Source organism: Trachurus trachurus, assembly GCF_905171665.1.
Source record: "Trachurus trachurus genome assembly, chromosome: 24".
In the NCBI taxonomy this organism is placed as follows: Eukaryota; Metazoa; Chordata; class Actinopteri; order Carangiformes; family Carangidae; genus Trachurus; species Trachurus trachurus.
The window spans coordinates 26,915,358-26,987,446 of NC_139910.1; the positions used below are offsets into that span (position 1 = coordinate 26,915,358).

Sequence of the window (72,089 nt, forward strand, 5' to 3'; positions counted from 1 at the left end):
AGCACACTGTGACCTCATTTCTCTGTTTCTAGGTACTCCTACATTTACCAATCACTAGTATTCTCCAGCTGTGTTGTGACTGAGGCAGAGTGGCACTCGTGATAATGAAAAAGACATTAAAAGAGTGTTTTCTAATCTCTGCTCTATGAAGAAATTGTTTCCATCAGTGTTGAATGAACGGGGGCTAACCTCCAGCATCATATATTAACGCTTTCAGTTTAACCCAGAGGTGCAAATATTTAGTGATGGAAAAGTAGCATTAAAATGTAACCCCAAATGAATTATTCAAATGAAATATCAACAACATCAGCGGACCAAAAGCCTCTGTTAATGATATTTTTCTGTTAGTTTATTTGTCTCTTTGCCCATGTGTCCCTCAGTCACTGGGTGTTCCCCATACTTTGGCTCAGAGCCCCGAGGGTCTGCAGCAGCAGTAGTTTCCTCTGGTTCTGTTTGCGCTGTTGGCTTGGCAACAGCTGTCGGCCTGTCTAAATGCGAAGAGGATGTTGTGTTTCTGTGTGAGTGCAGAGAAGGAGAAGGAGAATGCTTAATGTATGTAGAAGGAGGTTTCTGAGACTGTGAAGGTGGATGGGATACATTTTTATTCACATCCCCACTTATGCAACAGCGTTTCACAGCCCTGATATCAGCAGAACATTTGTTTAGTCTCAGTTATTTCTCTCAGTACAGCTGATTCATTGTATGATTAAAATGATTGTGTGGGTTCAGAAAGATTCAGATCAAACCCGAATCTTTGATCTGGACTCAACTATCAGTCCCCTCATCAATGTCATATCTTAGGAACCTTTTGAGGGAATTTCTTCAGATTTGGTCCAAATGTCCTCTTGGACTCAAGGATGAACTAATTAGTATTTATTAGCCAAAGGTCACTGAGACCAAAAAAATCACATTTTTAGGCCGCAGTTCATATGTAAATAACAGTAATTAACACAAATATCTTCCTAAATGGTCAAAGGTGAACTCCACTGTGACATCATAATGTTGTGGACATTATTCAACACTCAGGGACAGAGGGGGACATTGTGACCATATTTCCTGTGACTGGATGACTGAGGCACACAGTCACAAAGCACAAAGTCTAATTCCTCCTCCAGATTCTTCACACAGCAAAAAGTATTTTAATGTTAGCAGTGCATGAATGGGTCAGATTCTAAATTATGTTTTTAAAATATTTTCTTGAACAAAAATATTGTATTTTTTCAGGTCTCAGTTACTCTTCCTGAAAGATTTCTTTTTTCTGATTAGTCAGACCATTCTTGTTAAGATAGCTTCATCTGTATTCTCAAGTAGTTCACTTCAACTTTCATCAACATCTCAAACTGACTTTAACTGCTTTCAAACTTGTTTTGGTGGCTGGGTGGTTTCCTCTATCTCTGTCTGATGAGAGGTACATGTTTGTTTTTTTGACATGATGAGCTGATCCTCTTATCCAGGTTGATCTGAAACAGATCAGCTGTTTCACTCTTTTGTTGACCTTTTGGTCACAAGATTATCGTTCTAACCTGTCTATCATCTGATGTGCTCCACTTTATCACATGCATGATTTAATTTCAGTTCATGTATCTGTATCTGTGTACATGTTTTACAGTGTCATTGAGTTATACATCTAGCATATTTAACTGTTTGTAATGTCAGTGGATCTTCTATCCAGTTTTTGCCATTACACAGCAGCTGGTTAAGTGAACACATTGGAGCCAATCAATGTGGAAACTTCAAAAATAACTAAAACTGGTTTTAATCCAAGATTGAAAATCTCAGTTGGTTTCTTTAACTTGTGCTGCTACCAGACCAGTGGGCCATTGAGTTCCTGCAGCTGGAGAAGCTCTACCATGAACGTCTGCTCTCCAACCTGGCTGCTCTGCAGGAGAACTGGGGTACTGCATGCATCTGTCCCTCTGCACTGATCAAAGAACTACAGTTTGCTGCTATCCTGAGGTATAGAGTGTGGATAAATGTATTTTGCATGCCCCTGTACCCTACATGTGTTCCCAGAGAGCCAATGGAAAGAGAAGAACACTGAGAGCAGTCTTCCTGCTGAGACGGACCCAATCAGTCAGAAACACATCGAGACCCTGAGCCAAATCTGTAGGACACACCCCAGGTATTTCATAACACCTACACATAACCTTTGCCTCTGTGGTCTGATGAACCTGTTCTATTTTAATAAAGCACGCAAATATGTGGGAGGAAGCCTGAATTCATTGACAGCCTTTTTATCTTGTGATCTGCCTCAACTATTCTTCCTCAGGGTGTGGTTGGAGACAGACGCTCCAGACTTTCAGGCTTCTTTGGCATAAAACATATTTAGCAAAGTCAGTCTTTCATGTGAAGGGTTCTCATGCCTCTGCTCCTGTTCAGATGGCCGGAGCTCAGTCACCTCTCGGTATCTCAACTACATTCCTCTCATGCCGTTTGCATTTCCTCTCATTACCTCATTATTATCACTTCCGGCTATAAAACTTTAAGCACCCATTTTGCCATACTGTAATCAACATGTATCTTTATCTTCCATGACACACTGAGGGGCTGTAGACCAAGCCATCACATTGATAATGCATGAAGATACACTAAAAATGCAGACACACATGGGAACAATTGGGAAACATCAATATTTCTGACAGGCTGGAAAAGATTTCCGCAAGGATAGTGATTTCCTTCAGACACAAACAAATACCTCAGGTCTGGATGCCGGGAACTGCTTGTCCCTCCTATGCTGTGACTCTCCTGGTATGTGATTCTAGCCCACAGTCATTCCATGCAGGTGGATTTGACTTGGCTGGATAACAGATCCCACCGTTCAATGGAAAGCTACAAGAGTATTTTAGCTTTTTGATATGTTGAAGACCCTCTCCAATGAAAATCAAGTTTGTTTTTTTTAAATATTTTTTTGTGTGGCTTTTTTACCCTTAATTGATAGCACAGTGAGATAGACAGGAAAGGGGGAGGCAGAGAGAGGGGGAATGACATGCAGGAAAGGTCTGCCCAACGCGGGACTCGAACCAGGGACGTCTGCATTGAGGACTATAGCCTCTACATGGGGCGGCCGCTTTAACCACTGCGCCACGCACCGCCCCGAAAAACAGGTTTTGAACCGTGTTAACATCCGTATGAGCGAAACAAACACAGCCACTGTTGTTGCTGAATATATTGAACCAAGCACAGTCAGACTGAGGCAGTTATGATTCCATATGTCACAAACCTAATGAAGCAATCCTGTCAACTTGCAGGGAAAGAAGGCGGACTACAGAAACCCAGAGTCTTGTCAGTATAGACAAACAGTTTGCATCACAACAAACACTAACACTGTCAGCCATTGGGAATCACAAGTAACAAGTAACAAACTTTTTCACTTGATGTGAGAAAACCACACCAAACAAAGTATTAATCATTGCAGAGCTGTTTTTGCAGAGTTTGGAGAAGTTTTTAACTTTTAAGTATCACACCATTAACCCTGTCTGACCTCCCAGCACCTGTCTGCTTTCTCTTTCTCCTGTGGTCCCTCTGCTCCTGCTCTGTATTGACCTGTCTTCGTCTTGATCTCTCTCTGCTATCACCTAGACCGTCCATCAGTGTGCAGCAGGTAAGACAGAATGGAAAACCTGCTCTTTCCACATTGGTCATCAATCAATCTCAGACTTTTTCTAAATGATGAATTACTGTTCACTATGTTTGACTCAACAGAACACTCTGACTACAATGCTGAAAGATATCCAGACACTACAACCCTGTCATGATAAAGGTAAACATGCATTATTGTCTTCATCCTATTGCCATGTTAGCAGATCTATGAGGCTGTGCTTTGTGCTAAACGCTCACACAAAAACAGCTACACCCTGATGCTTAGCAGGTGCATCATTTACATTGTTCACTATACTACTTTGGTGTATTAGCATGGTAACATTTACCAATTAGCAGGTAAAGACAAAGTGCAGACTGCTGGGTCATCAGGGGCATTGGTTTTGCAGGTATTAGTCGTTAATTTAAATACTGAACAAAACATTTGACTCAAAGTTGATGAAACCATTTGATCTCATGTATTATTTAGCAGATTTTAATGGCTATGAAAACAAATGAGAATATAATAGAACTTGTTACTTAATTCTTCACTTAAACAGTAGAAAAGTGACACAGTACAGAGAACTTATAGTGTATGCCATGTCCTGTGTTTCTAGTCAGCAATCCAGAAACATTACAAGAGGATGGAGAGGAAGAGAAAAGCGTGGACGCAGAATCAAGGCTATCTCCACCAGACACCGGCTGTCAGGAGGAAGCTGGGGAAGAAGATGGAGAGGAAGAGGAAGAGACATATGAGGAAGGACAGGAGGTCGATGAGGAGGAGGAAGAGCAGTGTGAGGAAACACCAGAGGAGGAGGAGGTGAAGGTGGAGTGGCCAACAGGAGTAGCCCAGGCTTCAGACAAGGACCTGGCCAAACTGTCCCACAAAGAGGGGGTAGGTCTCTACTTTCTCTGCTCCTCTGCTGCGTCCTTGTCTGTTTCATCTTTATTTCTAAACTAGTTTGCGTTTTGGAAGGATGAAACAGATGATCAGTTTGGGGACTGCAGAAACATATTATACCTAGAGTACAGTAAATGTAGCGTGAACATGATTGATGAGAGCTGTTGTAATGAAAAGAGAGATGGAAGTTTTGTTCACTGCTTTGTATCCCTGTGTTTCTTGATTTTTTCCTCTTTCCTTCCTGCCTTCTTTCCTCCCTCCTCCCTTCCATCAATCAGTCTGCAGGCATCCGTCCTTTCTTCCTTCCTCTGTTTTTATGTCTTTTTACTTTCTCCCTGTAAGATTGCAGTGGTCTAAGTTCCACATCCTGGTCCAAACAGCTCTTTGTCTTTGCTGGGATCCTCCCACTGAAGATCTCTGTGTAGTGAGATCATCGCCAACTTCTCTAAGTCTAAAAACCTCCACCCATGCTCGCTGGTGTGGCCTCACACTTGGGATGTCTACTCTGCCAAATGTGCTACATTACTGAGTGAGAGGCCGGGCCAAAACATCATGTCCTGGCTCAAACGCTGAGCTGGAGGGGCCTGGTTCTTCCTCAAAGTGCAGATGAAATCAGAGCCTTTCCAAATAAGCAGAACAAGCTGAGGGCCTCATATTGATTGGATTAGAATCCTGGCTATTATGTAATCCAGTCGAGGTTCGGCTGGGTGGGGCATGGGTGGGGGTCTTTGATTGTGTCATATTTCATGAGGGGTTTTGCAGGTTTTCTAAAGGCAAGATTGCATTTGCTACTTTCTCTTCTTTAGCCACACTACAATAGTTTCAGATCCCAAACCAAGCAAATTAACAATTACACAACCCATTTTAAGAATTAAATATTTATGAACAAAGCTGAAATTAACTACTGGTGACTCCCAGTTGGCCAGGGGCGGTGAAAACTCACTATTATTTCATGACAAACGGAAGGGATAATTTACATTAAATATTAAAACTTGTGGAGTAGCTTGCATGTAGTTGTATTGATAAATGAACATGGACATGGACAATAAATCCTTTACATATCTGGAGGCTCCACTGACAGAAATGAACAGCAGCAAACAGATATGAATGAACAGAAACATGTAGAGTTCATTCAGTCCTCAGCCGACCAAGGCAGAGACCTGCTGGACACTGAGCAGCCGGCAGCAGCATCAGTTTAAAGGCTGTATAATAGATCACTTTGTTGCAAGCGCGATATGTAAAAAGGCCATACTGTGTCCTTTCACAGGCCCTGGGATGAGCTCTGAGAGCACAATACGCCATTAGAAATATTTGAAAGACATATTCTTCTGTTGCAAATGAGTCATTATTTATGATGCTTTGTGGCTTTGAATGTTTCTCTTAGCTCAGCTCTGTTTGCTGCCGTTCTTTCCAGTCGCATCTGCTGAGACTCATCGCCACCGTGCTTATAGTAATCCACATAACTAACTCATAACACCTTGTCTGGAAATGATGACTTTAGGATTAACTGATGTTTATTGTTGATCCAATTTGGATTTTCTAGCTCACTGTAAATGTGGCATCATATTAGATTACAGTGTTGGTGCACAACTTTGGACCAGTGGTTTCTAGTAAAATGTATTGTCTCTAATTTAATGACATCATTGTGTAGTTTTCTACATGAATTCATTCAATTATTTTACATTGAACCTGCCTTGGTTATCACACTTACAGTCCTACATTATCTGTGAAGGAGCACATGTCTAATTTCCTCACAACCTATTTTAAAACCACAAACACTGAATGATACTGTACTAGTGCCCCAGAATGTGGCCCAGCCAGTAAAACATGATATACTAATGTACCTCTGTACAGATCCAGTGTGGTGTTGACCCACTGACCTCACTGAATAATTGACCTATAAATTACTGCAGCAGATGCATCTGACAGCTTGAGAGATGACTCCATTTCTCTTGTCAACATATGACCATACTGTGTGTTATTGTGTCTGTGGTCGGTGTGGAGATTAGAACCAGGTCAAAAGGATTTCATTAGGTTGGAAGGTGCTTTAAGATTTACTAGCATTTTCTGGCTGGCTGACCAGTGCTGACTGCGCATCTGTTGTTGACTGTGTGTGTCAAACATCAGTCAGAAGCTCTTTTTGCAACAAATACCTAATAAATTCCTCCCTGCACCCTGGCCACTGAGCTTATCCAATGCTGCTTTCCAGCAGGAACGCTTTGCCAAAGTAGAGTCTGCTTTGCCTCCCTAAAACAGAGAGGATCATTTATGCTCCTGTGTTGTTACACCTGTGCCTCTGCAGATCTGTGTTTACTTGCCACAGCCAAGTTTCTATGGCTCAGCTCCAGTTCATCTACAAGGCTGCTGGTCTTCTGTTGACTAATACCAGAAAACATACAGGAGGTCTCACATTAATCTGCTCACAGAGCCTGCTCACTGCACACCACTGATTATGTTTTATGATGTATTTCTTGTATTATCTTCTCTGTCCCCATTGAAAACAAGATAATCTTATATAATAGTACTTTCTCTTCTTATCCGAAGGCTCTTTTTATGAGCGTTTTGTGGCATTTGGTCTTTATTTGATAGTGTGTCTGTCAGCACAGAAACATGAAACACAAAGACAGAAAGGAGGATGACACACTACAAGGCCTCTTGGCTGGAACTGAATTGAGAATATCACATGGTTGCGTTGCACCACTTAAACCTCCTAGTTTATGTTCTTCTTCTTAAAGGAGACTCCCATCCTTTTATAACTACAGTTAAAGAAGAGTATTTTATCCTATAAAAGTAGTGTTATTGCTTTTTGATCAACCCTCATTGATGTCTCTTCATTGACACTGACTTTAAGGGAATTTACCAAAGGGCACCAATATTTTATTGCCACAAGGTTTAGTGTCTTCATAATGCCTACTTAGATCCCTTGCTGTACAGATCACATATATGCTAACATGGTTTTGTCTTTTTTTTAAAGGGTTTTGGTAATTTTTAGTTTATGCCACTCAGTAGTGGGTTATACATATTAAAAGTGTATTAAAAGTACAGTAAGTGAGAATTTATGGCTGTAGGATAATGTGTAGGATTGAGTCAAAATGTTACAGTGACCATGTTTATGTAGCAACATGTCACTTAGTGCAACTGTGTAGCTCATTGATGTGTCATTAATATTTTTTGACAGTGATCTGAGCTCTCATTCATATCAGGTTGGATACCCAGACAGTATGTGTCCACCAGTAATTGTGTAGGCTCTTGATGGAACTGCTGACATTAGTATGAACACTTAACAAAGCTGTAGTATTTCTTACCGATAGATGCTGGGATCATTTTGATAGCAGTCCTCCCCTCAAATGCTGGAGAAGGATACCAAACCCCTGAAAGTTGCAGCCATCCTGTAAACAAGAGGAAAACATATTGATTTGTCTCCTTTGGCTCCTTCAGAGTTCCTCTCCTGACGGCCTGGTCTCCATCCTGAAGAGGAGGAGAGCATCACTGGATGGACTCCCTCCCCCCAGCGACATCATCACTAAACAGAGCTCAAAACGCAAAGTTCGCTTCAGTGAACCAGAAGATGGTATTGAGCAAGGTACAGTTTAATGTATTTGTTTTAAATCATTGATCCTCAACAACTCCTGTCCTGACATTTCCAGGACTAATTTTAAGTATGAAAAGTATGAAAGCACAGTGTTTTTAGATTTCTTTTGTGTCACAGATGTTCTACAAAGTGTTTCCACGCTATAAAGAAGGATATTTCATGTGTGCCATATTCCTTACTTCTCAGATGAGGTGGGTGGAGACTCCTGCCTGATCCTCCTGCTGCTGTGCCTGGTTACTGTGGTGATCAGCATAGGAGGGACCGCTCTCTACTGCACCCTGGTGGACACGTACTCCACCATCTGCACCGACTTCACTCAAAACGTCAACTTCTACGTCCTGAACGTACGGAGGTTCTTCGAAGGGCTCGGACACTTGCTGCCCCTCCGGACTTAGACGGGTCCACCTGCACCTTTAAGACAAGAGCAGTCTCAGACATTTTTTTGTAAATGAAGAGAGTGAGGATTGAACAGTTCACAAGCAAGACTGCACAGACAGAGGGCCTACAGACATTCATCGGATGCTGCCATCCAGAGTGTTTAAAACTTTGGTTTCTTCTACAGCGATGGGACTCGTGTCTCAGCAGAAGAGCTCAAAATCCTGCAGGTCAATAAGACTTGTGCATCTGATCGAAAGGATGATAATTTATCTATCAGTAAATAGGTGCTTACAGCAACAAAAAACACTAAAAATTTCTCCTCCTCCAAAGAAAACCATGTGATGATGTGTGCATGTTGTGGGATGAATGTTTAAAAAAAATTGTTTACTACTGTCTGTGTGGATGTTTAATCTTCAAACTGAACCTTACAGATAAACACACGAGAGGGCTCCTACTCTCTGCTATATTTATATTTTAACATAAGTAGTCTTATCTATGTAGTAGTGTTTCCCTCACAATTGTAGCAGTTGTATGGGTAAATCTGACTTTTGTTCCAGATGTTTTCTTGTTCTGGATTTTTTTTTTTTTGACGTATAAAGAGAGACGATGTCTTCAGCATCTTTAGCATCATTAGGATCATTAGTATGTTGTGTTTTTTGTACCAATAATGGGCCAAATGACGATGTTTTTTTTTCTTATTTCATGTTACCATTATTTACTCTTTTGACCCTTCCCTGAATGAATATACTGTGTACCTACTGTATATCAAACATATTAGATAGCACGACGACAAAGAATTATTTTATTTTTAAACACCGTGATTACAGATCAGATGAGCCTTTATGATCCTTTAACTGAAAAGGATCATTTCATAATGCGTGCTTACCTCAGTACAAGTGGTTACACTTTACATTCCTCTGATCTGAAGACAAAGAAACATTGTGCTGCATATGATAGTGCTCTAAGTCTGCACGAACGATGCTGCACATAAAGTTTCAGAGCACACTATTGGTATGATAAAAAAAAAAATTGTGTTCTAAGTGAAGACATCCTTGTTTTCAGTATGCAAAACAGCGATTTAACAGCCACACTACAAACTTATTTTATCCTATGTTTATACTTTTGGTGTTCTATGTTTTCATGATCATCTTTTGGTGTGTATCTCTAAAATTCATGCTCCAAATTTGAATTTGTAATCATAGTTTGCAATGTAGAAATAGCTACACCATGATGTTAAAAGACCAATGCAATGAGGAGATGCATTTAGATTGTGTGCATATTGGAGGTTGGTTGGTTGGTTTTATATAATTTCGCCCAAGAGCAGAGCTTTATGGACCAACAGTTGTGTTTCTGGGCTGGCTCCAGTAACACAAAAGAAAACACACACATTTTATTGGAGTAGATAAAATGAAATTTGAGCAGCATGATCCTTTATCACTTGCCTTGTATTGTTTTTTTATTTTTTATTTTTAGCCAATTTGAACCCTCTACCTGAACTTAAGACGTTTGCAAAAATGATGAATGTTACCTCTGTGCTGTCACTGTGGATATTGTTTACCTTCAAGTTTTGCATTATGCGATCCATCCTTATATGTTTCAATATTTATGTTAAGTTGTGTCCACAAGGGAATACAAAAACAAATTAACATTTGCCAGTGTGTTTTATTCTTTATTGTAGACCTGATACAAGAGTCTCTAAACCTTAAATTGTCCCATTCAATAATAATAATAATCGATTTTTAGTCAAATCTGATCGTAAAAACAGACTTCAGGGTTGGACACACACCAGCCAGTTCACTACAGTAGGCTACGTGTAATACCAGTGTTTCTCAACTAGAGGTCACTGTACACCGCAGAATGAAAAAACATTTTCTCTAGAAGGTTCACCACGTTCATTCTGCTGCAGTCACATACTGCAACACACTGCGTGGGTAGAGCCATTAAAAGTATTGTATTGATTGTATAGCAAAGTTTGCCCCAGGTGTGTGTCTTAACCTGGGATTTTCATGTTCACAGGCTTCATTTTAACCATATATTTGGCCTGCTGCCCCCTAAACTGATGCTGGACCAGTGCTGGACTAAGGTGGTTACTGTGTTGCTACATTCAATATCAAATTATTTGTTATTAAAACAAATAAGGTGTTATTACATTACAATAAATCAGTGGCGTAAACGAAAGTATCTGTAAATTAAATAAATGAGTCGACATACCGCTGGCTCTCTTGGACGCTGGAAGCCGTACTACTCATTAACGTATTAATACGGTACAGGTGTGCGTTTATTAGTTCAGGACAGTAACGTTAACGACGTCCGTTACCGACCAATCAGAGAACACAACCGGAAGTAGCGTTGCTAGGCGGCGGGACCTTGAACTGTAACGACAACAATGGCGGCCACTACCTCTGACAGACCGTTCCACGTTATCATTTTCGGTGCCACCGGATTCACTGGGCAGTTCGTCGTCGAGGAAGTCGCCCGATGTGCCGCCGAGACAGCCGCCGGGGGCAGCGCTCTGAGCTGGGCCGTGGCCGGGAGGAGCAGGCAGCGGCTGGAGGCGCTGCTGCAGCGGGCGGCGGGGAGGCTGTGTAGGTGGACTGGACTGGACTGGAGCTGACTGAGGCAGGACAGTCTGCGGTCTGCGGTCAGGACAGGACAGGACGATCAAATGTCAGGCCATGTGTCGCTGCCGCAGGACACTGTACTCAACTTGACAGACAGAACCAGCAGGCTGAGCTGTGGTTGTGGTGGTTTTATAGCTACAAGTTAAACGATTTCTAGACTTGACCCCGATGTATAAGTTGTTATTTTGCTGCATAACTGCTAGCTAGCTCTGGAAACAGACAGCTTGTCAGGTTACTGTAGCTGGACGACTCCAGTCTGACTGACCAACAAGAGCTTTTACAGTACTAAAAACATACTTATCATAGTTATCATAAGCAGCTGCAAGCAAGTATTGAGACAATATCATTTTCATATTTTATGAATATCTAATCCTACACTAGCCTAACGTTACATATAACAGGGCTCCAGACAGACTGCCCCTAAAATTTGAAACGGTGCAAGTAAATATTTCATCTACTGGCACATATGTACAACCAGTAAACGGGTCAAATCTGAAAGGGGCGACTCAAAGTATCTGGAATCTGACATTACAGGTGGCATGCCAATGTGTGTGAGAATCATGAATGAAAAAGTGTGAATTTTTGCTTTGCAAGTGGATTTACGGTGTGTGCCCCTAAATTTTCTGCTTGCGCTCCTAAAATTTTAAGTTAGAGGCCAGTGTGCTCCTAGTAAAAAAGAAAGAAAAGTGAGTCTGGAGCCCTGTATAATGGTCTGTAGTCTGTTATAAACACACTGTATAAATCAAGTTAGGGCCATTTATCTCTTATGTTCAGTAACAGTTTTTCTCTTCTGTTTTGTCAGCTATGCCTGAGGTGAGGACAGACACTGAGATCATTGTCGCTGATGTGTCCATTGAGGAGTCAATGGCCATCATGTGCCAACAAGGTGTGGTCATTCTCAACTGTGTTGGACCAGTAAGTATTTTGTCTGTGGGTGACACAAAGGAAAATTAAGACATAACATATCATATATTGTGTATTTGTGTATGAACAACACTCTTTATGCTCTCTCTGTCTATTCAGTACAGATTTTATGGTGAACCAGTAGTCAAAGCTTGCATAGAAAATGGAGCTCACTATGTAGATATCTGCGGGGAGCCACAGGTAATGTGTAATGACTAATGAGTGTCCATTTCTGTGTTTTTCATTCATAACATATTAGTATTATAGCTTGGTTGTAACTGCTCAGAAAGCAGACCAAAGATCAAACCTTACCTGCATCTCAATTTGTTTTTGTATTTGTGGACATGACAGTTCCTGGAGCGTATGCAGCTGGAGTACCACACTAAAGCCATGGACAGAGGGGTGTATGTGATTGGCAGCTGTGGCTTTGACTCCATACCAGCAGACCTGGGTATTCTCTACACACAGAGGCAGTTTAAAGGTAGGAAACACAAGGTTTGTGAAAGCCAGCCATTATGAGTGAAAAATAATTTATTAAATGTATGATTATTTTATCATTAAATCAAGGTGTACAGATACTTCAGTGCTTGCAAGATGAATTTCATACCTATTATAAATGGAATAGATAAATTAGCTTCAACTGTTTCAACAAATCATCATTTTTTACGTCAAGTAATACAAAGGCTGAGGCAGGTTTCTTCAAACTCAATAGTGCTTAACTTTAAGTGGAACTTTGTCTTTGACTGTGTGCTTTGATCTGATTTCAGGAACACTGACAGCTGTGGAGAGCTTCCTGAAAATTAGCAGTGGGCCTGAGGTACCCTGAACAACTACAGCATCTGCACTGCATGATGGGAAATCTAGCCAGATACACTCCAAAAGTGAAGCGATGGATCTTTTTGGTGTAAAAGTGAATTATATCATTGAGCTATCACTATAAAGGAACAATCAAGGATATGCCCAATCATGGATGACCTGAATATATCAGAAAACGTACATGCAGGCACAAAATTACAATTTTCTTTTAGTTTAGAAAAGACTGAATTCCTAAAACTGATTCAGATACAAGTATGAAGCACAAGGATCAATATCTTTGAGACTGAAAGGTCATCTGACGGAAGCTCCTGGGAAATTGAGATTAAACAGAGATAGATAAAATCATTAAGCATCATTAATTTGGGAGATTTTTGGGGTGATGTGTTTATAAACTTTATTTATTGTCATGTGTTTATTTCGAGGACACTGAATAGCATTGCTCCCTGCTCCATGACCTGCGACAGAATAAAAAGTGTTGTCAATCCTCACAGGGGTCGTGCGGTCACGATGCCACTTGGCAGTCTGCTGTGCATGGCTTCGCAGACAGCGGCTCTCTCCGCCAGCTGAGGAAGAAGTTTGGCCACAAGCCGCTGCCTGTCGTGGGAGCCAAAGTCAAAAAGAGGTAAGACTATAACCGAGCAATTACTGTCTGGCCAAAACATTTAGTTTGAGTAATAACGTTTTTATTGGAATGCGGGGCTTGGCAGCCGTAAATCAGGACAGGAGTAATCTGTGTTTCCTCTCCGCACTGCAGAGAGGGATTTTCCCTCTGACACTGATGCATCTTTCTCACACTTGACCTACATCTCTATAGTCTGATTATAAGGTGAATTACTCACCTTCATTTACCACATGGTGTTATTTGAGCTTATGCAGTCATCATAAAGTAATGTAATGAAAGATAATTGTACATAATGAGGGTACCACTGTTAAAATGGGTAAAAATTGATGTTTTGGAATGAAGGTCTCCATCTTGACTATTTTGTCTAGTCTCAGTGTCTCAGAACATATGCTGCATGTCAACTTTATGTTACTGTATAAAATCCGGCCCTATCGGAGCTACAGAGTTTCTGCAAGATGGCTGTAATTTGCAAACTATTACTGTCTGGCTGATTTATGTCCAGTGAGATTTTTATTGGGACGTGGGGCCTGGCAGGGACGGAGGGACAGATTTAGAGGACTATCAATGGATGAAATGAGCTGGAGCACCAGCTCATTTCACTCATCTGGAGTGTGTGTGTGTGTGTGTGTGTGTGTCCAGAGGTTTTGTGTTTTTCAGCAAGGAGATTGAGCAGTACGCCATCCCGTTTATGGGCTCTGATCCATCAGTAGTCAAGAGAACCCAGCGCTTCCTTTACGAGGAGGAACACCAGTCGCCAGTAAGTTAACAACAGTACAAAGTGGTGAGACCGTGTTTCCACTGTGTTTGTAGTTAAAGCTGCCTTGTAGAGTTTTCTTGTAAACACAGTTACGCTTGGCCACGACTGGGTGTACAATGAATTCTTCATTTAATGTTTTGCTGAGCTGTTTTTCTTTTGAATACTGTCTGGAACTGCTTCAAACAGATAGCTGCGTGCTTATCTCTTTTACATAGGCAGCAGGCAACATAAAACTCTGCTTGTTTTTATAATTTCACTGATTAATAGTCGATGGCACTGTTTTAAAGACAAGACTCACAGCTACCAAATATTGATGTAAATAATGCAGGTTGAAATATATAAAGTTAGCTCCACAAATACAATCCAATAATGAGGAGGAACATGTTTGTTTGGTCTGATGACTACACAAAATGTTTAATGGTTTAATTAAAGCATGTTCCTAACTCCTGATGGATTAAACTGACAACCTCCTCCTCTTCCTTTCAATGAAAAAGGCTCAGGTCAGTCCACACTCAGCTGTTGGTGGTCTGTTCTGACCAGCAGCTTAAGTCAGTTGCTTCCGCTTAGTTTGTGCTGCTTTTCCATGACATTTTAGCATTTAGCATTATCCTGCAACAATCAGTATCCGTGCTGTTCATCCGTAGTTTCAAAGTCTCACTCCCATTACTCTTACACATGAGAGGTTGAACTCATAGAAAGTACATCTCTTCTTCACTTCAGTAAATGCAGTGTTTCTTTCACAGCAGTATTCAGTCTGTTATGACCAGCGGCTAATCACCAATAATATTAAACCTGAGACAGATATTTTGGTGTAACCGACTCACTGTGTTGAGTCTATGACACTTCAACCACAAAATTCACCAAATTCAAACATTCATGATTTCTATTAAATTCTTTTTTTTTTCAAATGTATTTACTTAAAAGGGACAATGCACAAAAATCAACTGTGTCTGATTTAGCCTAAAAGCTCATTTTCATCAACAGTATCTGATGCTGTTAGGCACCCAAAGATAATAATCAGAATAGCACACAGTATACAATATTAATATTACTTGTGATTACCACTTGTTCATAAAAGGTTAAACAGTCTGTATCATGTCATATTTTTGTGTGAATAGCTTCACACATCAGTGTGTAATGTGCTCTTGTTGTGGTGCTGATGGTGATGTAGGTTAAGTGAGCTGTACCTATTGGTCCCACTGAGGTTAGAAACATGACTCTGAAACCTTTTAGTTCAATCAAAGTGGACATAAACGTGTCGTACACACAATATTTCAAGGTTATGAATAATTTGACAGACCCTGTATGAGCCGGTAAACAACATGCAGGAGTGTCCCTGAGGAGAAGAGCAGCTATTATCTCAGTACTATCTGTGTCCCTGAGGAACATGGTTTGCTGCGCTGTATTAAGTGACACAAAAAGGTTTAATATTAACAGCGCTGTCCTTCTCATCTCAGGTATGTGGAATGTGGAAGACAGTGCGTCCTGGCAGAGAGAGGCGAGACCCTTTTTCCCTGCTGTACCTGTAACTAGGTCAGCCGCTCCGGCAGCTGTCACTGTTTTGATCACAGCCAGAGACACAGGCCTTAATGAAACTATCTCATTATGTTGTTTAGACCGCCATCTACCAGCGGAGTGGAAATATGATGAGTCATCTGTAGTGATTCATCACTTTCTTCCCCGGTGCTCATTACTCCCTTTGACATCTCATCTCGTCTCACTCTCCCTCCCTCCCTCCGTCCTGCTTTTCTCCTTTTTTTAAATGTTTCTCTTTTTCACCTCTCCCTCCTGCTCTTTCAATCTGATTCCATATTTCTTCCCACCGTAATACTTTCTTCTTCCTCACACCATCTCCTCTCCCTCATCCCCCCAGCTTGCATCTCTTTCCTTTTATCACCTCCCTTTCATCTCTTATCCCTTCTTCCATGCTATTTCTCCCTCACTTCCCCTTCATCTCTCCTTTTCCCCCTCACCTGCAACTGTTATCTGCGACCCCTTATCTTTCCCCTGCCTGTCACTGTTAATTTCCCTTTTGTACAACATACACTTTCTCCGTTCTCTGTCCACAGGTCCAGTACAGTGCCTTTGTCGGGGTCGGTGGGGTCTTCTCCATAGTCAAGCTCTTCTGTGGCGGCCTACTTTTCTGGTTCATGGTCAAATTCAGCCTGGGCAGGAAGCTCCTCACTACGGTACCTCCATCGTTCTTCAAACAGCAGTTTATTGTTGCTGTGTTAGTCCCTTGGTTGTGGACTTAGAAGCTTAAAGACACTGACATTAACTGGTTATTCCAAGCATTTAAGTAGGGAATGAATGTCACAGTTGTATGTGGTTGTCGAGCTGAAAGGCTTACTCAGAGCTACTCATCTTATATACAGCAGCAGAGTGTCACACTATGATGCTTGCAAGTAGAGAAGTGTTACAGAAAACAAGGATCATACAGTTTAATGCTTTTGTTCTAATCCAAGACAAGGTGTTAAAGAGTCTGTATTGGATATCGTTTGTAGTGTTGAAACTGAACTCTTTGCTTCTTTCTCTTTCCCCAAAGTTCCCATCATTCTTCTCCTTTGGCTTGTTCAGTAAGGCAGGTCCAACCGTGAAGCAGGTAAGAGTTTATTTTTCTGCTAATTTCTTCATCATTTCCATGGTGTTTTACTGTTCTTGCATTTAGGAGCTTCAACATCAAATGAATGCAAAAAAAACATAGATGGTGAGGGTGATTAAGTAGTTTTATTGATATTATGTTTGTGGTAAAAAAAAACAACAACAACAATAATATATGGATTGATTCTTATTTAAAAGATGGTATATTCTATTCTTTTTAGTAACCACCACTAGCATGTATTGTATATGAATGTTTTATTGCACAGCATGTTGTTTGATTCTCATTGATCGCTCCGTCGCTCACCGGTCTCCCCTCCTCTCAGATTGAAGACACCTGTTTCAGCATGACGTTCTTCGGGGAGGGGTACTCAGAGGGCACTGACCCCTCACAGGGCCGACCCGACGCTAAGATCTGCACTCAGGTCATTGGAGCGGGTAAGAACGCCATGACAGAGCTCAGTTGCTATGGTTATCGGCCTCCATACTGTAGAGTATCGGCGCTATACAATGTCTGTTATTTTGTAAAACTGCTGGGCATTATAGGATAAGAGTCTTAAAGGGACAACGAGGAGTTTTGGAAAAGTGAAGCGTTTTCACGCTACATTTATGAGCCTCCGTGCGCACCGTGAAATTCTTTGACCGGCGCAAGACAGACTCATGTTTTCATTCATCAAGAATTAAAGTCAGAGGTTTGAAGACGATCACATACCGTCGTAGTTCCCACCATAAACGGCGATTCGGCGGCGTTATTCTCATGACTCGCCACAAAACCGAAAGTAAGGAAATGCTGGTCGGCTCGACCAGCATTTCCACCACCACTAGTAATAACAAAATAACGATGGAGACAAAACGATATATTTATCGAAAATGGGCCCATTAACAAGTGTGGGTAACGGAGATTTCATGGCGATGTGGTATTGTTTACCTGACCCACGTTTTACCGTCTTTCTCTGGACTTCTGTGACTAAAATGACATCTGGTTTGTTACCGACGGCCGTCCGCCCGACTGCAGGTGAATGCAGCATCAGTGTAACGCTCCATTCCTCCTCACTGCGTTACCGCGGTGACTTTTCACAGATGCCACCTCCACCTGAGCCGACAGCTCCGGTGTCTCCGCTGAGTTTCCGTGGTTTCCTACCGTCACGCTGCCACTGAACGTAAAAACATGGAGACACCACATGGCAGCAGCACCGAGCTTACCCGCTCCATGGAGATATGAATGATATGAACGGCTCATTCAGAGCTGAAAGGAACACTTCACTTTGTTGATGGGGGGGATTACTGGTTAATGAAAAACAGACTTTTGAACCAAATAATCGATTTTCGTGAATAGATAACAGGAGAAGTTACACAGTGTCCCTTTAATGCACAATTTATTCCTACAGGGCTAAATGGTGCATTTATGGGGACTATTTTCAGCTGTGGATTGCTTGTGCTTTGTGTTGTTTTTGAACATTTAGAGAGTTTTTTTTTATTTAGTTTTTACAATAGTTTTCTCCCTGTTTGTTGTTGACAGAGCCTGGTTATGTAGCCACAGTATCTGCTATGGTACAAGCAGCTGTAACCGTGCTGAATGAGCTGCACTCTCTTCCCAGGAGGTCAGTAGTATCTCTCTTCTTGTTGTTGTTGTTACACTTACCCCATCTGTCATAAATGGGAAGATTTGTCATTTTGTCTTTCCTATATCTGTCTCCCTCTTTGATCTAACTGTCATCCCACTCTGGTTCTACATCTCCCTCCCTCTCTGGTCTGTCTTGTTATTGCCAGGGGAGGTGTGTACACTCCGGGAGCTGCCTTCTATAAAACCAGCCTCATCGACCGCCTGCAGAACCACAGCATCAAGTTCTCTGTCAGGAACTAACAGCGGCCCTTTCAGGGTGACCACCAAAGCTCACACCACCTTCCAGTTAGGTTGATATCAGTATAAACATAATGCACTCTTTCATCCAGGCAACACCATGACTTCTTTACAGAGATTGCCACTGTAGAAAGCCTGAACCTGCGTCTGTTGTCTGTCAGTTGAGCAGCTCCCCTGTGAGAGCTGTGATTCATCACATGGTTCAGAGAGTTGTGGCTGCAGCGAACAGATCCACAGGGGCAGGGAGAGGTGTGTTGTGTTGCTCAAGGACACTGGAGAAAATGAACACACACACACACACACTCTACCACCCACCAAGGCCATGGCTGTGCCTCTGTTGAGCTCCTTTGTTTTCCCTCTTTGCAAAGAAGCACCTGTTGTTTTCTAGTTTCAGCATTAGAAACTTCCCTCAGCAGCTCGAGGACTGAGAACACTCATTTTAATCTTGACCTTTTGTCAACACTCAGGTGGTTCACAGATACAGAAATTAACAATGCCTTTCGGAAAGGAAGAAAAAACTTTTTTTTAAATCAAACTTTACAAAGATGCACATTTGTACTTTAAATGAAAAACACTAAACCTGAGATTTAACACAATCTATGGCAAAAACTAGAAAATATTGTTTAGAGTCATATTTTACTGTGTATTTATACTGTAGTCATGAATCAGATTTGTACTGCGGTGGAGTAATGTGCTGATTTTAATTTGTGGCACATATGTGATTGTTGTATGATCCCTGTCAACACTCGTGTTTGTTGTGCACGTGTGAAACGATGTGTGTTCTCGTGACTCACGTTATTTCAGATTAAAGCACAGCATTGCTACCTGACACTCTGTCATCTCAGTTGTGTGTGTATATACACTCGTGTACAGATACAGACTCAAACACCAGACTGTGGTCTCTTTCGTCTTCAGTGCTGAGGTGGTCACGTTTAGCTGTGGTTAGGTTTGTGGTTTTACATTAACTACTTCCACAGAAAAGCCAGTGGTTGCTAGGAGACCATTGTATTGTCAGAACAGATATCATAGGTAAATCACATAATACACAATAAAACAGTGGCAAGAGAACACAAATACTCTGAATGACCTGGTTTTCTGCTTTAACTGTGATCTGATCTTCATCCAAATCACAAACAGTTGAAAGTGATGTTTCATGTTTAATCTTAATGGTGACGTCCTGCCATGATTACCTCAAGCCTTTAGTTGTCACTCAGGAGTTAGCTTACTGTACCTAAGAAGAACCACAGAATTAAGTCATCCCATTCATAGCCCCCTTTCTATCTTAATGCATGTATTTACATTCTCTGTTCAAGGCAAGGCAATTTTATTTGTATAGCCCGTTTTTACAAACAGTTTGTCTCAAAGGGCTTTACATGGCATCATAACAACATCCTCTGTCCTTAGACCCTCACATCCACTGAGGAAAAACTCCATGGAAAACCCTTTTAACAGGGAAAAATTGGAGAAACCTCAGGGTGAGCAACAGAGGAGGGATCCCTCACCCAGGACGGACAGACGTGACATAGATGTTGTTACAGACAAGAAAACAGTTTATAACAGAGAATGTGGTTAGCATGGTGTTCAGTCCTTGATTTGGTTTGTTTTCCAAAAGCATCCTGTGAAACCAGTGGTCCTACAGTGTCTCACTGGCTCTGGAGGACACAACTTGCAAAAATAAATCACATATTGACATTTAAACTTCAACATAAAGCCACATTTACAAGAAAGTGGAGTGAGTTTAAGCTGCCCTGGGAACACATTTAGTCAAAACATGAACATGGTTGTGTCAGGTGATGTGCAGGGAACAGACAACGTCAGACAGAGTCCTCAGATCTCCTCCATCATGTTGTCTGGTGAGCCAGCCAGGCTGCAGTCCTCCCTCCTCCACCACCAGGGGCCACTGTTTGCTCTGCTCTTCATTCATGACAAATATTTACACGAAACACAGCCCGACACGACAGCAGAGGTCATTTGGTGCCTTTGAGGAGATGGAGACGGTGCGTGGAGTGTGTGGTGCAGCGGTGGAGCAGGAGGAAGGAGGTCACGGTCACAGGAAGGACACGCAGCAGACGGAGGACGTCAAGGTGAAGGAGGACTACTGTCCCTCCTGGCTGGGAGTCATTGTGAGTCCTCCTCTCTGTCTCATGTGCCTCCCTCCCCCCAGCTGTCACCACTGCTCTCACAAAACACAAACACACACACACACAAAACTGCTTGCAGCTCTGTGTGTGCACTGAAAACACAGTCTGCTGACGCAAAATGTCAGTGGGATAGTTTGTATGTTAAATAGCTCCTAAGTACAGTGTGATGAGAAGCAGTTGGAGGCTTTTTATTTATTTCTGCCCTGTGTGAATGTACAAGAATGAGAGGGGGGGGGGGGGGTTGCAGTGGTGTCCCATTGCATAACAGCGAGCGGCCCCACCCCTCTCGCTCACCCATGCACATCTCCAGTCCGCCATTGTGGCTGTGCAGATATTCATGTCATGTCCCTCACCTCAGACTCTCCACTCTCTCTCTCTCCTCTTCTTCCTCCTCCTCCTCCTCCTCCTCCTCCTCCTCCTCCTCCTCCTCCTCCTCCTCCTCCTCCTCCTCCTCCTCTTCAGATCTGTCTGTCAGACCAATCTGCTGCTCCTCACTAACTCTCATTAGTTTTATTGACACTGTTTAATTAAGAAGAGCATGTGGTGTCAGCTTTACAGTAAAAGTAGAATGAAGTCAGAACATCAAACAGCAGACGTCTTTACCCACCACACCTGTATGAATGTACAGAATAGATAGACAATAGACACGTCCATCCAAATAATTATGTAATATTAATGTGCTGCTGTTTTGATTTCTTTAAAAGATGGAAACTCATGACGCTGTTTTATGATGCAGCAAATATTGCAGTTATAAATAACAGGGAATATTAAAACAGATATGAAAAGAAAATACAAAAGAGATGAGACACACATACAAACATACAACGCTGCTTGCGAACTGATGTTCCAGTGAAATATTTCCCTCATCTATTAGTTTACTGTTTACTTTATGAGCCATTAAGCGCCTGATATATAGATAAGGCACTGCCTCCATCTGATACTGTTGAAACCATATAAAACATCTGCTCTGTACAATTAGGCAAAAAGGTTTTTTCTGTGCGATCCTAATCTTTATCAATATGGAAACAAAGGAGGAACAAATCTTCAGATCTTCAGTTATTATTTACTCAGAATGTAAAAGTCACTACACATTGCACAGTCTTACAGCAACTACATAACTGTTCAACTGACAGAAGAAAACACAGAAAATAGAGTTGAAGACGTGAATTAAAGCAGAGACATGGAGCAGCAGTGTGAGATGTGTCAGATGTTGAAGCTGGGTTAAAGTCGTGTGTTGTTCTGCTGCTTCCCCTCAGGCTTTACACACTCTGACATGTTTTCCTGCTTCTGCTACAGTGTCAGTAAATATTGAATTTTGTTTTGGTCTGAGAGTCTGAGACTGTGTCGCACTCGCACTCATCCTGCGTGGGTTTTTTTTTTTCTTCTTTTTTGTCTTTTCTCAGTCTGTGTCAGAGCAGCAGGATGCGCTGCCCTCACTCCTCGTGTTCATACAGAAACTGTCTGTTTCCCTCTGAATCTTCTGCTTTCTGCTCTGCTCTCTCTCCCACTTTGTCTCACTTTGTCTCTGTCTGGCCTCGTCTCCTCTCTCACTCCACTGGGATGATGTGACAAATATACACTCCGAGATCCATGATCCAACTGTTTACATTCACACCGAGCCTTTACTACTCATAATTGTAATGATCTAATCCTAACTGCCCATAAAGCAGAATGATGCTACGAGCTGCAGTGTAAATAAAGTGATGCTGATGCTGCATGTTAGATCATTACAATGAAATCAGCCAGATTACCATAACAACAGTATAAATTTGTAATTTATACTGTCCCCTGCATGTGTTTCTCATGTGGTGGTTGTGTTATATGTATTGGAGAGCAAACCAAGACAAATTCCTTGTCACTGGTTGACATGGCAATACATTTTCTCTCTCTCTCTGACTCTCAAATAAACAGTATTTTCCTCGTTGTTTTCCCAGTGTCTTTGTAACTTACATGCATGTGTTGTAAACCTGCAGCAGGCAGCTGATGTGGTTCTGCACTCAGTTTGTCTCACATGTCAGTGCCTTCGTCTTGTTGGCTGACTGTGGAGAGTGTACACCTTATCTTGTTTAATTAACATCATTAGTTTGCTAAGAACCGTCCATCATAGATTTGAACATGCAGTCTTTCTGGCTCGTGTAACTGCAGCTGAAGTAACTTCTCTGTGTTTTCTAACCCATGATGCACTTTGTTAGATCTCACACTTTCCTGAACCTGTTGTCTGACGCAGGTGAGCAGCAGTGGCTTTTATTCAATATCACAATTGTAATTGTAATTGATACTAATGTATGCACAAGGTATTACGTAAGAGGTGCAGCCTTCTTTAAACTTTGCTCAAAACTTTGTTTCAAAGATGTAGAAGAGGCAGGATCAGTGAACATTTTTAGACGACAGCTGAAATTCTATTTATTCAACTTGGATTTTAATTAATTCTCTCCAATTTTGCTTTTCATACTGGTGTCTGTTTTTATTTTCATTTACATACTTTATCATCCACTGTCTATTTTCATTGTCCCTCTTTTCATCCTTACTTTATTTTTGATTGTGAAGGACTTTGACCTACATTTGTTTTATGACAAGTGGTCTATAAATAAAGTGTATTATTATGGTTATGTTATGCAGCTTTCAGACTAAAGATGTGCATCTCAGAGTAACATGATAGCCTATACACTGTAGTTACATACATTTTTTCCATCTATCAGGCTCACAGCAGAGCTTCCCATCAGGTTTAAAATGGCGTATTAGATTAAACACTGTTATATTGTTGTGACACACTGTGGGGAGCTGCTGCATCTCAAAGAAAATAACAATAACCCCCTTTATCACAAAGTGAAGCACTCGGCCCTCTTCAGCTCCACAACAGGCTTTGTGCAGTGTCTTATTAATGTGTGTGTTTGAAATGTGTCTGTGACAAATCATTTGATTTGAGAATTTGCCCATGCATGAGATGACGAACGTTTCTGTAGCCCTTCTGTTGATTTGTGTGTGTGTGTGTGTGTGTGTGTGTGTGTGTGTGTGTGTGTGTGTGTGTGTGTGTGTGTGTGTGTGTGTGTGTGTGTGTGTGTGTGTGTGTGTGTGTGTGTGTGTGTGTGTGTGTGTGTGTGTGTGTGAGATGAAGTGTTGCTTCTGCAGCATTTATTTGCTGACTCTGACAAAACTGTATCCCAGACAGTGTCAGCGGCTGAGAGGCTGCAGAGCAGACGCCACTCGGCTGAGTTGGGAATAGAGATTGAGGAGGGACAAGTGGAGAAGACACACTGATAAAAACGAAGTGATGGTGCTGGAGACGACACTGAGAGGAGGGAGAGGCTGAGAGTCTGAGGGAATCTATCTATCTATCTATCTATCTATCTATCTATCTATCTATCTATCTATCTATCTATCTATCTATCTATCTATCTATCTATCTATCTATCTATCTATCTATCTATCTATCTATCTATCTATCCATCCATCCATCCATCCATCCATCCATCCATCCATCCATCCATCCATCCATCCATCCATCCATCCATCCATCCATCCATCCATCTATCTATCCATCTATCTATCTATCTATCTATCTATCTATCTATCTATCTATCTATCTATCTATCTATCTATCTATCTATCTATCTATCTATATTATGACATGTACTGTATGTACTGTACATATAAAATAAGACATGGAAATTGGAACAACTTCATATACATATCTAACCAATAAATATGTATAAGTGATTTTACATTTCCATTACAAACCATATTACAGTTTTTCTCTATTGGTTTGGCTCAATTCTTGAAACAGAAATTACATTCTCAAAATAACATGGACAAGTCTCCAAACCACCTTGCAAATATTCACAACAGAATGGCATTTCTCATTGATTTCATCAAATTGCAAATGTCTTAGTACATGTCTCAAGTGTCTTAGTGCATCTTTGCAAATGGTTATGTACAAGTACCCTAGAGTTAGCACAATGAGCATACATTTAGCACATTTTCCAAATGAATAGATCTTGCTGATCTAAGCTGATTAGTTGATTCTCAGTCTAATGGTTGCTCTCTCCAAAACATGTCAGCATGATTTCACTGTGTAAATCATCATATGCACAATAGTCTGTTCAACTGTTAAAATTAGTCAACATACTGTAGGCTAATACCATGAAAACCATATGAATTTCTTGCAGCATTTCATAAATTCATGACAGTAATTGACAGTCAGGTGAAATTAGAACTTGACTAACGAAGGAGGAGTTCCTACATGTCAGGTGACCAATCAATCAGCTGTTTAGCTACCTGACTGGTGCTGTCTATGATTGTGAATGCTGCCAAACGCGTATATATAGAGCTTGGCTAGGGCCTGTACCTTTTGCTGTATAAACATGGAGGTACCTGGCCAAGAAAATTATCATGAGCAACTCCCTGCTCAAGGAAGAGGAAGAGGAGGAAGAGTGCGGATGCGTGGTGGAATAGGCGGAAGAGGCCGAGGAGCAAGAAGACACAGAGTTGTGCCTGATGAAATTCGGGCCACAATTATAGACCACGTCATCAATCATGGCCTCACAATGGCAGGTCGCAGAGTGAATGGTTACAATTTCCTTGGCAATATGAGTGCAGTGTGTGTGATGTCAAACTTTGGAGGCTGCTCTTACTGTAAAGTCCTTTTCTTAGGTTTTATACGTCTCTGCCATAGTGACAAAACATCTAAGCATTTTGACTTGCAGTGCTCACAGAATGCCACAGGGATGATGCATTTTGGGGGCACTGACTACTTACATGAGAAAGAAGTTTGGTTTTGACACATAAGTAAACTGTTTTGAGAGACATATGGTTCTGCAGCTCATCCATGGTGTTATGCTGAACCATCCAGTTTATTTTTGGTAAAAGCACTAAGTGAATGCAAATGAGCCAAAAGCAATTGAGAAAGATCTTTGCCATTTTGATGGTACTGACACTTTACATGGTAAAGGAATCTAGTTTTGAAGCATGTGTGAACAGTTTTGGGAGAGATATGCGCTTTTGCTAGTGAGCTGTAATGTTGTGCAGAACTGTAAGACTGTTTGGCCAAATGGTCTTATAGTTTTAAGAATGTAATTTCTGTTTCAAGAAATGAGCCAAACCAACAGAGAAAAACTGTAATATGAGCTGATAAACAGTCAGGTCCAAATGTCTGAGACCACTCACCTAGAGTGAGAAGATTTGTTTAGATCATTTCTATGTATGTTGGTTTAAGAAACATACAAATGAAATATACTACAGGTTAAATATGGATGCAACTTGTTACCATACATCTACTATGGGTATTTAATACATAATTTTGCATGTTCACATGGTACAGTAATATATATCCACATAGGCGACATACATGGTAATTCCACTCTTGGTATAAAAACACATATGTCATATATTACATTTAATCTTTCATTAGCATACAGTAGCTACAGATGCTTAACCAGCAGCTAAACACCCTGACAGTTGGCCAGCAGTTGGAGAAGCTGAGCCACAGGGAGAGGGAGGTGCTTGGAAACTTGATTCTAAATGATTCTAACCTTAGCTGTTTGCTGACATGAGTTTTGGGGAGATAAAGTGTGCTGTGCTCATTAGTGTCTGTATGAATATGCTGACAGAGCAGGAGTGTTTCTGTGATCTCCCTTTTCTCTCTGTCTCCCCCCTTCACTTTGAGAGACAGACTAGCACAGGTGTTAATGGCTGCATAATACCTTCAATTATATATAAATATATATATTTAATGCATAAAATCCTACAAAAAAGAATCCTTCCTCTTCTTATTTTCGTACGCAACATAAGGAAATCTATACTGTTTGAAAGTGAGGACCTTTCATTCTGCAGCTCTGTGATGAAACTGTGCTTCCCCACAGCAAGTGAAGACTGATGCTCTGTGTTGAACCTCTCAGTCTAGAGTGCTGCATCAACCTGCATCAACCTGTATCCGTGCCCATGTGTCAGCACTTTGAGACTGGGCTCTGGTCTCATCTCACCTGTGTCTCTCAGGCCTTAGGAGGCTGACGGATTCATGAAAACAGCAAACTAACTAATGAAACAAAGGCAATATGATATGATGAGGCAGAATGTATTACAGCCGCTCCAGAGACCAGAACAGTCCATAATGTTCCAGTACTATCCTCTGGTCTCCTTCAAGGGTATTTTTGTTATCCTGCTGAATAATGGATGAACTACAGACAGAGAGAGAGAGAGAGAGATAGTCCTTTGGCGATTGAGCCGTATTGCAGCACTTGTTTTTTTACTTTCTTTGCTCCGGAGTTTTCTTAAGTCTCGGCCTCCTCTGAGCCAAAACTCTCCTGTTTGATCTGAAACAAAAGGAAGTGGCCCCAAAAAGGAAGGTTTTTATACTGGAGCTGTGGTAATTAGGATTTCTGCATAAAACTGTCTCAACAATTCTTAATGTTTGAATGGGCTCCTGGCAGATGATACCACCATTACCTGGTGTTTTTCCCTCTGAAATACTATAGTTTAATTTTAAACAGCAAAAATATAAGCAAAGACCATAATTCTTCCAATTCCTGCATCAGGTCACAGGCACAGAAATGACTTTTGTGTAGTGGCAGTCTCATTGGCCAGTAGAGGCAGGGTTAACACCAGTGTGTTTACTGAAAATGATAAGATGAGAGAAAATGTATCAGCAAAATTAAAAAGTACTTGACTGATTTCACATGCAGAATTTGAGCGAGCTGAGCAGCTGTAATTTATTATGTATTGTTTTTCAATAACTCTGTGATCAACCCAACGGTGTCTAAAGTAAATGATGATACCAAGAATCATTGGCTATCACAGATAATCCTCACAGGTTTGGGGTTTAGGTTTCTGTTTCTGTACAGTATGACCTCTGACCCCTCAACAGCCAGGCTTGAGGTGGTGCAGTTACAGTGTCAAAACAACAGTAAGGAACTGTTGCATTCTGGGTGAATATGGACCTACGCAGTGTTTTGATGGAGGATATATTATGAATGATCCATCCACTGTTGACTGCTTATCCGTACTGTGTCACAGGCCAGAGCCAAACCTAAGTGACATAGGGCGAGGGTGTTGTTCGTGGACAGATCAACCTCACATACTCACATTTACACCTCCTGTCAACCTAGTGTGCATGTCTGTGGACTGGAGGCTGGAGACCGTAGAGGGAAGCCATACAGGCACATGCACACTAATGCCTCTCATACATTATGATCCTGATCATAAAACTTCTCATACATATTGTATATATCATACACTGCACTGATCTGTGTTAAAGGGATAGTTCACCCAAAATTCAAATTTCACTCATTATCTACTCACCCTCATGTCGACTAAGAGCTGTGAGAATTTTCAGAGTCCTCCGTGCCTTCTCTGAGTTACGGGGGGGTCTGCGTAGCAGTATTTGTCCATATAATGGTTGTCAAGGGTTAGGGGGGGGGGGGGGCGTCCGTGCAGCAGTATATATCATGGTTGTCAATGGATACCAACTTTCTTCGTCAAAAAAGACACACCAAAAAACATCCAAATACCTCCATAGTGCTCATCTGTAATGTCCCTCTTGTATTGAAGCCCCAACATGAGAAATTGTTCTGAAAAAAATGAAATAAGTCTATATTTTAAGCTTGTTTGTAGCGGAAGCTCCCAGTGTCTCGGTTCACTGCTCTTCCTGTGTCAGTGCAAATCTCGCGGAACAATTTCTCATGTTGGGGCTTCAATACAAGAGGGATATTACAGACAAGCAGTGTGGAGATATTTGGATGTTTTTTGGTGTATCTTTTTGGATGAAGAAAGTTCGTATCCATTGACAACCATTATATGGACAAATACTGCTACGCGGAGCCCCCCGTAACTCAGAGAAGGAACGGAGGACTCTGAAAATTCTCCCAGCCCTTAGTCAACATGAGGGTGAGTAGATGAGCGAAATTTGAATTTTGGGTGAACTATCCCTTTAATGTGAATCTCAGTGTTGGCTCATATATTATTTGATCCTCTGGAACATGTCAGCTGTGCAGGCAGATACAAGCTATACCTTCACATCTTTGAATACGCTCTCTTCCCCTGCACTTCCACACCCTGCTCTCAGACTGTGGTACTCTGTCTGTACTCTGTCACTTTTATCCTGAAGTAAGACCTGAGTACTGCAAATCCACTATAGCTCATCAAAGCCTCATTCACTGAGTCCTCAACTAATCAATCTGAATGACTCACCTAAATGCAACTAATTACACCAAGTGGGTGAAATCATTTTGTAACTTCCTTAATGAAGCAGCACTTTCAAAACACCGTTGTTAAAAGAGAAATGACTTGTTAATGTTAATTTGTTTCACTGGATTTGAACACAACGTAATGAATGAATGAATAAACAGAAAAATGTGCATTTTGTGTGCAGACACAGTAGGCTAGTCAGTGATCCCCTACATGTGCAAATGTCCATATTTATAGTTGTCTGTGGGTGAAAATGTCTTATTCTGTAGATATAGCAGGGAAGGTGAGAAGGTGCTGAGGTTTTATGCTGCTGCAGTATGTTCAGAGAAACTATATTTACCTCCAGCTGTGAGCAGATGGTATGTGGTTACCTTTATTCATTCGTCCATTCTTCAGTCTCCTGTCCATCTGTGTTTCATTTTTGTGACCAACATGCCTTAAAATATAGGCTCATACACTGGCAATGAATCTCTCTATCCCAACAGAGATTGATTTTGTTGAACATACAGACTTTTACTTTAGTAGAATACCGACAAACACTTTAATAATTGTTTCTCCTGAGGTCCTTCAGTGGTTTGGATATAGGCATAGGCCTACTCATGTCATGATGGAAGTAGAACTGAGGTCACAGTGATATAGTCCAAAAAAAACTCCCTCTTCTGTATTTGATGTAGTGAAACGTGTTTATTTGTTCTCTTGTCAGAAGTTCGATGAGATGATTGATGTCACCCTCACAAATGTAGCTACAGTAAAATGTGAGGCTTTAGCAAGCAGCCTTTAGCTTAGCTGGCTAGACTGCAAATTCATCTTCACCTTTCTACTCTCTGGTTTTTATTGAACACATTCAACAAACTTTGAATATTTCTTTATGTTTCTTTTTATAACTCGGAGGTGGTCAGTGAACTTTGTTTCCTTTGCACTGTGGTTAGGTTAGCTGGCTGCTAGCATAGCTACATGCAGCACAAGCGAGTGTTGATCCTCTCATCTGATTCTTGTCTGGAAAACAAATGAGTGTATTTCTTTAACAAAGATATAGTCTGTTTCAATCCAGTGAACATCAAAATAGTCCAGAAGTTAAAAGAAATGTTGAAAAATGCCCCAAATCAGAAATAAGAGAAGTCGGAGTAGATCAGCAAAGAAGGAAGAACAGTAATATCTTTAAAAATATATATATTCCTGATAAATTATTTAAAACAACTATATAAGGGAAATATATACTTAATATAGCCTTATATATCATTAATGGTCTTTTTTCAGTCAAAAGAATAAAATATGAACCATGCAATGAAACAAACTTTGTTGCTTCTTAAAGGCCCCAGCAAACCTCCTTTTTCAATCAGTCATGAGTGGTGGGGTTAACTTAGTGTTATAGCTACTGTAGTTTGAGAGATGTCTGTATTTTTCTCGATTAACTTTTTTTTTCTTTCTTCAGGGCCTTTAAGCATCATCTATAACTCACAGTAGAGCTTTAAACCGGCCTAATATTTATTGACTGGATTTCAGGGGATGAGGATGATGAATCACGGTCATTACTTCCTCGTAAATCCGTACTCTAGCTGCACACGGCCTGTATGAATTTTAAATCTATCCTCTATCTTGGTGACTGTCAGTGTATTAATCATGATTTAAGTCACATTCCTGTACTTTGGGTGGACTGTCTGCCACGTCTGTGATAATGTATAAATAAATGCCTAGATTGAGTGGTATAGTCCCTTTACAGAAAGAGAGAAAAGCCTCTCGACTGACAGGAGCAATAAAGACAGACACTGGTGTGACTAGGGTTTATTACTTTTAATCAATTCAGCTAGCTACAAAATGTCCACCACTTCACACACTGACAGGATACAGAGAGGGAGTCTTTAATATTACATGCGTTGAGGACATCAATCTCACAGTTTAACCTATTGTGTCATTCAGGTTTAGGTATTTAATCACCTTACTCTAACTACTCAACATTTTGGCGATTTGGTGTGCATAGCTCTAAAGTACAGAAGCAACAAAAAAACCCTTTTGTATGTATTTTTTTGTTTCAGAGTATAGTTATCATTGTTATTCAATATCATTATTATTTTTACCCATAACAAACCACACGGGGAGAATAAACTTACAGGTACAGTCTTCTTATAAAAGTAAGGTCTCTCAGAAATATGCGTCTTTGCTTTACATTGCAAACGTTTATTTTTTTTTCAGAGCATCCAAAACCTATGATACAGTACACAACCAGTCCTCCTCTTTCAGCACATTATCAACATCTTCATCACTGAACTGCATAATCATTTAGAAAACAGGTCATTTTTTGCAATACAACCCCAAGTCCTCGTATTTTTTTTTCATCTTTTTCTCACTTTTTTGATCCCTTTTGCATTATTGTACAACGAGATGGTCACAGTTGGTAAATATATCGAGACAGAAAGAGTGGCACTATTGCAAACTTGCAGGAGTATGGAACGATCAACTGTGTCCTAATACTGAGCATGCGTTTTGTCAATTTGCTACTGCCATGTTTTTTATATATATTTTTCAGACAAGTTTTATTTATAAGACTAAAATCTACCATTTGTCATGCAGAGAACGCACAATTCACATCACTTGGAATGCAATGTCTAATACAGCTACAGAGAGTCTAGTTGCACATTGTCTAAACAGTAACTCAGTATGAACAGTATGATTGCGATGAAGGAAAATGTACCAACGACTGCCTTTTGATTGTAAGTGCTCTTTGCTATCTCCACTCATCTGCACCATCGCTCAGTAAATCCTCACTCAAGTTTCTCCACCAGTCTTCTGCCTGTTTATCGTGACAACACCAAAATAAGGAGCATGACAGTAGCCTAAATGGAATGACACAGTTTTACTAGGACGATACTGAGATACTGAAAAGGAAAAGGAATAAAAACAAACAGCTTGTATAGCATTCCTATTATATACTTGTCATCCAGAGCAGTGTACTTTTATATATATATATATTATATATGATATATTATAATATATGATATATATATATATATTCTGATAAAGAGAATAAAAACTTCACAGGTGAGCTAGAGAGCCATCAAGTCAGCACTATATACAACCTTTGGAAAGAATGATATACGGAGTATAAGAAATCATCTTTTTACGAGGACAATCATCTTGAAAAAGCTGGACAGACAACACACAGAACAACATTTACAATGGGGAGGGGAGGTGATATGTGCATGTGTGCAAACCTAGAAGGTCAATACCATGATGAAAGCATGTCAGCGCCTGTCGATGTGTGGCGCGGGACGTCGGGATGATCGCGCTCCGGGCGAGGAGCTTAGCCACTGCCCAGCATCTTTGTGGCGCGCTGGTTGGCCTCGTCAATCCTGGTCTTGTTGGAGTCGGCCTGGGAGGAGGAGGAGGAGGAGGAGGAGGAGAGAGGAGGAGGAAGTCAGCCTCATGAACTGACTCTTAAATATCCAAATAATATCAGATGTAGTTTTCAGTGTCTTGTCAGAATCTTGACGTGGAAGAGCGGTAGGGCTTAGTATTTGTGTTTGCTGTAGTCCAACTATGGACATGATTAGCAATAACCTTTCCAAAAATGTGTGTAAAATGTGTATAAATACATATGCTACAGATATGTGACATAGAATAACTGTGTTGTGGCTGCAGTTTGGTTCCCACTATGGATTATTGATGAACCAATGCAATAAAAAATTCTGCAGTTCAATGATAATATGTGTGTATCCTCTCTTATTTAATGTTCTTAAATAATGATCTTACTGCTTACTGTTATCATCATAGAAACACATTTGAGATAAGAAATGTCTGTTTTATGTTATGTTTTATTTGTTAGGATCCCCATTAGCTGCGCTCTAGAACGCTGCTAGTCTTCCTGATTGCAGTAATTATTTACATTTCCAAATAGAAATGTATTTTTGAAAAGAGGGTTGGTGAATCCTGACCTCGGTTTCCTTCGCTTTGTTTAAATAATATTTGTGTTATTGTCATGCAAATGTCATGCAGACTTATGCTGCTGATCTTCCTTAACAGGGAATATGACAAAAGGATGATGTTTTAATTCTCCTATCCCACTGCTCTCTGTATGACTATGAAGGGGAACAGTAAAAATATCACATTTTGCTAAATGGAATAAAAGAATCTCTAGTTTTCAATGGAGTGTTGGAGGATCTACATAATGATTTTGAAATCTGTCCTCGCTGCCACAAAAGGGTTTGTGACTGAAGAAAAGAGGAACAGGTGAGTGAGAAATGTCTTCACGTGATTACATTAAAATCAGCTGCATGACCTTCATCTTCACAGAGAGCAGTGTCACTTCATGAAGGCTGTTGATATGTAAACTGCTCTGCACAGTGAGTGGTGTTTAAGTTGAAAGCTGTTAATAAATCTGCTGGTGTGTGTGTCTACCTTCTCCATGATCCTGTCGATCTGGCGGTTCTGGGTGTCGATCTCGTTGCCCATGTCCAGGGCCATGTGGCGCAGGTTACCGATGATGCCGCCCACCTGCTCCAGGTTCTCGTCCATCTCATTTTCCCGGGCATCGTCTGTTACCCTAAACACACACACACACACTCCAGGTTAGAGGTCTTGTCTGCAGCAACAGCAGGTCACACACCACATATTGTCTGGATGAGCAGGTTGAAGAGGTGCTGCCCGCTCCCTCTGTGACCAGCTCGCACAGGTTTCACCTCTGATCCTTTGTTTTTTGTCTCTGGAGCAGAGTTTGACCTCTGACCTCACAACAGGCATCTGGACACAAGGAGATTCCTCTGCACAACAGTTTCTATGCTGTTTCACTGCTGCTTAAAGCTTACGATGCTATTCCTTAAAATAAGCCGTGTGTGAAACCAGAGCATTAAATATAATATCTGATACCTAGTCCAAGTCAGTTTATGATGTTAACGACAAGGAAGATGAATATTATAGAATAATTTGGTCAAACCTTTTCATGCCGTGTTTTAGATTCTGATTAACTGAATGTTTTAGCAGCTTGTTGAAAATGTTCCCTTCACTCGTCTCTGTCTGTTTGCACTGAATCCGCTTCTCACCGCAGTGACAAGTTTCCTGAGGGGAAACGCTGACGTAGAACTAAGACGAGAGGAATTAATTAATCTCTTCACCTCCTCTTCGCCTCTCCTCATTTCCACTTAGCTGGGCCTTCTGCGCTGTCCTTTTCACACATTGTGCACTGGCTGTTCTGACCTCCACAGGACTTCTGCTTAATGTAAAACACTAGCCAATTATTTTACATGGAAAAAATACCTCTTAGGTGTAGATTGTTTTATTAAATCATTTCTTTTCACACCTCCAAATCGGCTTAAAGGGTCACTGCAGGGACGTACAGCTGGACTTCTATACACACTGAAGTTCTGGACACAGGTTAGAGTCCAGAACATGCTAGCAGCTCAATCACAGCTTTTGTAGCTGCGCATACAGTATCTACTTTACAGTGATTATTAGCTATCATGCTGATAATGCTACTGGACCACAATGGAGATAACTTTGTATAATTCTTACTTATAAGTGTTTATGACCCAAGACTCAAGCTGCTGCAGAGCTGCGTAAAACATGAACTCCACTAACGTTCATGATAATATTAATATGTCATGTCAACACCTCCTGTCATCTTTTTTTCTTCATTAACCAGGAGTCCTGTGCTACATCTCTGGCTGAAACTCTTCCTCTTCTCTGTCATTAAAAGCGTTTTTCTGTCATTAAACTTAAGAGGCCGATGGATTTCTCATGAGGATCCACCTTAACGTTCAAAACTTTTTTTTACACAAAAGTTTGACCTTTTTAGAAAAATACTTTGCTCTCCTGACGGTTGAAGAAATTTGATTCCACTCTCATGGAACCATGAGACCGTTAGCTTAACTCAGCCAGAGGATGACCTCTTGTTTGTTTAATAAATTCTAAAACGTAAAGGTTGTAGCTAAAACTTTTTCATCAAAACGATTAATTAAAAATAGGAAAAAAGAAAAAAAACCATCCAAAGAACATCTAGAGGGGTGCAGAATAAAATGAATTTTTTTTATAGTATAGAAATAATTGTTTTATACATTTTGACGGGTCCAAAATATATAAATATTTACAACTGGTTACGTTGGCAACATCGGCATGAAATGATCTCTGCACCAACAGCATTAGTGAGTTGATGTCACGTGAGGCGGAGCTCAGGGGTAGCAGATTGTGATAGCGCTATGGAGAAAATGGCATTGTGCTAATGCTAAGCTAACAAACGGTCAGTCGGTACTGTAACGTTTCCGGTGCAGGTGTGATGCTGTGGGTTTGTCGGGTTTGTCTGCAGGTGAGTTAGTGTGAAATGATTCAGATGTGTTTCCAGTCCGCTGTCAACACCAGAGCTGCTGTTTAAACATGTTTAGCGTTAGCTTAGCTTTAGCAACTAGCTGCTCCCAAAAGGCGTACCTGGCAACCAGTACAATAGGCTTTATGCACAGCTCCACTACTTCCTGAACTTAAGCCAGCTCCTTTATTTCCTGTCTTACATTATTGGACAAACTGATTAATCCAGGTGTGTCTGACCATTGTTGTGAGGTCAGGAAGTAGTGGAGCTGTGCATAAAGCCGATTGAAGGTTGGAGCGAGAGCAGGCGAGTGTGAGTGCGACACTTACTGCCCGGGAGGAATTCAACTTGTAGCTAACACCTTAAAGTGTAGACAGGATGGGAAGTAGCTTCAATGGGGGGAGGGTTTATTGCTTTTCCATATAAATGTTATCCATCTCCATCTTCTCCTGTCTTGTACGTCCATTTTACTGTGCTTCGTGAACCTAAATCCTGTCCTCTTACCTGCGGATGAAGCCTCCGCTGATGGCCATCTGTTCACGCTCGTCCACCACGCGGGCGGGCTGGCTAGCCACAACCCCGTCCTGGTTGTTCCCCCAGGCCTTGCTGGCTCCGCTCTTCATCCTGACCACCGGCAGCGATTGGGAACGAGGATGAGGAGGGACAGTTACTCAACAGTTTAAACCGAGTGATGATATCATTTACCTCAACCAGGCTGGCTTCCCATTAGTCATATCTACAAAGAGAGCCTTGGATTTGAGGTACTTGATCAGCATATACGTATGTTATTTATAGAAATATCAATATGTAGCGTGATCAGCTGACACAAAGGTGTTATTTGGTTTCATGCATTCAGCACAGATATATATGGTGGGGACTAGACTAAGTCAAGCAAAGCATAGCAGGCATGGACTGGTTGGTAGTTGGGTTTGGTACAGGCTCATTCTGTTGCTACACAGTAGTAATGTGTGTGATGTTATATCTCATATATAACATACTGCTCAGAATCAGGCAAGCCTTGTGTGCTAAGTCACATCTGTGCGTAATCTAGGCATGCATAGTTGCAACATTTAGGAATCCTTTTCTTTTTTTAGTTTCTAACCATCCTACTGGCACTTCTTGTATTGTTGCATTGATGAACCCCACCCCACTCCCACAGTCAAATGTCCCCCGTGTGACAGAAAACAGACAAGAGACAGGCTGTTTGGCAGACACACAACAGAGAGTGTACAGGACTGTCACATTGTTGGGAGGGACGACGATTAATGTGGAGAACAAACTGCGAAACGACTAAAGGAAACAAAACAAAGCAAGAAACTGGAGGGAGTCAACAGAGAATAACATCATGCTTTTACTGTTCCTATGTCTACTGTTACCCCCCACCCCCCACCCCACACCCCACACCCCCCTCCAGCACGGGCCTTGGATTTGTGTCTGTAAATGTCACTGCTTTTCCTCCAGGTTCAGATCTGTGTCAGGTAGCAGTGAGGCAGAGGAGCGAAGAGCGTGATAGAGATTTTGACTCTTCTGTTTCAAGAGTAGAAGGAGACGTGTGCTGATGCTGACAGCTGTGCTAACAATCACGGCTCGGCTGCAACACTTGACAAACGCTGGATCTCACACCATCAGATTCAGCACCTGCTTTGGCACAAAACCAGTCGGGACAGAGAGGAAGGAAGGTGATTTTTTTTTATCTCCAGGGCTTTTAAGGTGCCAACCCTCCTTTTACCCCTGGACATTTTTGTGTCCACACTTTCCCAACTCCCCACAGTCAAATAAAAGGTCACTGGGGCCTGATTTTTGGCAAGGAGGTGTATCTTTGGGTAAACTCTGGATGTCCCGAATTTCAGAATGAAAGTCCATTTTTTGGACCCGTAATGCACTTTAACCACATCCATGGCCCTTCAAGTGGACAAAAATGTCCACCTCCACCTATGGGGTTTTTAATGTATTTTAACTAACAGATATCACCATGAAACTTCCCAAGTTTATTACTCACATTAAGACAAATATATTTTTTTGTTTTGTCAAATGTTATGTTTAAATATGTAAATGAGGCAATATCTAATGAAATATGTGCTAATTTCCAGAACCGAAATCTGAACAATGGATAAAGCCCCTTTCAAAATTCTTGTTTTATTTTGTTGACATATTAGAGCCAGAAGTTTTCACTGAGGGGATTTTGGATATCTCTTCTTATCACTGAAATACTGTCACCAGCCCTAAACCCCATAGAAATGTTGTGTTTTTGCAGCAAAAACAACTGTCCAGGAAGGGGTTAAACATTTTGAAACCCATGTCAAAGTGATTTTCATGTTTAGTCAAGAACCACAAATATTTTGGGAGTAACTGATATCTAAGTTTTGTCCAGGGGTCATGGGTGTGGTACAAATTGAAGGATCATCCGAGTGGTGGTTCAGTCAGTTTTAACTCTGAGTAATTGATCACATATCTGTACATTTTCTATCTGATCATCCTCTGTCACTTCCTAATCCTGTGTGGTGGGGTCAGTTGCTGAGTCCTGTATAACCTTGGTGAGCTGTGTGGATGTACTGTAGCTGATGGCTCGGCCTCCTACACTGCCTTTATTAATAGAAATAGACTGAAGTAAGGCTTCGCTTAGCTTCCTGCCCATGCTGACATAAACACACACACCACCCTTGTCTGAGTCCTCTTTATCTTGTTCCTCAGCATTGTACAAATGGTTGTGTCTTTTCCTCTCACTTTCCTCTCCTTTGATACTCAGTTTGTTCTCCTGTGTAGTTTGCTTCCCCACAGTCTCAGAATGGATATAATGCACTTCCCTAATCAGCTTTGCTGTGATTGAACCGAGATGATCTGATTAGATCATATGAGTATTGCCGATCCTGTGGTAAAGCTGAACTCATTCTATCTAATTCATTCCCTGAGTGACCTGTGAGTTGAGCTACAGTGTCTACCAATCAAAATCCACTCCCAGCAGCACGCAGACAGCCAGAATCCAAAGACATTAAGCACCAAAAAAACCAACAACCAGCTAATTCTGACAGACAGCCTGCACCACGCTGAAGGGATTAAAGAAACATCCCAGTGTGCACGAAGGAATAAAAGAGTCACTTTCTGGGAAGTGGGGGGAAAAAATCCAAGAAAAATAATGTCCCGTTTTTCCTTTCCAGCATCCATCTATATGCATTCAGTGTGAGTCAACTTCCCAGCAGGCTCTCATGCCACTATCTGATATGCTGACCTACATGTAAGCGAGTTCCCCTCGGGAGAGGGAGCTTAGCGAACAGTCATTTTGAACAGCCAGTGCAGGATGAAGGCTCATTTAGCACAGCGCTCTGCAGGAGAGGTGGCACTGCAGAGAAACTACAGCACAACCAGAGGGGGGAAAAACAAGGCAGCAGTGGGCTGGATCAGCACACAGAGCCATGTAAAGACAAGGGCACCACGCAGTGCATGCTCAGTGGCATGATGTACCCATTTTACAGAACAAACACAGCTACATCCCCCAAAATATCTCACTGCGCATGTGTCCTAACCCAGTTTCCAGCTCCCAGGAACAACACAGATCACTCCTGTTTTTCTCTTTTCCTCTGAATGTGTCATGCTGTCATTTTTGCATCCTTGTGATGTGTTCGCTGCATCCCTTCCAGCACTGGACAATGTTCATGTAGCATTCTCCTTTTTGTCTCCTGTTTTAAACCATGATTTCTTTGTTTCTTCTCATGCAACAAACATCTGTTCTGTTTGATTTGGGATTCGGTCCAGTCTATGAAATGATTATTATTGGCACTATTTTTCAGTGCTCAGAAGGACAAATGTTATGAAAGTATTGCTTGGATATTTTGGCTTAATTTTCAAGTCCAACATTTTTTGCTCTACAGAAATACTATTCTATTTTTTTTCAATCACTGTATGTGTTTTATGCTGAATCGGTTTCTTCTTTTGTCGATGATGTTCATCCTCTTTTCATACCTTTTCAAAATAAGACAAGGCTTTGTACTTTTCTCACGGTAAATAAAACATAGAAAGATTCGTTCATCATCACCATCAACATCATCAACACCATCTTCACTGTTAATATCTCCATGTGCAGCATTGCTGTTATGAGTTGCATCGTCATGCATGCATGAGCATTCAAAGGGTCATGCTCGCCAGTCATTCCATGTCATTGGCACTTGGTGGTTTCAAAGAAATGGTGGTGGGGGGAGGGGAGGGGGTGTGGGGGGGTTAGGAACAAGGTCTTTGTTGCCTGTAAAAAGGTGAGGATCTAGTGGATGTTAGAACGGTGTGGTGGTGGTATAGCGATCATGCAGATGAGGAGAAGTGTCAAACAGTCCTGGACCAGGCTGACCGAAGGCATTTTGAAACCAAGATCACTGAATTACCCATGTGGGTCAACACATGAAATGATCCGAGTGCCAAGATGCTTCGGGAGCCCCAGCCCTGCTCTTTTAGTTGAATCTAAGTTGGATAGGGTTGGACAGCTAAAGAGATATGATGTGTAGAAGTCCCCTTGTTCCATCACTTTGCATTAATACTATAAAAAAATGACTCTTCAGGACGAATCAGTACGGAAGTTAGAAGAGGGACCTCTACAGTGGCTACACCTGCATGTATATGACTCCCATTATAAAGGTGTTTGGAGAAGTGGAAGCTTAGAGAATAGGGCACTTGGAGAAGGGCACTTGGTAGAAGGGCGTTAAGAGAGGCACTTATTGATGAACCGTGGCCTTGGCTGAGTGCAGGAGAGCTTACGTGGAGGACTGGACTTTTTGAGCTCGTCTTTGCAGGAATTGGGTTTTGCCCGTTTATCTGCATGTTCTGGTTCCTCTGCCCAACAGCAGCAGGGAAGTGTTACATACATTTGAGTAGATGTTTACATGGTTAATATACAGGTTTAGAGGCCAATCAGGTAGCGATGGCCCAGACTAATGGATTGTGGGATGGTTGCCAGTTGAGGAGTTATGGACTCTGGGATACTGTTGTGTATCTCTGGAGGTTATAGTTTCTATAGGAACCCAAGGCTGCTGCATGTGCCCGCAATCTACAGTATGTGTCATCGTCTGAAGCTGCATTAAAGTCGAACTGAAACTGCTCAGTGATCAGTATCCTACTGACTTGTGACTTATTTGGTCAAAATGTTGATTTCCTGCCTCGACTGCATCCTCTACAGTGTGTGGTACAGCGTGGATATCTTTATCCATCTAACAGTGTACGTCCTTATCATTTGATTACTGCATTATCTGTGTGGGCAGATACTACAAATGGTTTGTTATATCACTTCAGTTACATCAGATACACAGGCGGTTAACCAGCTTGGGGCCGACGTTTGCCATCTGTGATCTGAGCTCTCCTACCATACGTTGTTCTGTGACTCTGCAAGTCACACACACTTGTTACTGTTTTGACAGTGAGATCACATCTGACCATTGGAAGAGAGAATGCTAGCTAGACTCCTCCCGAAAGAGACATTGATGTTACACCAATAAAAGCAATGTTTACTCGAAATTGATGCTAATGTTTTCAGCTTAGGCTAACTAGTTTCCAGTTCTCAAATAGCAGCCAGTTAGTTTAGCTTGCTAGCTTTCCAAATAGTATTATTCCTTAAAAATATATGATGTCGTAAGCCACAGGATCATTGAGTTTTTCCTGCCATGAAAGGTGAAGAGAATACAAATTTCAGTTCGACTTTATGTATAAAATGTGTGTGTGGATGTGGGTGTGGGTGTGTGCAAGAGCGTATTTTAAAGCGTTTCTCATCCTCCTGTGTCCACCTTCTATAGCTGCAAAAGGGGCGGAGTCAGTGTTTATTTGGAGCTGGAGCAGAGCGGACTATTGGCCGACGGCCATCATGATGTCACTTCTACCTCGGTTACTTTATTTGATTCTTTCTTTCTTAGATATTTACTCTTGTTTCTGAATGGCAGGCAGGCAGGCAGGCAAGCAGCACCTACTTGTTACATGGACAGGAGCAAAGACCACAGAATTTCCCTAGATCGTTCAAATTCTTTTCTGCATCCTTCATGTCCTTATTGATTTGGTCCATTCCCTCCTCGATGCGCTCCAGTTGCTCTGATTAAACACAAGTCATTTATCCCCCATAGAACGAAGCACGAGAAGAGAGAGAGAGGGAGGAAGAGGAGAGGAAGAGAGAGATAAAGAGAGGACAAAGGAGAGAAGACAACAACTTCAGACACTCACTGTGACAAGTGAAAGTAAAAAAAAAGAAAAATTAAAAAAAAAGAAAAAAAAAAGAGGAAAACTGGACGCCACCACATATGTAAAGAACCTTTGGGGCACGTTGTCAGTACCTACTTGTTACATGGACATATGAAAAGCCCACAGCATTTCCCTAAATCTTTTAAATTTTTCTCGGCTTCCTTCATGTCTTGGTTGATATGGTTCATGCCATCTTCAACACGATCGAGTTGCTCTGGTCAGGACAAAGGGATGACAGTAGTGGAATGAATTTCATTGACTGATTGACAGAAATATGAGTAATGATGAGCAGCAACTGTGAGTGTGTGTGTGTAAGTGAGTGTGTGTGTGTGCCCTAGTGTGTGCGTGCATGCGTCAGGGCATGAGATTAAAGACTTCACTCAGTTTCTACTGGATGCATTGATTTGCTGGGATAAAACACAAGTTTGGACAAATTGAATTTTTGGTCCAGAAAATGATACAAAAAGCACAGTACACTAAAGCAGTGATTATAATTTGCTGATGTGATTGGAGAATTTGGTTGAAAGTTAAAACCTTTCAATGCTTCATATTTAGCACAGAGAAAGGAAGCTCCTTTGAGAGCCTGGTGACAGTGTGTGTTGTCTGACAGGCCTTTCTTCCTCTGATTTGTGAAACATTTTCCACATCTGATGATAAGTAAAATTTGCAATTTTAAACATTAAGGACGCTGAACTCTTTCCTTTTTTGCTTTTCACACATCCACCTTATTTATGGAAAAAAATAATGTTACTAATGGTGAAATGATGATAGCAGATGGGAATATATGAGCATCGTTACATCTGCTCTGGTCTGACTGGTCTGGCCTTGGAGCTACATGAACCATAACAGTTACTGAAGTAGATCTGAGAGGCTGTGGATGAAGGCATGAGCATGGTGGACAGACTGTCTTTTAGTGAGGGGGCCCTTTAAGAGGCTAATTACCATTTTTTGATTGTAATATTTCGCTGTCACACTGGAGTGAATAAAACTGGCTCATTTGAACCTGCCTGTGTTGCTTTTGTCTGGTTTTGCACATTGTCAAAGGATTTAAAATATGACTGTGTTGTGGTTTATGGGCGTCAGGCCTTTGTCATGCTGATGTGGTGAATGGTGGGTCGGTGACTGTTCCACTGCACAAAGGATTTCCATCCTGATTAAAGGAAATACAGTGCAGGCAGAGTGTGAGAGGGTGAGGCACAGTTAAATATGGAGCGGACTGAGAACTAGTTCATTGACTTTTTCAGATTTGTAAAATCCCTGTTTGCCATGCATTCATTTAAATAAATTCAGTGAATCAGGATCCATGTTGAGTTTGTGTTGCTAGGGTGAAGTGGGGTAGGAGCACTGAGCCTGCTGCACTCGTTGAAGACTGGTACTGTATGAAAATATGGCGGCTCAATTGAATTTTTATTTCATCTAAAGCAAAACCTCGGCACCCATTAATAACAGTCTCCAGTGTCAAGTGTTCCACAGCACTGCCTGCACTAAAGTCAATAACACAGAGGTCAGAGGTCAGCTCAGACCCACAGCCTCCTGTGTGTCTAGTGAGCCGTTGCAATTGGTTTGTGAGGAGTGACCCTGTGGGTACAGAACAGTGCTGGGAACACTGACTGCGGATGAGGGAATAAATGGATAGTCAGTGGAGGGATGAGGCTTTTATCCCCCTGAGTGAACAACCATGCTGCTACAATTAAGGCTCCCTCTTACAGGGCTGGTGAACTGGTTTACATGCCCCCTAGCCAACAGGAGAGCTCAGGGCCTGTGCCCCCCCCCCCCCCCACGAGAGCCCAGTGAAGCTCAGGTTACCTTATTATACCAACTTTCATAGTATCATTAGGGATAGTTCACCCAAAATTCAAATTTCACCCATTATCTACTCACCCTCATGTCAACTAAGAGCTGTGAGAATTTTCAGAGTCCTCCGTTCCTTCTCTCTTAGTGCTCGTCTGTAATGTCCCTCTTGTATTGAAGCCCCAACATGAGAAATTGTTCGGAAAAAAATTAAATAAGTCTATATTTTAAGCTTGTTTGTAGCGGAAGCTCCCAGTGTCTCGGTTCACTGCTCTTCCTGTGTCCCGGCGGAACAATTTCTCATGTCGGGGCTTCAATACAAGAGGGACATTACAGACGAGCAGTATGGAGGTATTTGGATGGTTTTTGGTATGTCTTTTTGGACGAAGAAAGTTGGTATCCATTGACAACCATTATATGGACAAATACTGCTGCGCGGACCCCCCCGTAACTCAGAGAAGGAACGGAGGACTCTGAAACTTCTCACAGCTCTTAGTCGACATGAGGGTGAGTAGATAATGGGTGAAATTTGAATTTTGGGTGAACTATCCCTTTAACTATTTGATGTTACACACTATAAATCATATCATTTCATGTGAGGTTGCTCTTTAACAAAGTGCATGTAACCAGGGATTGTACAAAGCAGTGTATGAGCTGACAGAGAAAGTGAGTATTTTGTCGTTACCAGCTAAATCGATCGGTTTTCTGATCCACCTCTTGTCTTTCTACAGCTCTGGACTGTCAGCAGGGTGGCAGGGTCTGATCAGCTGTTCTCTGCTCTGTTTGGATATTTCGTGCTCCAGGGGTATTTAGACGATAAAGGTTAAAGACATGTTGCCCAAACTAATAATTATTAAGTGACCTGTGGAGCACATTCATGGAGAGGTGTTATTATTTTGCAGCCACTGGTATTGGGGCAAATTTTCTGTGAATTATGTCATGAAATATAAAATCTGTCGTCACTGAATTAAAAAGTTATTAAGTCCATGACAGCAGCATGGCTTCAAGTTAATAATTTTGACATGCTAATAATGTTGTAACACAAACAGATCTAAGATCAGCCCAGAAATCATCCTGCCACTGGCTGCCACAGATACAAACACATTAACCCAACCTGATTATGGAGAAGAATGAATTTATCTTGATGTTGAGCTGTAGGGTTTTGGCACTGCAGTGGATGGCATTAAATATTCTTCAATGGATCTGTTAATGATTTGGCACTTTCAAGCTCTCCTTTCGCTGCCTGTGTTAGCTAATGAAAAAAACAACAAAAAAACAAGCTGCTGGCAAATCAAACGCAGTTTGGCAAATCAAAGGGAAAAATGTTAGCCAAAGGAAACAAAGGTTAAAGGAAGCTGAAAGAAAGAAAATTTCCCCAAAGTTAAGCTGGTATCTTGACCAATAATAAAAAAATATGTATGTGTCAAATAAAAACCAAAATCAGAAATTATTACTTTAAAAAAAGGCTGGAAGATATGAATTAGTTTGGAAATGCATTTAAATGAGAACAAGCATCTGCATATGAAACAATTTATCAATTCAGGTGTTTAATTCGTTAAACGTAACAGCAACATTATCACTTATGGAGCTGCTGGTTTGCAAATATAATCATAATCTAATGCTAAATCATTATGGCACATCTGTGGAATGTGACTGATCATTAATACCTGCGTGTTGAACTGAACTCTCTCAGACTTACCTCCCTGCTCGTCCAGCATAACCAAAGTCCTGATACCGGCATCTTTGCTCTACTCCCCAAAGGCAGGGGGAGGGAGGGAGGGGTGAAGGGGAGGGGAGAAGGGAAGACAAAATGAAGTAGAGGTCAGTAATCAGGCCAAAACAGCTTAGGAAAACAATGGCTGGTGAATGGAATGACGCTATCATGAGCCATTTCCAATTTCTCTGTTATCACTTTTCACCAGCGTTAGAAAACTGTCCTATTGTTCCTCGACCTCTCTATCTGTTTTATATTTTTAACATTCAGTCTTCTGATGCAATAAAACACACTGACTGAAGACAATTAAAGGTGCAGTTAGCAGAGGGGCGGCAGCTGCTCTGCTCACCTTTAAAACAACAGTGCTGACCAGGCTAAAAACTCAGTCGGCCATGTTGTGCTTTCACAGCTGACGAGCTATGTGACATTGACAGAGGGATATTTTGGAGGCTTATTTGCTTTTTTTCTGTTGAGAGAGAGGGCTAATGACGCTCTGATGGTTTAAGAAACTACAGCTAGTGGCTGGTCATCCTGGAAACTGTAAAACAGCTAGCTTACAGTAGCTTATTAGCCGGGGTGAGAAACATCAACTCCCTGTAAAACCACAAATTGTTCATTTTACATTTTAGAAGTTGGATGTATTTGATAAATAAGACATAATATGTTATCAGTTAGCTTTAGATATCATGATGGGATCTTATTTTTTCCATGGGAGAGAGGTTTGTTAACCTCTCAAGCTTTGGCTTCATAATGTAGGCTACAGACATAAGAGTGATACAGTATGTCTGTTGATGAAAATGACTCCCCTTGACAACTACAGTATTTCATTTCATATATATTTACAGCATACAGTAAAATCAAAGAAGCTAAACAACATCTGATTTTATCACCTGCGATGCCTTTGCTGATGCTGATGTAAATAAGAATATTTTGCTTGCACAACATCAGCATGTGTTGCCTTCTATTGATTAGAAGGAGCAAAGGTCATTTGGCTATTACACCTTAACAGGAAACATGGAAATAGCTCCCAGGAGATTAGCAATTTATTGCTGACAGCAAAGGGGAGTTCTCATTAAAATGAAAGCCCTGTCACTGGATTTCCTTTTACAAATGATGCAATTATGCCAGACAAATGAATTTCCCTTTGGGAATGAACAAAGTAATTCTTATTCTCATTCTTATTCATATTCTTATTCTTACTAATAACACAGGATCTCAACACCCTCTCTGACTCAGAGTCAGCAGCTGTTAGACCTTTGGACCGTGCATTAGTGTTGCTTGTAAACTTTAAGTGAGACCATCTTTGTTGCTCCAAATTCAAAATGGAGGTTGTCTGTTTTCCTTGAGCTTTATGAGTTTTATTGGAAACATCTGAGCCTACATGCATTCAACAGTGAAGCTATTAGTCACTGATGATAGGCTCGCTCCGCTCAAGGTTTTGATGCTGGTAGAAATGGAGGAGGAGGAAGATAGTGACACTTGGGAAAATGAAACTCTCCCTCCTCAGTAATGCACCACTAAGATGTGGCACCTGGCTCGGCTTGATAGGCATAAATAAGATTATGGTGTGTCAGTATGCAAGCGTGCACTTACACGCCATTACACGCCATTACACACACACACACACCCCCCCTGCCTCCTCAGCAGTTTGGGAGGAAAGCTGCACATTGATGTTTCAGAGGCGAGGGGGGAGCAATTATTCTGTAATCCAGCAAGTCTCTGTCCAAGAGAAATTCCACAGAAGTGAAAAACGTGTCCCTGGGGAAACAGGAATCTCCCATGATCCCATGCAGGAGCGAAGCTGGTTCAATGGAGCTTCTCCCTTTAAACCCGGTATTGGTATTTATACAAATGTATACATGGTAGAAGAGCAAATGTAGACAAATAAGAAGACCTCGTTTCCACTGAAAACACAGAGAAAACAACTGATGCTGCCATGGCATCCTGACAAGATATCATGAATGTGGCTGCATGTTATCTACAGAGTAGTGGATCGTAGCTACACATTAGCTATTTGTGCGGTAATGGCATCCAAAGCGTTCTGTTAATGGAGCCATTTCTCCTGTGTTCATTCTCATCAAAGCAGGAGGAATGACTTATGCAATCATTTAATTGATGACTGTCCTTCTCATTTCCTCCATTTTCTCACTCACTGATGCTTTTCAGTAGTGGCGAGATATGGCTGTCTCCGCTCACATTTCTTTTTTTAATAAAGACAAGACGGCATCCACTCTGCGTATCTCTCAGCCCCTCAGGCTGCTTCTCTCTGACCCACTACTGAACTGAAAGAGCTGCAAACTTTCTCCTCCTCTCTCTCTCTCCCTCCTTCCACACCCGCAGTACAGTGGGAGGGGTGGAGCTGTCCACGGATGATCAATATGACCTTGAGATGTCAGACAACCCCGCCCCTTCTCCCTTCTCCCCCCTCCATCCTTCACTCTTTTATTCCCTCCCTCCGCCCGCTCGCCGGCGCGTCGCTCTCATCCTTCTCGGCTTCTCTTCATCCCCGTCTTTCACCCTCAGTTTATTGTAGTCGCATTTATTGCCGTGAATGTTACAGGAGCAAATAAAAAACGTGTGTGTTGTATGCTCTGTCTCTGACGTTAGTTGATTTCCTATCATGTGTCATTCGGGCCATCACTCAGCTGACTCATGCTTCACTCAGCCCTGCCCGACGGGACTAATGGATTCAGGCACTTAGACCAGAACAATAGTCTGCGTGTTAAAGCCAGCTCTCGATTTTAGATTCAGTAGAGCCAGAAATAAATCAGCCAGCACCTCGGCACCTGGACAAAGAGCTGTCAGGCAGCACGTCATCTGCAAAAGCTTGATCTGTCTAGAAAATGCAGTTGTGGATTGATCCTTAAAAACGATTTAAAATAACAATGTTTAAGAAATTGTTTGCCACTCTCAGAAATATGCCAATAGTTAGCTTATCTCAAGAAAAATCAGCTAAACAGAAACTGTGCCCAGCAAAGACATACTCTGGTACTTCACTTCAATCAAACAAAACATAAGTTTAACTCTTCTGTGCAGATTAAACATAATAGGTCATTGTGTGTTAATCACTGAGATTTAAAATGTGCTGGTACTGTAGGTAGATTTGTATCAACTTAAGGATAGAGAAGGTGAGAGGCTTCCAGTCCTGGCTGGAGCTTAACTTCACATTTAAATGTATCTCCCAAACTGTTGACCTGATGTTTATTCATCTTCATGTTCTGAGAAGAGACGTCTCATTCTTTCCACATTTATTACATTTTCACAGAGAACGGTTGGTACCATGTGTCTGGAAATAAAACAAGGAGACTCTTATTGTCCTCACTGTACCAGTCTGCTCTGGTCCTGTACGACACACTACAACACTGTCTCCTCTTGCATGCTTCATGTGTGCTGCTTCAGTGTCCTACTCTGCTCCTCTATCAAACAGTTATTGCTGTGGTGTCCTTTGTTGAAAACAGGCTATAATGTGGACTTTTTTTTTTTTTTTTTTAAAGATTGTTGAAGAAAGCTTAAATAAATAAAAAAAGACTCCTGTCTCTACATGTAAGAATTTCTTTAAAATACCAACTATGATGCACAAAATGTCGACATTTGTTGTTAATCATAATTCAGTGTCAGAGTGAAATGAAATGAACATGTCCAGTAACAACATTAGGAGACAGTAACTAGATTAAATATCCTCATAGCTGTAATGTTCACGCTCCTACAGCTGTAAGAACTCAACACGCTGCTGTTTGTCCTCAACTCCCTGATTAAACCCTTAGTAAGTAGATTCTTTCTTTTTGATAGAATAAACACTGAACCAGTTTGTCCTGTGCAGAAGAACTTTGCCCTAAATGTATCAGAGATGACGACTTTCAGTGTCATGACATTTATTTTCTATTCTTGTCGTGTGATATATTTTGTCTTGATGATGACAAACAGTAAATGATGAAAGTTTTACACCAAGGCGGAGCCGTGAGTCAGAGTATTATGGGCTTTTCTTACCTCTTCCACCAGCTGCAGCATACGACGAGTGCTCTCCAGTGACTGTGGACAAATAAAAGATATGATTAGTTTCCCTCAGAGACACAGCCATCACCAAACAATGATATGATAAAGCCCATAAACCTTCACAATCATGTGCGTTTGTGTGTCTGTTTGTGTGCATGCTCACTGAATTGAGCATAAGCGAGCATGTATCACAACAAAGCGGAGTCAATCTGAACAATCAGCAGGACACAGACAGGATCAATATCTGACGTTTATCGACATGAACTCAACGTGAACTCACAGACACGGAGCGTCTGCACTTTGACTACTGAAGATGTTCCACCTTGTGACGGGAAATTTGAAAGTAGCGGCGACGAGTTTAATTCCTAAGAAGTTCATTTGCACATGTTAGGAATCGACTGAATAATCACTGTGCACTGCAACAATTCAAAATCTTACCAAGAATAGTTGTCTTATTTCTAGTCAAAATGTCATTTCTAGTCAAAATAAATCTAATTAGACTTAAAATAAGACTCATTACATTTAAAAGTAGCTTGTTTTTAGACACTTTATAAAAAAAAATTTCAAGCAAATTTTAGTAGAAAAATCTGACAGTGGAGCAAGTTTTTCTTTCTTATTACAAGAACAAATAACTTGCTTTCACTGGCAGATTTTTCTACTTGTTTCAATTGAAAATTAGTTTGAAACAAGTGAAAACTGTCTAAAAACAAGTTAATTTTTAGGTGATGAGTCTTATTTTAAGTGGAAAGAGATTAGTTTGGACTAAAATTGAGACATTTCGACAAGAAATAAGACAAATATTCTTGGAAATATTTTTGAGTTTTTGCAGCGTGAGCTCAAGTTGAAGTGCTGTTTGACACGTTTGAGATCTTCTAACTCAGCAGAGATTTACTTTAGAACGCAGCAGCTCTGCCAATAAAAATAATTACACTAAAAAAAAAGCCTTGTTTGATTCCCCCCTCTGCATCCCCTCCTCCCCTGACTGCTGGATGTCTATTATTAGTCTGTGTGCTGCTAGATATGTAGCTGTACGTTTCAATTCCCTCTCTAACAAGCATGAGGCTGCAGAGCAGGGCTGGCTGGTTGGAGCAGCTCTGTGATATCTCGTCCTTCTCACAATGACACAGCCTCGCCTCGCTGTGCTCGCCCTGAGCACAGCGAGGCGAGGCTGGAGCAGTGGGGGTTGGAGAAAGGGGGGGTGGGGTGGGTAAGGAATCAAACGGGGCTCAGGCTTCAGACTGAACGGCCATTTTTGATGTAGCCGTTCTTCTTTCGTTTTTTTTCAGCTCATCCTGTCTCTTTCCTAATTTCTCCATCTTTTAGTTTCACAGTTTTCATCTGAAGTCGATCCTCAGCAACAACAGTCCCACTGCTGAATAAGAGCTGGTCTTTGCTCTGACAGGAGCAGTTCATGCTGCCGTTCCTCTCCGTGGATCAGAGAGCTTCGTGTTATTCGGCGAAACAGAGGCAAAAACTGTTATTCTGACACCGCCATTTTGTGCATGCCCCGTGTTCACGCATGTGTGCGTGAGTGTTTAATATTCTGCTCAGCTGTGCCAGTGTGAGTCATATGTGAAGCTGGAGGGGTGTGGGCTGATCTGCTCCGGGCCAGGAGTGAGACTGTCTCTCTCTCTCTGTCTGACTTCTCAGGAAGACACACACACACACTCACAAATACACAAAAATACACACACCATGCACATTCCTACACATGAACGCAGATACACTTGCACAGTCCATTTTGTACATTTACACACAAATCAGATATACACACAGACACATACTCATGTTACCATGCACACAGCCCAGAGCTCACAACAACATGGTGCTGGGTCATTTCTATTGTTATGAATTAAAATCATTTTCAGGTTATAGTATAAAACATCCCTCCTATTATTGTGGCTGAGGCTTTAATTTTCTTAAAATAATGTTTAGCTTTAGAAAATTGATGGTGTTTTTGCTAAAATGTTGTTTATTTATTACTCTGTATGTTCTTCATTCAACTTCTTCAAATAAGTCTGGCTGAACTCAGATCAGGTCTCTGTGAGTCAGTATGTGCGCATGCCGTCATGTCTGTTTATGCCGTCATAAGTCAGAGCTCGGTGTTGCAGCGAGTGAGCTGCTCTCACCTCATCGGCGAGCTGGTCAGCACGTTGCTGCATGTCTGACAGCTCATTGCGCATGTCCGCGTCATCTGCCATGGCTGCTGGATGTGGGGGGTGGAGAAGGTCTCCAACAAGGAAGAAAAGATCCTAGTGGGAATCCGGGGAGGGCTGGAAGAGAGACAAAAACACAAGGCAACACCGTCAGGATGGCGTGGATGATTTTGAAGAACAAACAGGTACAGGCGATCAGTCACATGCATGTTTCACTCCCGCAGCATCACAGGCGACATGAACGCTCCTCTCTCTGAAGCTTCTCTGAACAGTTGGTAGCAGTAAGTGGGGGATTACAGAGAAGCACCAAAGGCGGCATTTGAGTGGAGGCTGAGACGGCCCAGTGTTGACGGAGAAATGTAAAGGATTAGCCACAAAGGCTTACTTAGGGTTGTTAATTGCTTTATGACTTATTCAAGACAAACTCAGACTAATTCAAAAGCAATTCACTCCTGTTTATCTTTGTAGGGTTACGTAGCGTCCGTCATCAGGCGCGTGTCCCGTCAAGATGTGGCTCGAAATGTGAAACAAATTCTACAAAAAACATGATAATAAGAAAGCGTGGCATGCAACAAAAATACCACATGGAATTGGATCATATTTATAAGTCATACAATAAAACAAATGAAACCAAGGGGGTTGGCCATTTGGGAACTGCTGTCTCCCAAGTCTCTGTGCTGCTGTTGCGGGCGGTATAATGGAGGATTAGGATGTGAATGGGAAGGGAAAAGGCGGCCGATGTTTGCGGAGGAATGCCGGTCTCAGACACACAGGGTTGACTGGGATTTGGGAGGATTAGCCACAGAGAGACACAAACAGCCTGTTTAGCCCCGTAGCTCTGCCATCCCTTCATATACCCTCCGCGGGTCAGGAGACTCTGGTATCACCAGACAAACAAACAGTGGGGGCATTTGCAGAAGTATAGGATTACTGTGGGCGAACACTAAAGATGAAGTTGAAACAATTTGTCATGTGTCAGATGAGTTAGAGATCATCAGTGGACGTGGCTACGAGACATCCTCACAAACTACCGTCCGAGTTTAGCTTGACAAATTATTTAAACTTTATACGAATCAAAATGAACTCCCTATTTCTGGCTGAGAGGCGCTCCTGTTAAAATAATGACTTTTAGAGCCCAGGGGGACGTAATGATGAATGATGGGTTGGAAGGAGGGAGCAGCATATGTTTCATGACGATCTTCAGGACTAAAGTGTATAAATAAAGCTTCATAGATATTTTTGATATTGATACTAAATTGAATGAATATATATACAGTATATAGCACCACTAATCCCACACAGAATCAACACCAAACTGCAGCTTTACAAAGGTTTTAAACTCTCTTGTTTCTGAGGGTCATGGCTCTTGGCCCTGCAGATGAAACCACAGGAACCGACTTCAAATGTCTTCTGGCTCCCCGTCAAGAAAGACAAACATCTGAGACTTAGATATCTAAAGTGAATGTGATTGTTAGTCATCATTGGATTCAAATTTGAAAGTGAAATGCAACATTTTCACCACTGATCACTTGATCAACAAGCTGTATATCAGGAATGTCTCTGTTGTTTTATCTCTGCTCTTTGGACCGTTAGGTTTAATAGGATTTGTACAAAACATACACACCACATTGGACTAAAAGTGGCTATTTTGGGGTTCTAATGTATGCAAAAGGCATCACTTATAACATGGAGTGGTTGTTTATTTTCAGTGTGTTTAAAACTGCTAGTTTTATTTCTGATGCCTGGAAAAGAAGACAGGAAAATTTGTTTAATTAATTTTTGATGATTTCTCTTGAACCTGGGCATTGTTTTCCTTTTCTTTTTTTTTTCTTCAGATAATGGTTTTGAACCTGTTTGTTTTCTTATTTCTTTGATGTGCTGATGATGCGCTCTTTGTTTTCTTGGTGTCTTATAAGCCCATGTGGGCTGGGCATACAGGAGTATACATGACACAATAATAAAGGTCATTCATTCATTCATATAATAAATTGTCCTTCAGTCCACCAGTCTATCACAAACAAATCAGGCGGACCAAACTAGAAACTCTTTCAGCTGCATATTTTCCACGTGTTGTGTATCTGTTATAGGAGTAAATGTGAACCTTGTCGACTTCATAAAGCCACAGTATGTCAGTGCTGTGTTTACAGCTTGTTTCTGCCCCCTCCAGCCTAATTTAGCAGTGGTGGTGGGCGTGAAGACATCTTGACTTTGTCACAACCCTCTTGGATCTCCACCGTCTAGAGTGCAAGAGTGGGAGTTAACAACAGCACGGCATTGTGGGAGGAAAACAGGTACAGTAACAGACAGCTTTCCTCAGCATGGCCTTATGAAACGCAACTGCTTCCAACAAACAAACACATATGTCTTGTCACTAAACTCATACAACAGTCAACCACAGTGACGTTACTCTCCATCACCACCACCAGCAGAAAATATTAGAGGGGGAAACTAATCCGATTCCTCAGCAAGATGTCAGGTAAACACTGATGGAGTACAGCAGAGTCTGCGCTTGGTGTGGGACAGACGGCTTCGTCCACCTGGACGTGTCTCATCCTGGTGACTGAGCCATCAATCTGGATGACATTCTGCCTCCAAGGTCCCCATGTCCCCTCCGTTGTCTGCTCCATCCGCTCGTCTGCCCAGATACCTTCACAACAACATCTGCTGGCCCGCACACAATCACACGCAGCATATGAAGGCAGTATCACACAGCACGTCACGGGCTGAATCATTAAAGCCTCACTGGGTGGTGATATAGATCCTCCTGCATTCAGCTCTGTGGACGCATTCAGTCGTGTTTACGTGTGTAGATCGATCGGCCGTGTCGTTAAGTCCTGAACTGACTACAGGGCTGCTGCTGCTGGAGGGAAGTTTCTATAGATCCTTCAGCTAGTTTGCAGATACAATTTGTATGTTGCATCAGAAACATTTCTATTTATGCATCATATTTATTCGATCTCTCCGCGCTCTGATCCCGCTCCCTCTCTCTTCTCTCGCTTCACAAAAGCAGCGGCCATGTTGGGTTGTTACATAAACCTCAGACTGGACTGTGCAGAGCTGAATGTCTGAACCGAGCCGAAAACACTTCAGAAAGAGTCACTGAAGGAAGAGGGGGCATCGCCGCCTGCCTGTCCGCTTACGTAACTGAATTCAGGCAATTAAGTTTTACCAGGCCGCGCTGACCTTTTACTTTATACGTCTCAATTACAAGCTTCACATTTCACATCTTAGCTGGCCTCAGCACTGCCTGCCTCAGCACTGGCCCGGGTTCACCAAGAGGTTAGATATAAAATACTGCTGGAGTAGCTGTTATGTCAGCAAATGTTTTTGTAATCAATGCATTTATCTGTGTAACATGATATCGTGGTCAGATTATATTTATGATAACATTCAACAGAGCATTGTTGACAATTTTCATTTCATAGATACTACTTAGTTGTTTTGTTAATCTATTATTTATCCAACTATTTTTTTAGTCAGTATGCCTGTATTTTGAAGTAAATACAAAGCAGTTGAAAACCTGTCCATTTGTTAATTTCGTCAAGTACTGATATCTAAAGCTGGAGCTGTGATAAAGTTGTATGAATTGTCTCTCCAGTAAATGTGTTCATTTAACTATTTCTATGCACTGGCAGAAAGCTCTGTGTACAGGAGCAGTGCACAATCACAACCTATTTCAAAGTTCTCTCTGACTAATTCAACTGTTGGTGTCAATGGAAACAAACTAAAAAAAATCATCAATAGGCACCTGAGCTCGGTAGTTCTGGCGGATCATCACTCAGAAGGTACGAGATGAGGGATTGGACCAATTCTGACTTTTTCTTTAGATCAACTGTTTCAATATGGATAATGACTGACCCTGTAAAACACTAACATGGTATTCACACACTGATCCTGAGACAGAACAGACTCAGACCACATGAAAGAGTTAAATAAATGCCTTTAAGAGTCAGTTACCAAACTATGGTGACCTTTGGGTGATGAGTATCCTGTCAGCTGTGAAACGCTCCGTCTCAAAGGAAACTCATTTGTCTGGAGATTCCCATCTGATTAAATGTTGGGCGGCTCATCTCAGAAATACTTAATTTTTTATCACATGTGGAAAGTCCTGCTGTCTGTCAGCCGTCTGGGTAAGGATAATAAACTTCTGACTGGACAAATCAAGACTCAAGGTTCTCTCATACCATGTTCATCACCAACACCTGATATAACCTGTTTAACCTGCAACAGATGAGATGTGCTGTGCAACAAACTGGAAGACCACTGCCCACTCAAATAATTCCTTTGCTGGTGAAACTACATCTCTAATCTTCAATAGCAATGGCAATTTATTTTGTAATCAGACTACAGTAATCTGGTGCATATTGCTCTCCATCTGTCAGTGTAAGGAATACTACAGACACCAACTGAAACCTTTAGGTAATTACAGTAACACATCACCAAACATCTGGCACACAGCTGCCTCAAAGAGTCCTAGTTCCATCCGTTAACACGTGTGATTTGGGGAAAATATGACGGAAATCAACACGGTATCCTGCACATCTCCTTGGATTTCTTTGAAACAACTCCACCTTTGTGTGTCGCTCGTGACACACACACACACACACACACACACACACACACACACACACACACACACACACACACACACACACACACACACACACACACACACACACACACACACACACACACACACACACACACACACACACACCCACATACCCTTTGCCCCTGAGTTTCTGTCACCTTGTCATTGTGCGTTACTCTGATGCTGACATTTATGGCAGGATATGGTAAGCACCGTGACCTTCTGTCCTGAATTAAACAGGAAGGTAATAAAGAACGGGAACAGGAAAGCTCAAAGGAAAAAAAAATGCTCAAAGTTATTAAAATCACACAACTAGGCTGCAGTAGAGTGCACTAAACACACAAACCCATCTACCTACCTCCTGCCCTGTGCATGCAGGCATACACACACACTTTATTACATCCATGTTGCAGCGAGGACTGTGGCAGGGTGAGGTTTGCAGATTAGCAGCGTGATTTAATTTATGGCACTAGAAGAGGTGCTGTGATATATAACCTGCATGGTAGTTAGCACAGGTTTCAAGGCAATTACTGGAAAAAAGGCTGAACGCTGCACATCCATCAGCAGTACTGAGAATAATTGGTTGAGCAATAAAACATGGATACTTGAATTTATGTATTGTATTACACTCTGTGGCAAAAATGAATGTTTAGCAGAACATCCATCCATCCATCCATCCATCCATCCATCCATCCATCCATCCATCCATCCATCCATCCATCCATCCATCCATCCATCCATCCATCCAGTTTACTGCCTCAGGAGTGACACCTTGGTGTAACCACCATGGGAACAATAAGCGAAGATACGAAGATGCCCTTATTTCCATTCCCCCCACACACACTCCCTCCTGAAGGATAGATAGCATATTTCATACCCTGTCCAATCACGTTCTACCTGGAGAATATTACCAGCCCCCCACCAGCTGCTCCACCTCAACACTCCCTCATTTCTTTTCCTCTCTATCGCCTCTAATAACTCTCATCTCCTCATCTCGGCTTTTCCGCTGTAAAACTTGAATTGTGCAACACCTGCGACCGCCAGCTAACCTGTATCTATAAATATTTGACTGAATCTCACATTGATGTTGCTAAATACTGTATTGTGATACAATATATGATCCAGAGTTAAAACACATAATTTCCTATTAATAAATGGATTAGATGGTTCTAGAACTGTGAATATTGCTCCATCAGTGCTACACGAGGCCGCCTATTTTTGTCTGACCAACATATTGATATGAGACAGAACTGTTATGTGGGTGAGATACTGCAGAGCTTTGTTGAGAGAGACACAATAGATCTTTGTTTTTCTCTGTTTCATGCATATAGAGTTAGATGTGTTTCTTTCTTCTCTGTCTCTTGTGTGTGAATGTGTGTGTTGTTGGCTGCCATTTTGTTTGCTTTCCAGTTTCAGTTTCATGCGCTCCCTATCTGTCACACATTTCTTTTCTTTGAGATCTTATACATTTTAACATTATGTGTGTCTTTGATGGAACTGTAACATTGTATGTCACACAACGCAAGCATTGATAATGTGATTGATACAGGTGAGTTTAAAAATAGCTCTCAAGCTGAGAAGGATTTACTGTACATATTTTGCTTGCTTTCTGCTTCCTCAGTTCATGATAGTGACTAGATCAACATTAACACTGTGTTCAACCACTAAAGTTAAAGTGGTGTTCAGTCTTGGCTGATTAGAATTAGCCATGTTGCTGCAGTTAGCACAGTAACAGATGGAAGACTGATATGAATTACCCCAGTATAAACACATCTTGTTACATAAAGTGACTTAATTGTGGAGGTTACTATAGTCCTTCATTTGGTATGACTGTTATCGCTCCTTACAGAGGACTGTAGTAACGAAAGCACTCAACAGAAATGGATCAAGTGGGCGTTCCTTTTACTGGCACAGCTTTACCTATAGATAACACTTTTACTGTAAAAAGATCTAATGCTGTACAATTTTCAGCAACAATAAATAATTCAACACCTTTAAGCTTCATGTATCTAAAAGTCTTTTTTGTTTGGATGTTTTTAAAAACATGACAACTGTGATGAAAAGATGATGCTACACTTCTAGGAACCACAGGAAGTCTGAATAATACCAGCAAGATTACTCAACAAGCCCAAGTGTCACTACAGCAGCTGCAGCTCTCTCTCCACAGGGGAGCTAGCATTAAGTGCTGAAGCGACATCCCAGCGGCCTGCTCTGCATTATTGACCTGAGGAGTCCAGAACCCCCCCATCACTTATTCATCTGGCCCAGTGTAACCATTTACATCTTGAGAACACGTGGCTACAGAGCCGGGGCTGAAGGATCATAACAGTACGAGCTAACTGTCTCAGAGGATAGTGCTTATAAACCTCCTGTGCGGTCACTTTACAGAGACAAAGTGAAAGTGAGATACAGAAGGAAAAGAAGGTTGAAGAGTTCAGGGTGTAAACTGGTTGATTAGTGCAACATTAGTCAGGAAGTATTTGATTTATTTATTTATTTTTGGCCACTTTTAGTTGTGTTAGCCGAACTAGCAACGTAGCTTCAAAGTTACACAAATGATACACTGGTCTGCTAAAAATCAGGAGGTTAGCACTGTTACTGTGACCATGTTAGCACACCTATGTTAAAGGGATAGTTCAACATTTTGGCAAATTGGCCCATTGCCATAATCCCTAGTCATAGCATAGCTCTGAGCAGCTCGCCGCTCTGCTCCGCCGTTCTAAAAATAGCTTACACTAACAAATAAAAGTAATGAACCTACTGCTATGACTATAGGGATTATGACAATTAATGCAAATTTGCCAAAATGTTGAACTATCCCTTTAAAGCTAACAGGGTTGTGTAGACAGTACTTTAATACATTTTGATTATTTGCAGGTGGTCCTTTAAACTGAGAGTTTAGAAAATATTAATTACAAAAATAGCTCTAGTTTTTTTTGTATCTGAATATTCATTCATTCTAAAAACTGAATAGGATTTTGCACCAATAGACAAAACGATATTTAAAAACTCGACCACTGATTACACTGACGACTATGGAATCACCTACCATTTGCACATAAATCCTAAAATCAGCATCACTGAGTTATAGCAAGTGAGAAAAATAGCTGCTACCTGGTTAGAGTAATATACATTTTTAATGTCTTTTACAATGACTCCCTTTAAACTGTAGGAACCAGCTCAGGCTGAGCAGCAGCGTACAGTAGAGTCCTTGCTGTGAGGCTGCAGACCACGTTGTCCTGACAGTGTGAATACAGAATAAGAACATTGGCCTGAAACGTTATCTTATTAGTGATGTTTAGTTAGAATATCATCAACTCTGGGAAATGGGAGGAAATGCCAAAGCAGTCTGTTTTACACCCAGCAGCAATAACAGCTTCAGAATATAGGAATATATTGATATATTCCCTTATGTATGACTTTCTGTTCACCATATAAGCCAATAACTACTGGGTTGGTGAAAATCCCTTTTACTGTCTTGTCTATGTACAGAAATACAAACATTCAAACATAATCTGTTCACAATTTTCCCACAAGGCATGTTATACAACACACATTTAAACCCAACAAGACTTATCTGATCCATGCCCACGGCACTTTGCTGAGCTATTTACAGTAGAGAAAAGCAGACAAAGGATGTTACTTTGGGAAATTACTGCTGGAACTGAGTGTTGTGGTTTTAAAAGTATTTAAGGAGCTGCTGACAGTCAAGTTGGTGCTTGGATTTATTAGTTTCTAATTATTATGGAGAGTGAGAGTTGTTCTGGGGTGCTGTTATAGTTTACAGCTTTCTGGAAGTGTTGGTCCCAAATTACATGAAGAGATGTTGACGGGCAGCGGTTACTCACTTGGTATTCTAGTCACACACCTACTCTCATAAACACTCTCTTTCCAAAGTGACCACTCGCTCTAAACAGCTTGAGGGATAGCCACGCAATGACCTGTGTGTATGTTAATGTGAAAACTGCCGTAAACAATGTCATCATCCCATTTATTGTCTCTTGGAGGAGGCTCTGCGGCCGCATTTGCTAAACGAGAGCAGATAGTCTGAGGGTGAAGACAAGGGCAAGTGTGTTGATTTACCCCCTCTGTCCCGCTCTCCTCACTGGGGCTGGGCTTCACGGCTCCTTATCAGCCAGCTCCTGCTCCTCGGGAACAAGTGGAGAGCGGAGCAGGAAAGGACAACACTTGGGTGGAGAAGAGCATCTCCGTAGCTGCAGACTGACATGTTTATCTGCAGCTACTGGAGGGAGATGAGAGGAGCAGAAAGCTCACACCAACAAGGACGAAGCAGTAGAACAAAAAAAGGTCATAATTCAGTAGCACAGCCAGGGCCGTTGCTAGGAATTCTGGGACCCTGAAAGAATACTAAAGTAGGCCCCAGCCCCCTGACTTTTCCACTTTTTTTCTTAGACTACGTATGTATTATCATGTTTTATTAACTTTGTTTTGATGCTAATTTACTATGAGTATTAGTAACCCTAACCCTTATGCAGAATAATTCAGTCACACAAAGATTAGACTACTGGGGTTTTTTGTGGGCCCTACTGGGCGCTGGGCCCCTGGAATTATCATCACCTTTAACGGCCCTGGGCACAGCGCACCACACCATGTATGAGCACTCCCAGCCCCCCTGCACACAATCACCTTTGTGATTTCTCTATGAGAGGGATCTCATTATGTGTCCACACATGGGAGCACCCACAGCCACAGTTATTAACATGTAGCTATGACGTTGTGGCTGCTAGACGCCCGTGGAGAGATCTGACATGTAAAACATGACAGTGTTGCTGTGAGGGGGGTTCAGATGAGGCAGGGCGGGGCGGGGCGGGGGGGTTGTTGGTGCAGATGAACATCAGATCAATCAACCAAGCAATTTCTGTGCAGGCCCGCCACAGCCTGGGCTGGAATTGGAGGCAACAACCTCTCGTGTTTTACAGCGTAATAAAAGTCAGGGGAGAGAGATGTGAAGGCTCCTCGGCTGAAAGACGCAGCAGATGTCCCTTTTTATGTCTGAGTGTTGGACGCAGTCTCAGGGCAGGGGACATTCAAGGAATTTGCAGAATTGAAAGGTGCAATTCCTGAGTGATGCAACAGTAACTGTTAAGTTACATCAAACTGTTAAGCCCTGATGAATATTAATGATTTTCATTACCACCGTGGTCACAGCTTTTTTAACATGGAGCATATTTGTCCACTTGAAGCTGGCGACATTAAAAAAGACCAATTAGTGAACCCCAGTTCAACAGGACACATTAAGGTTTTTTAAAAAACCTCAATGTGTCTAATCTACTTTCATGGTCATGGACCCCTAGTAACCAGGTCACTCCATAGAAATAAAGACATTAAAAAGCAATTAGTTGCACTCAGTGGATGAGACACAACTTCTAACAGAATACACAAAACATCAAATTACCAATCAACCTCTTTTCGATTTTTTTTTGTCAGTATCTTTATCTAATATTTTTAATGAAGATTCATACTCGGCAAAAAAAGATCAATGCTGAATATTCAGTTAATTGTTTGGTCCAAGTCTGAGAATGATCCAGAACAGGGCCCAGGAGGAGGAAGAGCAGGTTTTGTCCACTGATGAGAGGGTTTGCAGTTTGATCCCCAGCTCCTTCAGCCTCTGTGTCGTAGTGTCTTTTGCACAAGTAACAGAACTCTATAAGCTGCCCCCAATGATGCACCATTAATGCATATGTTAGATAGAAGTTCTATGTATAGACGAGTGCTGTAAAGCACTTTGAGTGGCTGTTAAGACGAGAAAAGCTTTCTATAATTGCATTGCATTTACCATTTAACCCCAGGATATTCAGTGTACTATCACAGCAGTGGAGTATCAGTAGAATACTGTCATATTTCAATTCAGTATTCTGTTCGGTAAACGCTCCAATGTTGACCTCAAAAAAAAAAAAAAAAAAAAAAAAAAATCAAATACTACTGATACCCTGTTCAGCTCACAAGGCATTTTAAGACATTATATACACAGTGTGGATATTAATGTTAGCACAGTGTGGAGTCACTAACCAGCATGAAAAAAATATGTTCATATCAACTGTGAAACATGAGAAACAGTGATAACAGGTACTGTAGACTGCGTAGCTGAAAAGAAATTCATTACTACTATAAGTCAAACCTGAAGGAGCTCCTCATACCATGCATGCCATTTTTCCCTAAAACGCACAGTGCACGTGTTCGGTTTGATAGAGAGAGAAATCAAACATCCTCTGACACATAACACATACACATAACAGTCTGTTAAAGGTTTCTGTAAAAGCATTGCAGATGCAGAGGCTGACCTGCACCAACAACTCTGGCCAGCTGCACTGCAGCATCATAAATTACCCAGCCCAACCGGCAGACCTACAGCAACAATATCACCAAAAAAACCACATCCACCACACCGATTCCACTGATCCTTGAATTACAACTGTCTCCACACTGAGCCGTGTTTGCAGAAGACTGATACACGGTCATATTGTCCTCACACCTGAGCACACAAACCTGACCCATGTAATGTGGAGCACAGAGGGCGTATTCATGTTGCCCCGAGCAGATAAAGTGATGACTTTATGCTCCACTGATGCAGAGATAAGTTGTCTATATATGCTTTTATTCTGGAAATTGAATCTTTAGTTGTGCAGGGACGGCTTACAATACAACACTACTGAAGCTCCGGCTAATGCTGCAGCTGAAAATGATATGAGTGAAGCTACAGATCAATGTGAAACTGATGCAGGTGGAACACGTGCACACACACATTAGTAATTGTATAGATCAGCTTGCCATAACAAAATCTGAGACCCAGAGTTTACTTTTGGACATATGTTAGTGAAGCTACTTCATATGGCTTTCAATATTTATTCTGGATCACTCTAATGGCAGCAATGATCTATGTATGAGATAATTATGCAGATTATTTTCATAGGGAGGACGCATACTTCCCTCAAATGAATGAACCTGGCATTTATTCACTCTGGCAGTTCTGTGTTTCCATCTTCTGTCCCTCCACCTCACTCTTTCTAATCACTTTCTCTTCCAAAAATTCATTTCATGAATCAAAAGAATAATAATCTAACCCTGGGAGAGTGGGAGAGAGGACAGATGGCAGAACGAGGACAGTGCCTGACAGTGTGGTGGATCTCTAAATGTGACTTTAAAAGGTAAAATCATGGAGGATTGTTTTTGATTTTCAGTTCCAAGAAAAGAATCTTCAAAAAGCAAGAGTGAGTGCAGTACGATGAATAAAACTAAATTTAGAGAAGTCAGGCTTTTGTGTGAGCATGAAAAGATCGATGGCAGGTGCACTGTTTCTATCAGCAACCTATTTCTATTAATAACTTTTTAGCCACCATGCGAAGTCTGACTAGTTTCAGTAAACACACGAGATCATTTCTGAAGGACGAAATCTCACATTCTGAAAATGCTGCATAGCTGAATGAAAACAAAGCCGACACGCATCTCTCCGCTAAAAGGCAGGAAATTAGCCTGGTGATGCAGTGAGTGTTTTTATGGTGTGGTTTGGTGAGAGCAGAAATGCGCCGCTGCGTTTTCTCTCTGCACTGCCACGGTCTCCAGGCCTCGGGAGCGGCCATTTTGTTTCTCTGTTTTTGTTTACATGCAGAGTACCTCCGAGAAAGTGAGAGGTCGTCCCATGTGGGCTGACTGGACACTAAAAAAACACAACAAACCTCTCAACACTGCCTTTCAGCCTGACTTGCCATTTTTACTGCTGCTTAGCTATTGCTGTCAAGTAGGTCACACTCACTAGCAAGAAAACACTCCTCTCCTCCCCCCCCTCCTGGTTCTTTTGCAGCACTTTTGGGAAATGGGACATTTCTTTATTCACTTTCTTACTTAGGGTTAAATGAGGAGACTGATACCACTCTCAGGGCTTTACACTTAATATGTAGCAACTTAGCTTAGTTTACCTTAGCAGGAAACAGTGCAACCAGCACTGTCCAATGTCAAAGAAGCTACCTACTAGCACCTTTAAAGCTCATTAAATCAACTCATTATATCTCATTTGTTTAATCTTTATTCAAACTGAACCATGAATTATCAAATGGTCTGTGAACTAGAGGTGCTGGTTGGTTTGTTTCCCTGGTTTCACTCTTTCAGGTAACTGGTTGGTGGTTGTTACCTCAGGTTAATTATCTAAATAGTGGTTTCCATCTTCTTAACACTACATTAACACTTGGTATGACAAGAATCCCACTTCCCAAAATGCCTCACATTACCTTTAAAGATGCAGTGTTGATTAACGTTAACGTCTATTTCACTTTATCTCTATTTAACATTCTTTTTTTGACCTTTGTGAAACATTATCTTATCACCTCTGAGTCTAACAACCATTTCCTTTCACAGTTAAAACCATGAAGTCGACTTGAAATGAAAATAAGTTTTTGATGATATAATTGTCTTTGCTATAGGACACAGTGTCATTGCTCTGTGCAAAATAAAATATCCTGGAAAGTAAACAACCGCCTTTCACGGTGTGTCATGTTGTAACCTCAGACAGAGAGGTCATAGTCTCCTCTGGCCCACAACAGGCTTCACTTTTCAGAGAAAGGAGACAAAGAGCAGCGTATCTGACCGGCACAGGAATCTTTCAGGACGTCTCGGAGTTGCTAAATGCGACAGCAGCATAACAAGCTCTGCTGAATCCATGAGGAGGATTTTGTTTGTCATGCAGCTAAATCCTGAACTGAGGGAAACAACTGCAGTAGGCTTTCAGCTCACATCCGCAATCCAGACCACCATTCTAAGGAGGGAGCGGGGGCCTACTTCTTTTGCTCAAGGGCACTCTATAAATGCCCTTGAGTGAAGAAGTATAAATGTTCCTCTATCTGTTCCTCAAGCGGGATACAGTGTCAGAACCTAAACTGCGTTTGTGATGCTGCACCTGTCCTTGATGGGATGTCATTCATCAACAAATACGTATCCACCACGTGACGCACAAGCACCTTCTCTTCAAAATACAGGTGCTATTGTGAAAAATGCAACAATCCACTATTAACACTGTCTCATATTGTTAGTGAAGCTCATTTGGAGGATCCTCAGACAATCAGACATGTCAGATTTCATTTAAGATCAAAATGAGACTTTACGTGACTGTAGCATGAGGACAATGTGAACAAACAGCGGCTCGCACATGGGCAGACATGACATGAGGAGAATGTTTGGGCCTGTTTAATACATCTCAAACCATAAAAGCTCTTTTGACTTTATGGGGGAGCTGTGAGCCGGAGTCTGTGAGAAACAAAATATACCTGCACCAAAACCACGCAATGCGCAGCCAGCCAGCCAGCCAGCCAGCCGGCCCGAGTCTTCACCAGCATCCATCACGTTGGGGCTTTAGCTCCGTTTCAGAACAGCACAATACAGACGCGTGTAGGAAAGTGCCCCCCCACCGCCACCACCACCACCACCCTCCCACCTCCTCCATCAAATGAACAACAGCCAGGGTGTTTCTCAGAAACAATCAGTGGCTGGTGATGGTGTTGTGTTGTGAGTCACCATTTATCCACAAGAGCAGCCCTCTTTTCAAAGTGTGTGCAGCACAGGCCTGACACCCCCTCCCACCACCACCTCCACCCCCTCCCTGTCTCTCCCTCTCTCTCTGCAGTCCAAACAGTGCGAGCCGCATAATGCGATATGGTATAGCGGTCATGGCAACTGGAGCATCCTTTGGGGGCTCGTCTTTGCTCTCTATGTGCTGTAGGCTATAATCTGCCATTGTCATGAACACGCAGCTGTCAGTGCCCAAACACTGCAGGGGCTTCCTTTCTTCTACATGAGCTTATACCTCTGTTTGCTTCTGCCTTTGAAATAAAAAAAACCCTCTCCTTCTATTAAGGTCATTAAATCATCACAGACCCACTAAGGGACGCCATCTGAAAGCATCTTGTGGTTAAATTTAATAATCTATTCATGCTGTGCCCATTACAAGATTCCCAGCGATGTGGCAGACATTCAATCAGCCCTTCGAGTGAAGGCATCTGTCAGTGACCATCGGCCCATGCAGGCAGCCAGTCCCACCGCCCCATGTGGTGCTATAAAACAATTCCAGATGCGCCAGAGATCAACATCAGCATCTGATCTGCCGCATCGTCAAAACCCCCCCCCCCCAGATGACCAACGATCAAGTCTCTATGTGTGAAATCAGGAGGCTCGGACACCGCTCAGAGCAGAACCATGGCAATGTGCGCCATGCGTGACATGCAGGGCGTCAATCCACCGCACAAAAAAAACCCACACACACACACATACACACACACACACACACACTGACTATTGTTTGTCACCTGCAAGATACTGACCACTTCACCCTCAGCCTGGACTACTCATACATGCTTTTTAATAACACACAGCTGATGATCTCACGTTTGGAAGCAACATGATACTCTTTAAACGAGCTTCATATTGGTGTGTGTGTGTGTTGCTTCTAATGCCCTGCATCATGAATCCAGCTCGGGGAGGAGAGCTCAGTCATTGTGCGTCCGATGCGCGTCGACATATAGGCTATACAGCGCGTGCGGAGCTCATTGACAGTTCTGCGCGTCGCTACGGAGACGGCGGGATGGATGGGGATGCTGAGGAAGAGGAGGAGGAGGAGGAGGAGGAGTGGGGGCGGGGCGAGGGGAGGTGAGGGGGGGTTGGGTGTCATAGTGCGGGTTTCACCGCGGTACTCCCCGGCGCTCTTCACCCCCGTCTCACGCCTGTAAACCCCCCCTCACCCCGCCCACCTTCACACCACACCACCAGGATGTCTTCATGCCTCCACCACGGATCGAGATGTGACTCGGGATTCAGCTGCTCGTGATAGCTACTGCGTAAAAAAAATAAAAATAAAAAAATAAAATAAAAGGCAGAGGCGCATTGATGGAGCTGGATCATGCTTCATGCTTCACCCCCCTCCACTCCCCCTCCCTCCTGTTTATATCAGCTTCCCTCCTCCCACCGACCAACCTCACCATGGCGCAGTTTACTATTAACATGACATCCCCTCCATCTGATCTCAAATCAACAATGATGCTGTTTTTGTTAAGGTTCTGTCCCCCCGCGCCCCCCCTCTGGCTCTGGCTGACATGTGAGCGGCAGACTGATGCATGTTTCACCGTGTTGCTGCGACATCAGCAGTCTACTTGCTGCTGCTGCTGCTGCTGCTGCGGCTCTCACTCAGCCACGACTCTGCTTTGTACGAGACTATAAGCCTTCTAAAATAGATGATAGGACTATGGTTTTAAAAACACAAACACACAATGCGGTGTGTGTGATCGGGATCACCTCCTCTGTGTTGTTTCCCCCTCTCTGCCGCTGTCCACGGTGCTGAAACCACCGAAAACGCCCACATTGAACATACGCATTATAGCGCAGCGCATCCGTCCTCTCAGTCCACCGCGTCTCACATTCATCACCCGGGAGGTCACACATCGCCTCCACTACATCCATCCTTCCTTCATTCCATCCTTTACCCAACTGAGAAAAAGATCCCAAACGAGACGAGATTCAAAAGCATCTAACGAGGGCGACTGCATCAAAAAAAAAAAAATCTCAGCCTGAGAGAGAAAACACACATCTGCCGCTAAGGTTTCACAAAATAACCAAACATCTGCTGCTGCTTCAATCTGTGAAAATAAGAAGAAGCGAGAAATAGAAGTGGTAAAAAAAAAGGAAGAAGGAAAGGTCCTCCGGTCTTACCTGTGCCTGTTGTCGGTGCCCAGCAGTCAGTAGTATGGGAGGAAATGTCTGCGTATATCAACAGCAACCGATACCAGTCTGTCTCTGTATATGAGTGCGATGCTGCAAAGGCACTGCGCGTCGGCTGAGTCCTCCTCACTTCTTCTTCAATGGGGGTAAAGCGGTGCAGCTCTCGTCAAAGATGGCGGACACTTTTGACGTCAGCAGCAGCAGCTTTTAATAGATATCTGTCAGAGAGAGAGAGAGAGAGAGAGAGAGAGAGACTTCAAAAAGTCTTTGTTATAGTGGGCAGCTGCACGAATGGCAACACAACAACTGAATATTTTAGATGTTGTGTGTGTGTGTTTCACATGCCACCAAGGGCCTAGTGGCTAGTTTACATACAGACTGGATGTCCAGCCACGTTTGAACCTGTATAATGTTTATTATTAATGATAGTTTTGGACAGGCTACATTAAAACAGGCTAAGTCTGCTGGGTCATGCTCATTATAAAACGAAACATTTGGCACTACTTTAAACACACCTTCTTCACAGTAGTTATTTAGCAGTTCATGATGCAGCAGAAAAAAAAGTGCCTGTAGTCCCCGTCTGTGGTCTCCCATTCAGCTCAATGGAGACACTGTGAAATAAAAGCCTAGTCATTGAGGTTTTCCACTAGTATGGATCATCATAGTTCACCCAATGATGTGACAGTGTCTGTGGAAACCAGGGATGGATTATTAATCAGGCAAAGTGGTCAACTGTCATCGAACTTCAGACCCCCCAGCAGGACCCAAAGGACTGCTGTGGTGATGGATATTGGGTAATTTGATTCATTGTTTGGGAACATGAACCACTAAAGCACAATATAAACTGACATAATAAAGTGTAGATTGCAAAGTAATTGTGAGGCCGAGTCCCTCAGTTGAAATCTGCGCTTCAGCATTATAGTTGTTATTTATGTATAATGTTTTAGTTTATTTGAAAAGGGACAGTATTGTAAAAACGAATGTAAATGTACCCAAGTTAGCTAAAAGGCTAATTTTCATTGGTAGTCCCTCTGCCTGCAGCTGTTAAAGGGCATCCTATAAAAAAGACAGCAACAATAAAATACCACATATAAAAAAGGTAACATATTCTATACCTACATATACAATTGGAAGACAATAACACACATCCACAATTGCATCATGCTCTTATATACCCTAAAAAATCTGTATCAATGTTCACATTTTTGTTACTGGGCTTGGATGTTTAAAATGAACTCTTTGGGTCAAGTTAACAGAGTAAACCTGGAGGTATTTATTGCTCCAGTATAGAGAAGATGCAACACTGCTCAGAAGTGGGAAGGAAAAGGCTCGTTCTTGCCCTTTGAAGCATCAGACAGCATCTGACTGTAGTGGTACATATAAAACACAGTAGCTTGAAGGAAATCATACAGCATGGACCTTGTATTCCAATTCCCTAATGACCTTAAAGGACATTTTTTAAGATTCTAGACTAAGGTGAACAGAAACTGAGCCTGTTGTCCATTCACTCGTTCATTAGCTTTACAGCTAATCCTTACAAAGTCATGGGGGCTGGAGGCAATCCCACTTTACACTGGGTGAGGGAGGGGTACACCCTGGACAGGTTGCCAGTCTGGAGTCACCAATTAAGCTAATGGGCATGTGTTTAGATTGTGGGAGGAAGCCAGAGCACCTGAAGAAAACTCACACAGGCCTTTTGTGAAGCACAGATAGTTCCAAGAGTAGATGTAGAATAAAGATGGTGATATTTAGCTCATACAAGTTCTGTCATTGATTAAAAGTACTAGTTAGCAGTGTCTCTTCAATCAAAGTATATATTTAGTAAGAGTATTGAGAGCTGGATTAATACATGTGATTTGATGATAGAATATCATAGATAATATTAGCAGCCGTATCCCTTATGGTTTTCCTTCTTGTTTGGACATAAACTTTTTAAAATCAAGATTTGTGTGTGGCTCAGTGTCATAAACAATGTTGAAATTGGCTTTATACTGTAGACCCACATATCAGCACAACACACATCATTCATCACATTTTCCCTCCGGCTTATTCAGAACAAACAGACAGACAGTCTGACCTCATGCAGAACGCCGTTCCTTTCTGAAACATCTAAAATGGGATCGATTGATGTCCTCTCAGCACGTCCACACCGGGTCATGTGTGCTCTCTGCATCGTGGGAATGTCCCCTCTCTCTTCTCCTCCAGCAGCTGCCTCTGCTTGGCACCGTAACAAATGTGTCTTCAATTGCTCTGAAGCGAACCTGTCTCCTAAATTAATGATAATGATAACTCTGCATGAAAAATCCATTTGGTGAGGGAAGCCAGAGGAGAAGAAAAGAGAGTGTGAGCGTGTGTGTGTGCACTCCATGTATGTCTGTGGGGAAAGCATATGTGTGTGTGTGTATTGAATTTGCGTTGTGATCAGACCTGTGTGTGTGGGGGGAAAGTGAGGAGAATTAATCTACAGGTCCTTCATTCATTCACTCTCCTCTAAAACAATATTAGAGGAGTATAACAAACCAAATTAGAAATAGATGGAAGTGGAGAATTGTGCTTCTATTTGAAGGGAGGCAGAAGAAACCAAGCATGATCAGGCTAGAGTAGAAAGGGTTTCTGGAATTGAGGTCCATGGGCTCCTTTGGGTCCTTGAACCAGCTGCAAGGGTACCTGCAATATATAAATATTATAATTATTTTAATGTTTCTGTTAAGAGAGAGTGCTATTATAACTGTACTAATCATGGGCAATGATGGTGGACTTCAGGGTGAACATGACAGGTTTAGATAAGGTAAGATATTCATGAATGGGGTAAATTGGGTCTAATATAACACAGTGTGGGCTACCATATTGTTTTGTGCGACAAGGTAATACCAGGAGAAAAAGCGTACATGTACAATCACCATACACAGGAACATAGGTTCACCAGTTATCCAATGGGCCAATATGGCTGCAGTGCAATGCATGAACTCCGACTGGGGATAAAATGTGATTTGGACTGTTGCATTATTGTTGGTGTCAGACAGGCTGGTCTGTGTGTTTCTGAAACTGCTGATGGTTTTCACTCACAATGGTCTGTAGAGGTTTTACTCAGAATGGAGCCAAAACAGACTGGTTGGAGCTCACAGTTCACGGGTAACTCAAGTTCTACTTCCTGTCACCAAGAACTGAAACCTGAACCTGCAGTGGACACAGACTGACCAACACTGACTGGACAGATGAGATCTGACCATATACTTCCTCCCATGGCCACCCTTTAACCATCTTCTGATGGCTGCTTCTGGCAGGTTAATGCTCCATGTTACAAAGTTAAAGTCCTGTAGAACCGATTTCATGAACGTGACACTGACATCCGTGAACTTCAGTGACCTCCTCAGTCTCCAGACCTGAATCCAGTAGATCACCTTAGTGACAGAACAGGAGATACCCAGTTTGAATGTGCAGCTGATGAATCATCATCCTTGAACATCAATCACATTAAGAAGTGAAACTAGACTAAAGGGTCCATCTCTTACCAACCACCCACTGTGTAGTGTGTACATACCAAATTGCTCCTGGCTGCAGCTAGATTAACTAGCCCCAAGGTTTCTGTGAGCTACTTAGAGTGTATTGTTATTGTGTTATGATTGAATATGATTATACTACTACCCCAATAATGTCGATACTGTACTATCATGCTTTTGTTGTTTACCATCCGGGGTCGATATATTAATACAACACTGACATATTATCACATCAAGGGTCTATATGTATGTTTTTGCTGTTGCTGCATAGCCAATGTTAGCAGTTCCTGGCAAACAACCATGTGTCACAATCAGACAAAACTTACATATAGCCGTTTAAAGTAAATATAAAGGAAACTTGCTAACAAACAGTTGCTTATTTCCATATTCAGCCCATAGAAGGCAGTATAATCCAATCATTTACTGGAGTCACCTTCATCTCACCTGGTCATTGCAGTCCCACATCCAACTTCCTTTAATGGGGACATATTATGGAAATATCACTTTTTGAAGGCTCTTAAACATATATTTGGGTGTTTGTCTTGCCTTTCGGCCCACAAAATGTGAGAACTGACAAAAAATACCACCTCTACCTGGTACTAGTAGAAGGGGCGGGGCAAGCAGTGGTTCATTTGCATATAAAGGGACAGGCACTGAAACCAGCCGTTCTGAACAGGGCCGTTTTGAGAAAATGAAAAGAGTGCTGTGATGTTTGATCCTTGGGGTATTTTGACCGAAGCATGTCACAGACATGTCTTTAAGACACCTGGGAACTATTTGAATTTGTGGAAAGGGGGCATAATATGTCTCCTTTAATGTCTGTTTTGATCTCCAACAACTGCTAAGAAAAAAAGCTACAAATCCCTGTGAAATGCTTTTTTCTGGAAACATTATATTCCCAAGTGTCAGAGTTTGAAGATTTAACATATTCAAACAACCTCTTTCTGTAAACATGTCATAAACAGTACTGCAAGCTTACTATTGGCTCTCAGTGTTCTACTTTACTTAACCATTATATCATGCAGTTGTTTGTTACATCATATGGATCCTTCACAGTCATGCTACAGTATATTTGATGCCATCCTCCACTAGAAATAGTTGAATACGTCTTCCAGTGACTCAGCATATACATCCAGAAATACCTGCGTTGCTTTTCTCCCAGAGTGCCAGATTTATGAAAGAATATTACTCA

At 41.8% G+C, this 72,089-nt stretch overlaps 2 protein-coding genes across 4 annotated transcripts; one reads left to right on the forward strand and one right to left on the reverse strand.

The window, feature by feature from the left end:
- The first annotated feature begins 10,814 nt into the window (after positions 1–10,814).
- On the forward strand, positions 10,815–20,002 carry sccpdhb (saccharopine dehydrogenase b). 2 transcript variants are annotated; one of them, XM_084001062.1, is made up of 12 exons: positions 10,815–11,032; positions 11,871–11,983; positions 12,092–12,172; positions 12,323–12,452; positions 12,739–12,788; positions 13,279–13,409; positions 14,049–14,166; positions 16,236–16,355; positions 16,712–16,768; positions 17,091–17,202; positions 18,284–18,365; positions 18,535–20,000. In XM_084001062.1, the coding sequence occupies exons 1-12, from the start codon at positions 10,834–10,836 to the stop codon at positions 18,626–18,628; spliced, it is 1,287 nt and encodes a 428-aa protein (XP_083857188.1). In that variant the 5' UTR covers positions 10,815–10,833; the 3' UTR covers positions 18,629–20,000. The 2 variants fall into 2 exon arrangements, with proteins under 2 accessions (XP_083857188.1, XP_083857189.1); XM_084001063.1 differs by having other exon boundaries at positions 10,897–11,032; positions 12,097–12,172; positions 18,535–20,002.
- A 12,240-nt stretch (positions 20,003–32,242) lies between these two features.
- snap25a (synaptosome associated protein 25a) lies at positions 32,243–51,136 on the reverse strand (the record flags this gene model as incomplete). Of its 2 annotated transcripts, none has more annotated exons than XM_084000660.1 (7): positions 32,243–32,311; positions 33,337–33,481; positions 35,738–35,857; positions 41,173–41,290; positions 44,928–44,976; positions 48,930–48,971; positions 51,065–51,136. In XM_084000660.1, 7 exons carry the CDS (start codon positions 51,134–51,136, stop codon positions 32,243–32,245), a joined length of 615 nt encoding a protein of 204 aa, XP_083856786.1. The 2 variants fall into 2 exon arrangements, with proteins under 2 accessions (XP_083856786.1, XP_083856787.1); XM_084000661.1 differs by lacking the exon at positions 41,173–41,290 and adding an exon at positions 41,534–41,651.
- Positions 51,137–72,089: the final 20,953 nt, after the last annotated feature.

What these genes read in the sequence shown, in the direction of transcription:
- sccpdhb (XM_084001062.1), top strand. Translation starts at nt 10,834, where the DNA reads ATGGCGGCCACTACCTCTGACAGACCGTTCCACGTTATCATTTTCGGT. An exon ending in CACACAGAGGCAGTTTAAAG is followed by an intron (nt 12,453 to 12,738) that starts GTAGGAAACACA and finishes ATCTGATTTCAG; the next exon opens with GAACACTGACAGCTGTGGAG. An exon ending in CTGCACTCTCTTCCCAGGAG is followed by an intron (nt 18,366 to 18,534) that starts GTCAGTAGTATC and finishes TGTTATTGCCAG; the next exon opens with GGGAGGTGTGTACACTCCGG.